General features: G+C 39.8%; 1 protein-coding gene and 1 long non-coding RNA gene across 5 annotated transcripts; one reads left to right on the plus strand and one right to left on the minus strand.

Annotated features, from left to right (window-relative positions):
- Positions 1-13,718: 13,718 nt before the first annotated feature.
- Positions 13,719-14,844, minus strand: LOC128520864 (uncharacterized). Its single transcript, XR_008357962.1, has 2 exons — positions 14,599-14,844; positions 13,719-14,071 (listed from the first exon to the last, which is right to left on the minus strand). It is a non-coding gene; the product is annotated as an uncharacterized LOC128520864 (long non-coding RNA).
- Positions 14,845-31,240: 16,396 nt separating this feature from the next.
- rspo1 (R-spondin 1) lies at positions 31,241-53,684 on the plus strand. Of its 4 annotated transcripts, none has more exons than XM_053494921.1 (6): positions 31,241-31,280; positions 35,222-35,797; positions 39,604-39,798; positions 42,352-42,495; positions 45,468-45,680; positions 51,912-53,684. In XM_053494921.1, exons 2-6 carry the CDS (start codon positions 35,701-35,703, stop codon positions 52,064-52,066), a joined length of 804 nt encoding a protein of 267 aa, XP_053350896.1. In that variant the 5' UTR covers positions 31,241-31,280; positions 35,222-35,700; the 3' UTR covers positions 52,067-53,684. The 4 variants fall into 4 exon arrangements, with proteins under 4 accessions (XP_053350896.1, XP_053350894.1, XP_053350897.1 ...); XM_053494919.1 differs by lacking the exon at positions 31,241-31,280 and adding an exon at positions 34,651-34,724; XM_053494922.1 differs by lacking the exon at positions 31,241-31,280 and adding an exon at positions 34,651-34,724 and having other exon boundaries at positions 39,607-39,798.
- The last annotated feature ends 9,234 nt before the right edge of the window (positions 53,685-62,918 follow it).

Here is a 62,918-nt window from a genome sequence, read left to right on the forward strand (position 1 = left end):
CAAAATATTTAGGAGTGGATATAAAACTAAATGTGTCTCCTTAAAATGACTATTTATCTGTATTTGAAGACAGTGCTGAAATACTATTTGTTTATATCATCAAGAGCACTCCATTTTTTGGCACTCACCTGGAGGAGAAACTCAACTGTTGCCTAAACACCAACTTCACATCCAAAAACCCCCAGCAGTATATCTACTTTCTCTAAAGGCTGAAAAAATCTCATATCCCATATCCTTACTGTTTTAAAGCGGGACTATGCAGCTATCATAGGCAGCTGTAACACTGTCTATTTGGAAACTGCACCATCTTGGATTGCCAAACTCTGCAATGTTGCACACACAAGCTTTACACCGAATACCCTTCCTGACACTATTATGGCCATATATTCCTGCCACAATTCTGAGCGTGTGGTATGACATTTTGAGAGCAGACAAAGCACTCTATGCGCCTGCAATGTCTCCACTGCGCGATAAACAGATCGCTTCTGCGCGTGCAGTTTCTCCCCTGCTCGCTCAACATGTTCTCTGCGCACGCGCGACTTCTCGATTCTGTGCGCGCTCGCCTCTGTCTGCACGCGCGTGCAACATTTATTTTCTGTGCGCGCTCGACTCTGCCTGTACGCTTGCTCAACATTGTCCAGTGTTACAAACCTGCCACAAAACCAGCCAATCACAGACTTCCACACACTACTTCTGATTGGCTGTTCCTCCTCTAATCAAGTGGCACTACTATCGACCGCTTAACGGGAGCGTTGTAAATAAAGGTTTATAAGTAAACCGACTGAGTAGTCCGATTAGAATTTAAGTCGATGTAGTCTAACAATGAGCTATATGGATAATCAGATAAGTAAATAAAAACACACAATGGACAAATGAAACTGGTATATACTAATACTTCATTAAATAAAAACTAATTACTATAATATTTATAAATAAATACAAATTTATTTACATTGCTTCCCTTATATATATTATTTCTCCCCTAATTTAGTCGTGGCCAATTCCTCCCCACCATTAAGGCTACTACTACTACCATTCAGCCAGGGGCGTCTGTGAGCTCGCGCAGCCTTCCACGTGCGCGAGCTCACAGACGCCCCTGATTGGCTGTAGAGCCGTGATTAATGTGGGAGCGCAAGTACCTCTCATCCCTCCCCCCTGAGAGAGCTCGGCCAATCAGCTCTCTCTGTGCCTCCAGCTGTGAAAGGAAAACAGCATCACCCGGGGTTCGAACCAGCAATCTCGGGATGATAGGGTGAGCACTTTACCACTGCGCAGACACGTATATATATATATATATATATATATATATATATTTTTTTTTTTTTCATTTGTATATAATTATATATAATAATATAATTTAAATTTCTTATAATTTTCTTTTGATTTTGTAAAGCTGCTTTGACAGCACTATACAAATTATAGTATGTGTTATATTGCCAGCTGATAGAGAAGGGGCAGCCAATCAGAAGTAGTTTGTGGAAGTCTGTGATTGACTAGTTTTGTGGCAGTTTTGTAACACTGGACAAAGTTGAGCGAGCGTACAGGCAGAGGCAAATGCGCACAGAAAATAAATGTTGCACGCGCATGCAGGCACAGTCGAGCGCGCACAGAAACGAGAAGTCGTGCGCGGAGAACATGTTGAGCGAGCAGGCAAGACTCTGCACGCACAGAATCGAGCTGTTGAGCGCGCAGTGGGGACACTGCACGCGCATAGAGTGCTTTGTCTGCTCTCAAAATGTCAAACCCCGCGCTCAGAATTGTGGCAGGAATATACGCCATATGACACAACCCTCCTATTTTATTTGGACTTAAAACCAGCACTGCATCCAGTGGCTGGGCACTGGCTGGGAATTGAGCCTGGGCTTTCCACATGACAGATGAGAAACCCCCAACTGAGCCACCAGTGCCCTTGGATAATGGTAGCATGTATTAAACATTTTTTAAAATTATTTAAGCCAGTTACATCAGCGTACTATACCAGGACGTTGGTAACTACTCTGAAAACACAGAAGAAATGTACACAGCATAGCATACCCTCTAACTGGCTTGTTAATCCATCTTACCGTCCCTTTTTTATCTTATAAAAAAAACCCAGAATGGTCAGGAAATTGCCAAATACATAGATTTAGATTGTAACAAATATACAGTTTGTAGAAAATACACCTTTTAAGTTAGCTGAACAAGTTTGACATTTTAAGTATCTGTAAGTACTTAAGTAACAGTAACTGTCACCTTAAAGTTCCACCAATTTAAAATTTTTTAGACTAGCGATTTTGTGTCTGATGTATGTCTGACGTATTTGTGTCTGGATGAAGTGCTTGTCCCAAGCCCAGATAAATTGGGAGAGTTGTGTCAGGAAGGGCATCTGTTTTAAAACCTGTGCCAAGCTTGTGCGCGGACTGGATTGTCTGCTGTAGTGACCCATCGCTGGGAGCAGCCGAAAGACTAACAACAATTTATTTGATTTGCTGAAACTTATTCGGGTTTACGGTGGTACAGTATAACAACTCACTAATGATGAGTAGGCAGAGTCAGTTAGCATACAAACAAAACATTTAAGATCTATATTAATATTCAAGATTTCTTTCTTTCTTTTGTTTCTCTCTCTCTCTCTCTCTCTCTCTCAGTTAAAACCCCATATTTAGTCTGTGCCTGGTTATGTACTTAATTCTGTACTGGACCAAAATTGCATGATGAAGCCTGGAACCATTTAAATCACCCTTTAGCTGGATGGTTCTTCTTAAGTTATTTTGGAAACTCCAATACAAGCTTGGAATATGGAATTAGTGGTAGAAATTTGCAATGCTGTTCCTGTTACACAGATGTATTGTATGCAATATATTGATGATTTTGAAGATTTCTGGAATTCCTTATGTATTTTGGCAAATCTAAATTATGCTTTTAAGTAATTAATTTTATTCCATTGTTTCTATAGTTTGTATAACATTAGTACAGTCTTTCAGTAAGAAAACCCAAAGCAACAGGCCTACCAGTAAATTCCAAAATGTCATTCAAATATTATCTGATGAAGAAACCAGGCAACATTCTTTTACAGAGTCCAGAATAGAAGCTGTCTTCATAGTCCATTTAACAGTCCTTTTTCTAATAAAATGTAAATGTCTTAATTGAAGACCATATATGGCTGTACGAATGTATGTGTATTTCTCTTCATCTCTCTCTCTCTCTCTCTCTCACTCTGTATACATACATAAAAGTGACATAAAAAGGAAATTATTATAAAGTGTCTTAGTCCCTGCCACTAAAAAGTATTCCCATAGCATAGTGCTGTCACCACAATATTTCAATGTAAGGAAAAATGACAAGCTGAAGTGAAATTGCTGCCAATGACAGTCTGGAAAGGTCTCTAGGAGATTACAAACAAAATTGGCCTGGTTTTATTCTTGTCGACCTCTATGATAACATTCTTGGGACCAATGGTGCTATGTTTTCACTACAGTAAATCTTACATGAAATAGAAAAAAAAAGGACTTAAGTTTTGATCAGCTACTGGAAGTACTTGCAACCGGTTGTACGCAAAACTGGAAGTACGCGCAACTAGCTTGGTTGCTTGTATGCCAAAAATGCGTTGCATGCTGATGTAAATTTCTTGCATAATTTTAGTTCATATGGCGAAAATTCGCAGGGGTAGGCCTAGGTACCAAAATAATTTTTTTTTATTATATTAGGTAAGTTTTGTTACTTAAATGTTTTTTTTCTTCTATATTTGTTAATACTCTATGGTCTCTTTAGTACAGTATGTTTTACTTGCACCAAGTCACTTTTCTCGACAAACAAGGTGAAATAAAGAAAATCTGATTTTGATTGATGAGCAGTACCTGGTTATAATAATTCTGTAATTATTAGCACTTGGAATTCTGACTAGCATTAAATTTTTGTCTCCTCAGACCAGACGTATTTTCCTTATGCTTATATGGGCTTTTAAGTCCTGCCTGTCATTTAACTTCCGTCTAGACACACTACTACAAAGCCTGATTGAATATTCCTGACATGGATGTCTTTCCAGCATGTTTTTCCATCTCTGTGGAGGACTTTTGGCGCTCTTGTAGAGTGACCATTTTTCCTAAGATTCATGTTCTGCATACCCAAAGTCTAATCAAAACTTTTCCAACTTGCAATGAATTGTGATATCTTATGAACACAGGTGTGTGCCTTTCTAAATCAGGCCCAATTAATTGAATTTGCCCTAGATAGACATTATAAAGCAAAAAAACAACAGAATTTGCAATGCCTTAGAGATATAAGGCATTGCAATATAATATTTTTAATGTGTTTATTTACAGTATGTTTCAGATACCCTTAAAAGGTGCATTTGACAAAAGAGCAATACATTGAAATCATACCGATGGCCAGGTCAGAAAGCAGTCACATGGTTGCAAAAAATTTTAACAGAAAACATAAAATGAACAATGGTAACCATGTAGAGCATACTATGTAGTAAACAATGGTAAAGATGTAGAGCATATTATATGAATAAATTGTTTATTATAAAAATGTATTTTTCCTATGTTTGGAAAGTTATGTATTTTAATTAAAGTGCACAAAATAGAAAAATACTGAATCTTCAATGCAGTTTATTAGTTCACGTTATGGTCAGGAAGAATGTAAGCAATTTAAACTAGTATACAGCTTCTTTACAGACACAGCCAAAACAGGTAAGCACAATAAATTTTACTTATTTATTTATGTACATATTTTGTATTCATATAGTTTAATAATATCTGGCTATAAAGTGGATAGCAACATTTTAAATATACACCATCGTCAAAGGTTACCTAAATCCTAGTATTTATTTATTATCAGAAAATATTTTGCATAATTTTTACTGATATACTAATTTTTAATTCATTCAAATTTTATTTGTATAGTGCTATGTATTTGTATAGTGGACATTTTCCAAATTAGCTTTACAGAAAAAGTAAGATATATGTATATTTAGTCAATTTATCTTGAATGAAAAGATGATGGTGTCAAGGAAAAATTTCCAGAAATAACATTAACAGGAAATTTTGAGGAAATCTTCTATAGATGTTATATGATCATAAACTAAATTTCTGTAACAGGATCTGTTAAGTCCACTTTATTAAGTTTACCAGCTATTCATTAATTCAGTCCCAAAACTACCAGAACAAATGCAGCCCATCTTCGTGGTTTTTAATTCAAACTATCCTCAGTTATCAAGTTTATATTTCAGCAGACCAAATATGCCATCCTTAAAAGTAGTGAGTGGTCTCCATGTGATGAGAACTAAAACTAGAATTAGAGATTTACTCGCTAATTTCATCTTGGGTAAAATCCCATTTAGCAGTCAGGGTCCCATCATATAACAGGTACCAATCAGGGAGGATAAAGGCTATCACATGCTTCCTCCATTACACATAAAATCTGCTAAAAACATTTTGGAAGAGAGTGTCTATTATTGAGTTTAATTGACACTGGAGAGAGAGTACAGTATTCACCCCTTTCATCCAGAGATCAGACACTTTTCTTTTGACCGGGATAAAGCGATTACTGAAGATCAATTGACCAGGATAAAGCAATTACTAAAGATGTGTAAATGTAGAACCATTAGTTGTATTTACATTTGAAAACATATGGTAAAGTGTAAGGTAAAGTTAGGTAAAATTTGCAATGCCTTAGGTTTGTGAAGAAAAAAGGAATGAATGTTGTCTAAGTTTCATAATTCCATGCCTTGCTTTACTTGTTAAACATAAATCATCTAATAAATATAAATTTGCCTAGCATGAGCTACTTCTTACTTATTTGTTTACTTATATTACAGTGCTTGGGATGTTTTATTGTAGCTGTAACATTATAAATTAAGCACAATAATCATATATTCCATCATGAGAGAATGGTGTTTTCAGATAACAGACAGGTTTGCACATTTATTACTCCCGGTAGTCAGTCAAGAAATGTTTAAGCCATTAACTTAGCAAAAGGAATTGTGGTCCACATCATCATATTCTCAGACTTTTTACTTTTCCTCAATTTCTGGCCCACCACTGAATATTATGTTCTTTTCTGAGTGATAGATTTGAAGAACATACACGTATATTATTCTGACATTCACATCCTGCTGCTTGGAGAAGTCTGATGTTGGACTCATAAAACTATCATTAAACATCATTAATCCCCAGGATGCTTGTTAAGTTGGCAATGCAGCTGTCTACGCTGGAGGTATTACAACAACCTTAACGTTCATTGGCTGATAGGCACTGAAAAAAATTATTACCATAATAAAGTCTGTTTTTAAGAGTTGCGTGCATAAGCATCTTATAACTGAAACTGAATACACTGTCTGGTTCACTTTAGGGTTCTCCTGAGGATATATTTTGGCAGTAAGAGAAAGGTAGGTGGCATTTCTTTTCAGACTGAAAATGCACTGACGGTGATTAAATAAATGTTCAGGCAAATTAGGTGTTTGATCACCACAATGTTCATAACATCATTTGTTCTCTCTCTCATTTTGTTTTTGGTTAAAATTTTAAGTCGGTTCATGGCATCAGAACAATGTCCTATTAAGCAGACAGAACGTACCCGCACATCATCATTCAACACCCTACCAAACAGGTGTAAGCCTAGAGTGGTTTTACTATTCACTACAATTCATCAGCAATAGGACAACGGGTCAGTAACTATGGTCAGTGTACTGTACTTTTCCTGTGCATTGTGAAAAATCACCAGGTTGAACCCTGAACATCAGAAAAGTTTTAACAAAAGCAACAGTAATAACAGGGTTAACACAATTAACAATAGCATGCTCAATTGGTTTAACTTGAATCAAAATGGTCTATAATGGTGCAGGAGGAATAACTTGATTTGTTTTTCCCATGAGTTCATCTATGAAAAGCATTTCAGTATAGTCATACACTGTTTCTGTCAGGATGAACTAACCTAGGCGACCAGAAGACTTAGCTTTAGCGATTAGCCCAATGTAGCGTGGATGGTGAACCCAAACGCGGAAGAGAGCGAGTAGGTAGGATAACCACGCTTGTTAGTCTAAGGACTCTCACAGAAGGGGAGCAAGGGAAAAACACAAATTTAACCCGCGTCCTATAAACACACACTCAAGATCAGAAAGCGAAACCCAAATAAAGTGAGTACTCACGAACCGATGATGGACAACCAGAACCGACATGGGCTGAACTCAATGACTGAGCGCTGAATCGTGGTTTGTTTACTCCTCTTATACTTCCTGATTTGCGACCGCTTTACTTCCGGGTCCTAGTGCCGGTCGCCGATTGAGTGTGCATGACAGTACCCCCCTGTCCAGGACCGGCTCCTGACGGTCCTGGGGTGGAGGATACCCGACGACGGTAGTCCCGGATTAGTTCGGGGTCGAGAATGAACCGGGACGGAATCCAGGATCGTTCCTCGGGGCCGTAGCCTTCCCAATCGACCAGGTACTGGGTGCCCCTGCCCCGAGGGCGTGAGTCGAGGATCCGGCGCACGGTGTAAGCGGGACCACCGTCGATAATCCGGGGAGGAGGAGCAGGGGGGGTGGGTGGATTCATTGGAGAGGTGGTGAAGTGTTTTAGTTGGGAGGTGTGGAAAACTGGGTGGATCCGGAGCGCCGCAGGCAGCTGGAGCCGGTAGGTGACAGGGTTTATCCGGTGGGTGATGCGGTATGGGCCGATGAACCTGGGAGAGAGCTTGCGGGATTCTGTGTGTAGGTGCAGATTCCTTGTGGAGAGCCATACCTTGTCACCTACGTGGTACAATCGTCCCGGAGGGTGTCGGCGGCGATGCTGGGCGACGTAGGTGGTATTGGCACGTTGGATGGCGAGGTTGGCTTGGTTCCACAACCGCCGACACCTACGGACCAACTGTTGGGCCGATGGTACATCAACCTCCGGTTCTTGATGGTCGAACATCGGAGGTTGGAAACCATAGCATACCTCAAATGGACTTAGGTTGGTAGCTGAGGAGACGTGGAGGTTGTGGGATAGCTCGGCCCATTTGAGGTAGCGGGCCCAGGAGCGCTGGCGATCCGAAACAAAACACCTCAGGTAGCGCTCCAGTTGTTGGTTGGCCCGTTCCGTCTGACCGTTAGTCTGGGGGTGGTAGCCGGAGGACAGACTGCAGGTGGAATTGATCAGACGGCAGAAGGCCTTCCAGAACCGGGCGGTGAACTGGGGCCCTCTGTCCGAGACGATGTCCTTGGGGAACCCATGCAGGCGGACTACGTGTTCCAAAATCAACTCGGCAGTGTTTTTGGCTGATGGGAGTCCGGTGAGGGCCACCAGGTGCACGGCTTTGGAGAACCGGTCGATGATGGTTAGGATGGTGTCTTTTCCTTCTGAAACCGGCAGGCCCGTGATGAAGTCTAAGGCGATGTGCGTCCAGGGCCGTCGGGGAACGGGTAAAGGCTGGAGCTCTCCGGCAGTAGGCTGATTGGTGTCCTTGGCCCTGGCGCACACCGGGCACGCCTGAACGAACTCTTCGACGTCCCTTCTCATGGTGGGCCACCAGAATGCCCGTCTCACAAACTGTAATGTGCGCCGAGTCCCTGGGTGTCCTGCGACGGGTGAGGAATGGCCCCACTGGAGAACTTCGGGGACCAGACGCTGAGGAACAAAGAGTTGTCCAGGCGGCGCACCTGCCGGCCCAGTCTCCGCAGCCTGAGCCTGGCGAACCCTTGTCTCTATGTCCCAGTGGATGGGTGCAATGATCCGTGAGGTGGGGATGACAGGCACGGGGTCCGCCCGGGGCATCTCCTCTTCTTGTTGACGAGAGAGGGCGTCGGCCTTGGTGTTCTTGGAGCCCGGGCGGTACGACAGATGGAAATTGAAATGTTCAAAAAACAATGCCCACCGTGCCTGTCGTGGGTTGAGTTGTTTTAGATTCCGGATGGTGATGAGGTTTTGATGATCCGTCCAGACCATGAACGGCTCACTGGCGCCCTGGAGCCAGTGACGCCATTCCTCCAAGGCCCACTTTATGGCCAACAGCTCGCGGTCCCCTACTCCGTATCGCTGCTGAGTGGGGTCGAATTTCTTGGAGAAGAAGCCACAGGGGTGTAGCTTCTGGTCTGGGCCTCGCTGAGAGAGAACAGCGCCAGCGCCCACATCTGACGCGTCCACCTCTACAACGAACGGTTGGTTGGCATCTGGGTGAAGAAGAATGGGTGCCGTGGTGAAGCGATGACAGAGTTCTTGGAAGGCGGAGATGGCTTCAGGAGTGAGATGAAAGGGATGGGAGGAGGGCCTGGTCAGACTGGTTAGTGGTGCTGCAACTGTACTGTAGCCCCGGATAAAGCGACGATAGAAATTCGCAAACCCCAGAAACCGTTGGAGCTGTTTGAGCGTCCTGGGTAGGGGCCAAAGACGGACAGCTTCCAGTTTCTGCGGATCCATGGCCACACCCTGGGACGAGATGACAAAACCCAGGAACGTGGTGGAGTGCTGGTGAAAAGCACACTTTTCCAACTTACAGTACAGCTGGTGAGCGAGCAATCTCTTAAGAACTGCCCGTACATGTTGGATATGTTCTTCGGTGGTGCGAGAGTAGATGAGAATGTCGTCTAAATATACAAACACCCATCGGCCTAACATGTCTCTCAGGACATCGTTTATGAATTGTTGGAAGGCCGAGGGTGCATTGCATAGTCCAAAGGGGATGACCAGGCTCTCATAATGTCCTGTGGGAGTGATGAAGGCCGTTTTCCACTCATCACCCTCTCTGATGCGCACCAAGTTGTAGGCGCTCCGGAGGTCCAACTTTGTGAACACGGTGGCACCAGAGAGGGCGTCCAGGGCTGAGTTGGTGAGCGGCAACGGATGTCGGTTTTTGATGGTGATTTTATTTAACCCCCGATAGTCGACACATGGGCGAAGTTCTCCTCCTTTCTTCTTCACGAAGAAGAAGCCGGCGGCTGCTGGTGACGAAGAGGGCCGGATGGTTCCATGGCGAAGGGCACTAGCGACGTATTCCTCCATCGCCTGTGTCTCAGCCGCCGACAGTGAGTACAGGTGGCCACGGGGGGGAACAGAACCTGGCTGCAGCTCTATCGCCAGGTCGTAAGGGCGATGTGGTGGAAGGTGAGTGGCTTTTCGTTTACAAAAGACTGCAGCCAGGTCACGGTAGGCGGAAGGAATAGCGTTGGTGTCGACATCGGGGGCCTCGGACTCCGTGGAACACGTCCCAGCTGGGTCCCGTAGGCACAGCTCAGTGCAGGTCGGCCCCCACTGAAGGATTTTATTTTTTGTCCATGAAATGAGAGGGTCATGTTGTAGCAGCCAGGGGTATCCGAGAATGATGGGAGGTGAGGAAATGGAGGTGAGGTGGAATTGGATGGGTTCGTGGTGTTGGTTGATGATGAGGGTGATGGTCTGAGTCTGGTGGGTGATGGGGCTAGATGACAGAGGCCGACCGTCGACGGAGGTGATTTGCACTGGCTGGGATAACGCCTCAATTTTTACCCCCAGTTCTTTGGCATAAGTGGAGTCAATGAAGTTGCCGGCGGCACCGGAGTCGATGAACGCTGCACTTCTGACTCGTTTGTGGCCAAACCGGAGGATTACCTGAATAGTAAGACGAGAGGTGGTTGTGTTGATGGTGCTGGAGATTTGGAGGGAGCCCGGTGAGTTTCTCCTCCGGCTCACCGGGGCTGCGCGTTTCCCGGACGAAGAGGACAGATCGCCCGGTGGTGTGTCGCGGACCCACAATAAGCACACAACCCCTCTCGATACCGGCGTGCACGTTCTGCGGTAGTCAGGGAGGCGCGTCCTAATTGCATGGGTTCCCCGGCTCCGGTGTCAACCACGGCAGGAGGTGGAGATCCGACAGGTCCAGTGGTGGCAGCAGTGAAAATGGTCGGTGAAGGAGGTGTAGGATGGTGAGAGGTGAAAGCAGGCGGCAGGGTCCTCGGGGCTGGCTTCGGACGAGAGAGGAGGCGCTGGTCGATGCGGAGGGCTAGCTGGATTAGTCCCTCCAGCGTGGCTGGAAGCTCTCGTCCGGCAAGCTCGTCCTTTATGCGTGACGCCAGCCCCTCGTAGTAGGATGTCCGGAGCGCGGCGTCTCCCCAAGATGTCTGCACGGCGAGGGTTCTGAATTCAGCGGTGTAGCGGCTCACGGACAATCCACCCTGCCGCAGGTGATAGAGCTTGGTGTCGGTCTCCACCTCGCCCGCAGGGTGTTCGAAGGTGAGTCGAAGCTGGCGTGTGAATTCATTATAAGAATGGGCGGTGTCTGAGTCTGATTTAATCACTGCCGTGGCCCACTCTGCTGCCTGCCCAGTTAGCAACGAAACGAGAAGAGCAATGCGTAGCCGATCGGTGGAGTATTTGGTGGAATTAAACTCAAACACCAGATCGAGCGCTGTTAAGAACACACTACATTTCCCGTCCGTGCCATTCCATTTTTCTGGTAAAGCAAGAAAGACATCAGTAGAAGGGGGGGGGGCGGGGTGATGCGGAGCCGCGACCGCCGCGACGGGAGGCCGGCTCGCCGCGCTGTCAACAGCCGCCCGGAGATCCGCGTTCTCCCGCCTGAGCTCCGCGACCTCGCGGCGCAAGGCCGCGACATCTTGGACGCTCTGGCGCAGAGTAGCGATATCCCCGGTTAGCTTATTGATTAGCTCGGCATGCTGGTCAACCACGTCGCAGAGATGCGCGTAGTCCGCTGGGTTCACCGCTTTGGGCTCAGTCATTCTGTCAGGATGAACTAACCTAGGCGACCAGAAGACTTAGCTTTAGCGATTAGCCCAATGTAGCGTGGATGGTGAACCCAAACGCGGAAGAGAGCGAGTAGGTAGGATAACCACGCTTGTTAGTCTAAGGACTCTCACAGAAGGGGAGCAAGGGAAAAACACAAATTTAACCCGCGTCCTATAAACACACACTCAAGATCAGAAAGCGAAACCCAAATAAAGTGAGTACTCACGAACCGATGATGGACAACCAGAACCGACATGGGCTGAACTCAATGACTGAGCGCTGAATCGTGGTTTGTTTACTCCTCTTATACTTCCTGATTTGCGACCGCTTTACTTCCGGGTCCTAGTGCCGGTCGCCGATTGAGTGTGCATGACAGTTTCATGCTGGGAGAAACAAAAAAAGTACTCTTTAAGAACCTCTGCATGTGCAAAAATCATAGGCTAAGGTTTAAGGTTTCTTATGAAACAAAGGACAACACCGTGAAATGCTTCCAGCAACCAGTTATTGGAATTGGGAGAAGACCATTTATTCATTAAAACAATTTTTCCATAAAATATGTGATTTGGTGATTCACTAAATCAGAGTACAGTAGTCTTCACTACAAAATCTCCACTACAGAGTCAAAACAGTGTGCTTTGAAGAGCCACTAACTTTCTGCAAGTTATGTGCGGCTCATCATCTAAGGCAGAACTAAAACTGGTGACTTCTTTATGTGGCACATTGGAAACATGCTTATGGACTTTGTCCATCAATGGTTTTGACACAGGAGGATTTAGACAAATCTATCACATCACCTAACATTTTGGTGGACACATGTTTATACACAAGCAGAATCACAGTGGAATACTGAGCAGCCACATCCAGACTGTTATTCATGGGATCAGACACAACTTCAGAAAGAGGAATGAGGAGCAATATCATTTACAGTTTAAAAGCTGTATAAAAGCTGATTGGTAGAGCTAAATAAACAGCCACTTTGACAGAACCTGAAAACTCCCCAGTTTTCAAATACTCATTGTGTAGTGGCACACAAAGTACAACTCTTTCAACGCCTTGGGTTAGTTGCCTACGTAAAAGGGTAGCACACTTTCAAGAACAGAAAAATGAGTACCACCAGTGTCTCTTAAAATCTTAAATAGGCAATGAGTAAAAAAAAAATTAAGGTTGAAAGCAGCCATAGCTGAAAGTGAAGCAAACACTCAAACCTGCTGAACAACACCTATCAAATATTAATATTTATTTATCCTGGACCAGCCCTCAATTCTTTTATGAGTCTGTCTAGTATTAGACCACATTGTGAGTTATGGATCAGGTGTAAAAAACAGAAACAGGATTCAAACTCACAGTGGTATATTGCATATACACATGATATATACAGTACACATGTGAACACTTTAATTTGAGAAGGAAACAAACACAAACAAATAAACGAAACACCAGGGGATGACTTTATGCTGGGTTTTGAAGAATATAAATTCCCTAAAAAAATAAATAAATAATAAAAAAAAACAGCCTGACCACTACTACTAGTAATTATATACAATTCAATATTTTCAAAAGTATTAACAATTTTACAATTTCAAGAGATTAAGTAGCAAAAAGACAGAGCAAAGTTGAAGTCTAACACAAACACAATTCACAAAACCCAAAGTCAGCCAGAAAACATAAAAAAAATTGAAAATCATTGCAACAAACACAAGCAAGTAAGCATCAAAGCTGCTTATACTGGCTTCCTTCATAACTCATATGTGGTCGCTCAATAATGATGACGTCAACTTTGTGTGGAAGCGGCAACACAGGTTTGGCAGCCAAAACAGAGCAGGAAGGCCTGGACAGAGAAAACTACACACACACACACACACACACACACACATGTGGCGAGCGCTAGGGGGCGCTATCTCACCTTCCGCCACTCCCCTACTGTTAATTACTGTAGCCAATTACGCCACCTTGGGAATTGCACCCAAGGAAATAAACTACCCTAATTATTTAATTAACTAAGGCACCCAGGTACGTTCACTGAAAATGCAAAGAGCGTGGTTTTCGTACATAAATGTTTATTCTCTCACAATCATATACAATTCCACAGTTCAACAGTTAGGTACAACAATAATAAAACTAGTTTTAATTTAGCAACATCAGGGATATGCAAAGCTAAGAAAGGTAAGAGTTAAAATGTACTATCAAGCTAGAGCTGGAGCTTACCAGTGGATGGCAGACTATAAACGACAAAGAAGGGATGAAAGTCCAGGCCAGAATCACCCCAAACACACGTGAATCACACCCACACACAATTCACTGTGACAATCGACACAGAGGAGTGACCAACACGCACACGAAGAGGGGAAACAAACCCCAACGCGTCACACTGCCACCACCTTCAACTCACAACTCTACAAAATCGGAACATGTAGTTAAAAACAGAGAAAAGAGGAAAACCAAAAAGAGACAATTTATAATTTAAAAATAACTCAACAAAATGCATACACCGCCGTAAAATAGCCAAGCAGCCCGTCAATGAAGCAGCAATCATGCAACACAACAGTGAAGCAAGTATATAGTGTATATTTATCCAGTAACAGTAAAGCAAACAAAATGGACCAAAAATAAATAATTCAGGCAAAAGCAGCGGTCATGCGAAGCAGCATTCAGGCAAGGCAAAACAGGCAAAGCAAAACAAAAAAAAAGAAAGCAAAAAAAAAAAAAAAAGCAAAAAGGCAAGCAACAAGCAAAGCAAACAAAGCAGAAACAGAAAGCAAAGCAAAGAGCAAAACAAAAAAAAGAAAGCAAAGCAAAGCAGCAGCGTTCATGCACCCGTCCACAGCACCCACTCCAACCTATAGTTCCTAATTAAAATAAAACAGATTGAACATGCACCTACCACGGAGAACAATAAGATGTACTAATAAAACGTACATACCTGTTCCCGGATGCTGAATGACCAACCCCTAGCCATCCCAGTACAACCAGGAAGTACAGGAAACGAGCCACTTACCGACTTCAGTCAGGCAATGTTGTAAACAAAAGAACCCAACCGTCTAGGTAAAAACTAAAACGAAAAAACGGAAAGTTGGGCGTGCAGCGAAAGGCATGAGCTCTACACAACAGACAGTCAATAGGCAGAGATTTCACTACAGAAGAGTCAGGAGAAACCTAAATGTTTCATTTCAATGAAAACCCATTCCCCAAAATATAAATAATAAATGAGGAAAAGTACTCCTGAAACGGAAGCGGAAATCAGACGCGCAACGAAACGATGCGCACACTACACACAGGAGAGTCCACAGAAAAGGACATCACTGTAGAAGAAGCCAAAATGAATCTACAAACAGATCTAAATAAGTGCCTCCGTCCCGAAGCATAAAAGAGAGATCGCAAGAAGCATTCATACCTTATATGAAAGCGAAAGTCAGACGCACCATAAAACAGCGCGCACACTCTACAGAGCTGATAGGGAAATACCTCACGGTTAATGAGTCCAGAGGAAACCTAAGGAAAACATTTAAGTAAGTACCACTGCCCGAAAGCATAGCTAAGCGACTGCGAGGAGCATTCCTACCTGTGGCAAGACCGGAAGTCAGGTACACAACCAAAACGAGGCGGGCGCGCTACATGAAAGGCTCTTCCGCTACCTTTATAACAGCCCACCGACAAAACGGATTGGCTAGCGCCTGCAATAATCTCCGACATGAACCAGGTAACCCGGAAGTCCTCCAACCAGGAGTATAGCAATATAACCGGTTGTAAATAAAGTGCCCACATAAATATAATCAATATGCTGAGACAGCTCATCCTGCTACAATCTACCCCCCACTTTTAAATCGTCGACCCGACGATGCACATTCCCACTAATCCCAGGGCCTAAATACAGCAGAAGCTGCACTACACACTGAACCCAGGTCACCTTGGGCAACTACCCCCACCGGTCTGGGTAAGTGATGGACATTGGTGTGCTGCCCGGCTGTGGTTCGTGCTGTCCTACGCACCCTGACCCTACCACTATCTTGGTCATCCAAAACCGAAACCGCCGGGACTACAGATGGTAGATCTGTCACCACGGGTACGGTTACGACAGGATGCGACACACCACAGGGCCGACTTGACTCTAAAGCTGACGGCCGAAGGGTGGCTGGAACCCCTGTGTCTGGGCAGGTAACCGACGAAGGACAAGAACTTGGAGGTGGCTCCTGAGCCAAAATCAAAAGATCGTCCTCACAGTCAGACTCAGACTCATTCTCCAAAAATGGAGCATGAGGCAAGACAGGATCACATACCGTGTCATCAGGAGAAGCAGGACGAGGAGCATTCTGACTGACCGCCAATTTTAACAAAGAGCGGTGTACCTGCCTTGACCTGCCAACCTCTCCAACCGGTACAATTGTATAAACTGACCCTCCTTCTTTAGGTGCTCTCAAAACCTGATGAACCACCGAGCTCCACAGGTCTTGGATTTTGTGACGCCCCCGTGCACTAAAATCACGTATGTACACCAACTGACCCTCCCTCAATGGCTCACCTTGCACCTGCTGATCATGATGTTGCTTCCTGCGAGCTGCAGCAAGCCTCAACTGTTCCTGGGCCCCCTCAAATGCCGTTCGCAAGCGAGTCTGGTGCTCCAGAATCCATTCATGAACAGGGCCCGCAACTGGCTCCTGAACTCTCCCCAACAAGAAATCCACTGGCAACCGAGCCTCTCGACCAAACATTAAATAAAATGGAGACTCACCGGTAGACTGATTGGGTGTGGTATTATAACAAAACAAGACTTGAGGCAAACAAGAAGCCCAGTCTCTCTTCCTAGATACTGGTAAGGCACGCAACAAATTGTGAAGGGTCCGATTAAAACGCTCACATTGGCCGTTACCAGCTGGATGATGTGGCGTGGTGCGGGACTTCTGAATCCCGTAAATCCCACAAAGCTGCTGAATGAGGAGACTCTCAAAATTGCGGCCCTGATCAGAATGAATTCGTGCAGGGACACCAAACTTACTAAACCACTCCACTACTAGCACCTGAGCAACGGTAGTGGCACGTTGGTCACGAGTTGGAATAGCTAAGGTATATTTACTGAAAACGTCAGTCATAACGAGGACATTTTCTAGCCCATTCCGATTTGGCTCCAACACAGTAAAATCAATAGCCAGAATTTCATTAGGCTGTGATGCCAAAAGGTGTCCCATAAAACTATGAACGGTGGGATGACAGTCTTTGGACACTTGGCAACGCTCACATGCCTTACACCACTCAGCTACCTCTACAGACATACCGGGCCAGTAGCACCGCTGTCGTAGGAGTGCCAACGTTCGCTCAACACCCTGATGACCATGCTCCTGATGCAACCCGGTCAGAACCTCCTGCTTTAACACCTGTGGCAACAGCAGCTGGTCAACAGATTCGCCCCCACTGGGAAGAAAGACCTGCCGATAAACGATACCACCTTTCTCTACCAAGCTTTCTCTACCTTCTCCACTGTCGTAAAAGTACCAGGGCAGGCTGCGGTAACCGCTTAAGCTCCTCCATATTAGGCCGCTGATTCCGTCTCCAGAACACAAGGACGTCTTGGAGCACTGGATCAGCCTCCTGGAGGGCCCGCAAATCAGCTGTCTGACAAGGCAGCGCTTTCACAACAGCTTGAGAGGCCGTGGACACCTCCGGCGGTGGAGCATGCTGAAAAGACACCGGAAGTGGCGTACCAGGAGCCATAGCCTCCACTGCTGAACCTGAGTGAAGTTGCCGTGACAGGGCATCTGCATTGCGGTTGCTCCTACCTGAACGATACCGAATCTCAAAATTAAACGAGGCAAGCTGAGCTGCCCAACGTTGCTCAGTAGCCCCAAGCTTAGCCGAATTCAAATGACTCAAGGGATTATTATCGGTATAGACCAGGCACCGTTGACCAAGGAGGTAGTCCCTAAATTTCTCTGTCATAGCCCATTTTAATGCTAAAAACTCCAACTTCATAGAACTGTAATTTTTCATATTACGTTCATTGGGCTTAAGACCCCGACTAGCATAAGCTATTGGCCTTAACTTTCCCCCTTGCTCCTGGGAAAGAACAGCTCCCAGGCCAGAATGACTCGCATCGACTTCTAACACAAACGGTAATGAAAAGTCAGCATATGCTAATACAGGTGCAGTGGTAAGCTTGCTCTTTAATGCCTCAAAACTGGCATTGCACTCCTCTGTCCACGCCCCAATAGCACAGGACCTCCTCCTATTTTTCGATCCAGCACCACCCGAGTCTGCCACCAGCCTATGTAAAGGAGCTGCCAACTTTGCGAAACCGTCTATAAAACGTCTATAATAGCTAGCAAACCCAAGTAAGGATCGCAGCTCTGAGACGGTTGAAGGAGGTCGCCAGTCAGCTACCACCTGGATTTTACCTGGATCAGTGGATACACCCTGGTCAGAGATCACGTGGCCCAAGTACTGCACTGCCCGTTGGAAAAACGCACATTTGGAAAGTTTTACCTTCAGGCCCTCATGTTGCAGCCGACCCAGCACCACCTCAAGTCTCTGCAGGTGCTGTTCTACAGTGGAAGAAAATACAATGATGTCATCAAGATACAGCAACAAAGACTGACACTGCTGGTCACCAAATATCCGCTGCATTAATCTCTGAAAGGTACTGGGAGCATTACAGAGGCCAAAAGGCATTCGATTCCATTCAAACAATCCAAATGGCGTACAAAAAGCAGTCTTGGAGCGATCTCCTTCAGTGACTGGGACCTGGTTGTACCCACTAGCCAAATCCATGGTGGAAAACCAACACGCTCCAGTCATGGCATCCAAGGACTCCTCAATACGGGGCAAAGGAAATGCGTCTTTCCTTGTCTTGGCGTTTAACTGACGATAATCAACACACATCCGCAAAGTACCGTCCTTTTTCCGAGCAAGGACTATCGGAGAGGCATAGGGGCTACTGCTCTCACGAATGACCTGTGCCGCTAACAACTTATTTATATGTTCCTTCACTATCTCGTATTCCGATGGAGGAATACGCCTATAACGCTGCTTAACAGGAACGTCATCCAAAAGTGGGATGTCATGTGCTATGAGAGTGGTACAGCCAAGGTCCATCTCATGACCAGAGAAAACAGAGCTATACTTAAAAAGAAGAGCTCTCACTTGTTTCTGAGCTACTGTGGGCAACAGGGACAAATCTAAAGCCTCTATCTGGTTCCAGACCGTCGGAACAGCAGATTGTGAATTCACAGTCACCGTACAGGCTGGAACTTCTGTAATACCAGCAGGTAAGCTAACAACATGAACGGGATGGAGTGTACCTACCAATACACGGGGATACAACACCACCTCGGTAGAACTCACATTAACAACAGGTACATAAACTATTCCTCTTGTCACCTGCACTATAGCAGGAGATGCCAAAAGTCCAGCCGGCAAACCGGAATCCGGTGGCTCAAAGAGCACAGTATGACCAGAATACTGGTCGGAGCAGGTAGCTGCTACCAACTTCATAACCCCAGCGGGGATCCGACAAGTCCTACTACCCTGAACCCTTACCCGACCAGAAAGCTCAGAAGTAGACGAAGCACTGGACTCATGACACTGCTGCAGTGCCTGTACGACAGATACTGAAGCCTCTGAAACGGAGGGCAAGTTAAACAAAGCCATACCATGCTCCCCAAAAAGCTCTTTATAGCACCGACGGATGATGTTCATCCCCAAAACACCGGGCACTTGAGGCTGGCTACCACCAGGAGGATCCTTAACTACCAACACTCCACACTGCTGCATTACCTTACCACACAGCTCTGCATCCAACTCCAGATAACCAATATAGGGAATGGCTAACCCGTTAGCAGCCCTAAGCTGCAGCCAATGACACGACTGAAGACGCGTCTGACCCCAAGGCTGGATATTTTTAAAAAAGAAACTCTCGGTAATGGTGGACACCATCGAACCTGTGTCTAGCAAACAGGATACTTTTACCCCACCCAAGATTATATCAAGGTGTGGACAGGATGACACCAAGGCTAAAGTACCGCCTAAACTGCTAGGGGCTGCCCGTGAGCCAGTAGAAAACCCCTCCGAACTGTGGCTCTGCAGTGCGGTGGGTGCTAGTTTTCCGACGCCGAACGGGACTGCCTGTCAGACGCGGTAGGAACATGGGACGAGTAAGACCGAGGGGGGGCACGCACCCCATCGCACTCTCGTGCAAAGTGGCCAGGTTGTTGACAACGCCTGCACACCAGACCTCTACGAGGAGAACGGCTACGCTGATAAGGCTGTAGCCGGGAAAGGCTATGAGCTAGCTGCTGCAGCTGCTCTTGCTGACTCTTTAATTGCTCCTGCTGGCCTTTCAACAACTCTTTCAGCTCAACCATCTCCGCAGAAGGGGCATGGCCCCCATTACTAGGTCTATTCTGAATCCCATACTGAAAACCTAATGCTGATGGAACAGAATGGCTACGACCTCTCGCCCCACTAGGAAGACCCTCCTGTTCCCACCGAATTGCTTCACCTCTAACCTCCAATAAAGTAGCACTTGGCTGTCTACGCACCATCTGCTTCAACTCACGACGCAAAGCACCATCAAGAACATGCTCCACAAATTGATCCCTCAGCAGAACATCTGCATTGGACATAGCAGTCGGGGCACACTGTTTTACCCTCTCCATAAGGCTCATTAAGGCTAATGAAAACTCCTGTAAAGTCTCTCCCTCTAACTGGCGCCTAGAAAAGAAGGCCTCCTGCAACGCTACATAAGACTGAGAACACCCATACAGCTCTTGCAGTATTGAAATAACCTTCTCCGGGTCCTCTCTATCAACAGTGGAACGATACTTTCTCATCGCGAGCTTCTCCCTCCAAGTGATCGAACAGGAAATATGCTTGATCTCTAACAGACAAATGCCGAGATCTCATACAAGCTCGTACCTCCTCAAGCCATTCATCCAACCCAACACCGCCTTTCCCCCTAAACATGGGACACCGCCTATCCCGAGGTACAAAAACTAAGCGCTCGGTCACAGGAACACTAGGAAGTGAAGAGGCATTACCTGTTAAAGGATGGGCGTGCGAAGTAGAAGGCACAACATTGGCTTCTGGAGTGGCAGAAGCTCGTTCCTGGCGGAGCTGTTCATTGTCAGCTCTCAACTGGGCAACCAAACTTCTCAGCTCCTGCAATTCGTCCTCCATGGCTGGAATCCAATCGAAATTTTTAAGGCACTAAGACCACTCACAAGAGAGAAAATCTCACCCCACTAAGTAGAGGTCCCCTACAGAACACTGCTGCTTTGCCTTACAATAGAATACGCTTTAAAAGAAAAACAGAAAACTTACCAAGTACAAGACAGGAGAAAAAAAACAAATATGACGAACCACGCCTTTGCTTAAAACAGTGATCCTGCCGATTACGCCAGATTGTGGCGAGCGCTAGGGGGCGCTATCTCACCTTCCGCCACTCCCCTACTGTTAATTACTGTAGCCAATTACGCCACCTTGGGAATTGCACCCAAGGAAATAAACAACCCTAATTATTTAATTAACTAAGGCACCCAGGTACGTTCACTGAAAATGCAAAGAGCGTGGTTTTCGTACATAAATGTTTATTTTCTCACAATCATATACAATTCCACAGTTCAACAGTTAGGTACAACAATAATAAAACTAGTTTTAATTTAGCAACATCAGGGATATGCAAAGCTAAGAAAGGTAAGAGTTAAAATGTTCTATCAAGCTAGAGCTGGAGCTTACCAGTGGATGGCAGACTATAAACGACAAAGAAGGGATGAAAGTCCAGGCCAGAATCACCCCAAACACACGTGAATCACACCCACACACAATTCACTGTGACAATCGACACAGAGGAGTGACCAACATGCACACGAAGAGGGGAAACAAACCCCAACGCGTCACACTGCCACCACCTTCAACTCACAACTCTACAAAATCGGAACATGTAGTTAAAAACAGAAAAGAGGAAAACCAAAAAGAGACAATTTATAATTTAAAAATAACTCAACAAAATGCATACACCGCCGTAAAATAGCCAAGCAGCCCGTCAATAAAGCAACAATCATGCAACACAACAGTGAAGCAAGTATATAGTGTATATTTATCCAGTAACAGTAAAGCAAACAAAATGAACCAAAAATAAATAATTCAGGCAAAAGCAGCGGTCATGCGAAGCAGCATTCAGGCAACGCAAAACAAAAAAAAGAAAGCAAAAAAAAAGAAAGAAAGCAAAAAGGCAAGCAACAAGCAAAGCAAAAAGCAAAGCAAACAAAGCAGAAACAGAAAGCAAAGCAAAGAGCAAAACAAAAAAAAGAAAGCAAAGCAAAGCAGCAGCGTTCATGCACCCGTCCACAGCACCCACTCCAACCTATAGTTCCTAATTGAAATAAAACAGATTGAACATGCACCTACCACGGAGAACAATAAGATGTACTAATAAAACGTACATACCTGTTCCCGGATGCTGAATGACCAACCCCTAGCCATCCCAGTACAACCAGGAAGTACAGGAAACGAGCCACTTACCGACTCCAGTCAGGCAATGTTGTAAACAAAAGAACCCAACCGTCTAGGTAAAAACTAAAACGAAAAAAACGGAAAGTTGGGCGTGCAGCGAAAGGCATGAGCTCTACACAACAAACAGTCAATAGGCAGAGATTTCACTACAGAAGAGTCAGGAGAAACCTAAAAGTTTCATTTCAATGAAAACCCATTTCTCAAAATATAAATAATAAATGAGGAAAAGTACTCATACCTGAAACGGAAGCGGAAATCAGACGCGCAACGAAACGATGCGCACACTACACACAGGAGAGTCCACAGAAAAGGACATCACTGTAGAAGAAGCCAAAATGAATCTACAAACAGATCTAAATAAGTGCCTCCGTCCCGAAGCATAAAAGAGAGATCGCAAGAAGCATTCATACCTTATATGAAAGCGAAAGTCAGACGCACCATAAAACAGCGCGCACACTCTACAGAGCTGATAGGGAAATACCTCACGGTTAATGAGTCCAGAGGAAACCTAAGGAAAACATTTAAGTAAGTACCACTGCCCGAAAGCATAGCTAAGCGACTGCGAGGAGCATTCCTACCTGTGGCAAGACCGGAAGTCAGGTACACAACCAAAAGGAGGCGGGCGCGCTACATGAAAGGCTCTTCCGCTACCTTTATAACAGCCCACCGACAAAACGGGTTGGCTAGCGCCTGCAATAATCTCCGACATGAACCAGGTAACCCGGAAGTCCTCCAACCAGGAGTATAGCAATATAACCGGTTGTAAATAAAGTGCCCACATAAATATAATCAATATGCTGAGACAGCTCATCCTGCTACACACACACACACACACACACACACAGAGACACACACAATCAGACGAAACATACCTGCACATCACAGGTTATAACAGTACCACCTGCTATATGTTTTAAACTTCTCTGAGAACCAAATGCCCTGGGTATTTCTAAAATATTGTCCCTCTACAGAAGCTGCAGTCCTGTGTGCAATTTAAAGAAAATAAATTAGATAAATAATCCAGGATGAACTTCGAGCAGGGTAAGGCCTTTGGAGGAATGCTGTAATACTTTTGTTGACATTCTGCAAATTGGAGCAAATGAGCCAATTCACCCAGATGGTTGTAATGGTGAGTTTTCAGGAATTCCTCAAAAAAATCAAGAATGTCTAAAATCGAGGTTTTGTGTCCTGAAGTGAATAAGTTTGTCCAGATGTGTTCAAGGTTGCTAAGGTATGGGGGGAGATAAAAGTTATACTGTACATACAATTTTTTTTTCTGTTTATGACTGGATTGTTACAGTATGTTAGTGCTGGACAGCATAATGCTAAAAAACAAACTTTATGAACACCTGAATGACCACCTTTATGAATGAAAAATATATTGGTTTTACTGTGGACATCCAGTCATCTTTTAATTATATAATCCTCTGTGTCTGTAGGTACTGAAGGGCCATCAAATTTAACTGTGATGACATTAACATCACAATAATCTTCAAAATCACATACTCCAAATGAGAGCTTTTGAGAGTTCTCTCTTCCTCTGTTCAGTACAATGATTTTTACTTGCCATTTGGAATAGTAATAAACTGAGCCTAAATGTTACATGGGCTTTGATTAAACATTTTAAAAATGCATTGGAGGTAAGTTTCTTCTTCTTCTTAAGGCTATTTCAGGCTGCCACACTTATAATATTTCGGACTTGTAAAAAAGAAAGTGTAGCGTGCTATCTCATTGCCAGTTTATTATGTGTTTCTTCACCTCAATATTCTCGCGTTTCGTTTAATAGTTTTTCTCATTATCTATCTCACTTTGGTTTCTCGAGTTCCTGTTTCATGTTGCATGATTTGGATTCATTGCTTTGCTCCGATTTCAGGGCTTTTGAACTCGCTTTCGATTCCTCGATTACGGCTCAGTTAAACGTCTCTGCACTGTTACATTGCAGATGGGTTTCATGGCACTGATCAAACGCTTCCGCTTTCACGTCTATGGCTCAGCCTCACGCCTCGTCGCTGCTATAATGCTACGGATCTCACGGCTCTGCCCCAACGCCTCTGCTCTCACTGATGCTGCACCACAGGTGATCTGAAGAAGCTTGCGGTCTGCACCTGAACCTGGATTCATCTCTACAACACACGATCCTCGTCCCTGACAGAATAATCTGGCCATCACTATGGACTCAGCAGGCTTGGACAGGATAAAACAGGCACTGGAGAGCCAAGGTGCGCTCCTTGGTAAGCACCAGGAGGAACTCATCGCCAGAAAACAGACCCGAGCCGACAACACCACCCAAGTGCAGCGCCTCCAGACACCTACAGCTCAGGCCCATGCTCCGAAACCCTACGAGAGCCACGGCTACCAGCCCCTCCCACTTATTGAGAAGACCCGGGAACCTGTAGGTCATTCCTCTCTCAACAGTCACTGATTTTCGAGCTATAAGCTTCTCATCAGAATGTTCCTGGGTGTCTTACGTAATCACGTTACTAATCGGTAGAGCCAGGGAGTAGAACATGGCCCTCTGGAACGTTCACAACCCATGCTGCAAGAACTTTAAGGACTTCTTCAAGAAGATAAAATGGATTTTTGCCCGTTCTCATGTCAGCAGGAAGGCCGAAACTAGGTTATTGAGACTTTGTCAGGGATCCCGCTCTGCCTATGACTATGACATCAAGTTCCGTACCCTAGTTGCCTCTAGTGGGTCTAATAAGACAGATCACCACAACCCAGGATAGCCCATGTGTCTCCTCCTCTGAAGCAGATTGATCAAGAGGAGCCCATGCCACTGGGCAGGAACCCGAGGAGGAGAGACGCCAATGCCGACTACAAGGGGCTTGTTTTTACTGTGGAGCTTCAGGATACATGCTTAAAGACTGCCCAGTAAAAGTAGATGCCCTCTAGTCAGACTGGGAGCGCTCCTCCTGACAGACTCCCAGAACTATTTTCCATTTACCACCCCTACTTCCCGTAAACCGTCGACGGTCGAGCCCACCCAATTCAGGCACTCATTGACATCAACTCTGACCGGAACTTGATCAGTCCTTCTACTGTCAAGGCATTAAGGATCCCATCACAGAGGACCCCTCTGTTAACTTTAAGAATTTCAGAAACCATTCTGAGGAGATTGGTCTCTTTGTCATCAACAAATCACACACACATACCTGGCTAGCACTCCATTGTCCCCAAATCAACTGGGTTCAACAAGTTCATCATCACGCCCGATGAAACCCCGGACATCTCCAATGTTCCCACTGAATACCACGATATCAGACAGGCCTTTAACAAGACCCGAGCCATGTCCTTAAACCTACGTTCGCAGGTCCTGGAATTGGGCCACGGATCCAGGCTATTTTGCCACCCAGGTTCCACCCAGGTTCCACTCGTTTCTTCATTAAACAACAGTCCTGGTGGCCCACGTTGGGGATGGATGTAGCAAGGTTTGTGGCTGCTTGTGATGTCTGCACCCAAAGTAAGCACGACAACCGACCCCTTTGTCAGCTTTTTTAGACCCCTACCTGTGCCGCACCGCCCCTGGTCCCACATTTCCCTTGACTTTGTCACTGACCTACCCCCGTCTGACAGCAGCACCTACATCATGACCAACTTCCCAAACTACCCTCTACCAAGGAGACAGCGGAACAGCTGATACTCCACGTCTTCTGACTTCCCACTAATGTTGTCTTGGATCAGGGCCCTCAGTTTACCTCGCGCTTCTGAAATACCTTCTGCAAGCTCATCGGGGCCACTCGCAACCTGTCCTTAGGATTATACCTCCAGTCCAGTGGACAAACAGAGCGGAAGAATCAGGCACTGGAGGTCTCTCCACAGCCCATTATCCTCGCCCCTGCCATATATTAAATCTGATCTTGTTTCCAGCAGGTGTCCGAGATAATGTTACGTGGGCTGCTTGCCCTCTGGATCTGAATTTCCTGGCCGCGTTCTCCACCAATGTAAAGCTCTGGACAGTTCGAATTAATAAAAAATATATATATATTTTTTAAGAAATTACGGACACAGAATGACGAGTGCAGCAGGTGAATGAAGTGAGATTAGGTGCTTTGTAAAAAGGGCGATGGTAAGGGTCCTTCGTGGTAATCCGAGTCTGCGGGGAGAAGAGAAATGAGTAAGTCTCCTGTATACATTCTTCACTTACCGGTACTGTATGTGCCGTCACGGCCCTTTTATAGTGGGCAGTCGACAGGTGGAAGGTGTATGATTCGTCCTTGTTGATACCGGTGAGATGCACCACGTCCCTTTTTAATTTCTTTAGGCTTATAAGAAAGTGTAGCGTGCTATCTCGTTGCCAGTTTATTATGTGTTTGTTTACCTCAATATTCTCGCGTTTGGTTTAACAGTTTTTCTCGTTATCTATGTCACTTTGGTTTGATCTAGGTACTTGTATATTACCAAATAAATACTTAATTTTCATCCATATTTATCGTCTATACCTCTTAATTTTGTATACAGTGTTACGGGGGGCCTGGAGCCTATGCCAGACATGGGGCAGGATGCCAGTCCATCACAGGGCACACACATACACATACTTATACCTTTATTCACACAATGGCCAATTTTGGAGTGCCAATTAGCCCAGACTTCATGTGTTTGGACTGCATGTGGAAACCGGAGTATGTGGTGAAAACCACCAAGCATGGAGAGAACATGCAAACTCTATGCACAAAGATGCAGAAATCAAACCTAGCTGGAAATTCTGGTTTCCTTCCACGGTCCAAAGACATGCAGATTAGGCTAATTGGTATTCCCAAATGGGCCATTGTGTGTAAATAAGTGTGCAAGTTGGCCATTGTGTGTAAATAAGTGTGTGAGTGTGTGTGTATGTGTGTGTGTGTGTCCTGTGATGGATTGCCCCCCTGTCCAGGGTGTACTGTACCCCACCTCGTGCCCTATATCTCCTGGGATAGGCTCCAGCCCCCCAATCTTGCATACAGGATAAAGTGGTATAAACGATGAGATGAGATGACCAAAATTATACTGACGTGTTAAGCAATCCCAAAGACTGGGACATTCTGTATTATTAAAACCTTATAACAGGAACAGATAGTCTATAAAGATACATTTTATAATTCCCACCTTGGTATTTTATATGACACAATAAATAAATTTATAATACAAAAATGAGATAATCCTGCCATGCATGACAGGAATATTTGAGTGAAAGCTGCTAGAATTTCACATCTTGCTTTTATCCACTATCTGAATGCCAGACTTTTATCATAGAGGAGACATACAAAAGATTTATTATAGACACATTAAAAATGGCAGCTCACTCTTCCGCAGAAACCTTCCAGACATTTCCCACTGAGCAAGATATGTCCGAAAGACATCCTTTTAATGCCTTTGATCAGTGTTCAAAAAACAGAAGCCAAAATGAAAAATTTTATGATTTTTTATAATACAATAAGATTAGTTTTTCAACACTCGAATGTTTAAACCAGTCATTGTGCTCCTGTGCAGATTACCACAGATGTCAAAAAAATCTGTTTTGAGAGAACAAATAGTAAATATATGATGCGTAACTTCCTGACACTACTTTCTCAGCTGCATCGCCCACTACACTGAATGTTACTTGTTTAATAGTTCTGAATTCAATTCTGTTTAAATTAAATTGAAATTTTTGTTTAAGTGGCAAGGAAAAAAACATTATAGTCAAACTCATATAGTGACCTCTGACCATGTTCTAGACATTGTACTATCATTGTACTGAATGTACGATAAATGTACTAGCATTGTAGACTATCATACTGTATTCAATACTATGGCAAGGTTTTGACAAAACTGCCTGTTACTTTATATACAAATGCTTTGAGAATACTCTTTAGATATAATTAATATAGAGACAAACTTTAATGTATACCTGATCATCACATATGTTTGTTGAGCATTGTATTCTAGACTTTTCAACCCTCCAACCCATTTTGCTATGCAGTCTTCTGGGAATGTGTTCCACTAAAATGGTTTCCACTCCACTGTGGAGATTAGTGCCCATTTAGTCACAAGTGCATTAGTGAGGTCAGGCACCAATGTCAGATGAGGAAGCCTGGTATGCAGCTGGCATTCTAGTTTATCCCAAAAGTCTTCAGTGGGATTGAGGTCAGGGCTCCATGCAGTCCAGTCCTCCTCCTTCAGTTCCTTCATTCAAACTCAGCAAAACAGGTTAATGGAGTTTAGTTTGGGCACAGAGATATGCTCATGCTGGATCAGGGCTGAACCTCATAGTTTTTGACAAAAGTGTGAAGAAGACCCACATATGGGTTTGATGGTCAGGTGTCAATATACTGTTGAGCCATATATTATAGTACAATATATAGTGAAGTATTTAAATGTAACTTTTAACTTAGTTGCTTTTAACTTAGACTAATCACTGAGTTTTTTTGTTAGTTTTTTTTCTTTTGTATTATTAATAGTAATACTTAATATGAATATTGTTTAACATTAGTTACAAAGTAACAGTATTAATCATGTGCAGGAAGTAGCCAAAAATAATTACAAAGACTAACATATAATAACTGCGTGGCATATAACTAACTGTAGCTTTAGTAACATTACTAAACACAAAAGTGTTGTTACAGTATATGTATTGAAAACCTTTGTTATATAACTAAAGTTAACAGAAATAAATCATAATTGTAATAATTAATAATAAAAAAACATACCAGCAATTCAAAATAATTATATTTTAGGGGGTAACCGTGCACTTTCCTAGGCTGCCTATATTATTGGACCACTCAAGGCACTAATTTACATGAGTTCCCTGGAGGTGGATAGGAATGTAGACTATGCACAAAGAGTTTAGTATATGTGGAATACAGACTTCATGAAATTTTGTGATGATGGGCCAGTGGTAAGCCTGTCTGGTGACTGTTGAAAATAGATTGGCAAGTAACACCAGAAGTTCTGGATATGATTCATTTAAATCCACAGAAGCATTCATGGGTTACAGTGACTTGGGATGATTTTAATATAACAGCTTTATTGTTTAGCTCTGTAAAAAATGATAACTATTGACACCTCACCTACAAATGTCATTGTTTGTGACTTAATGTTTACTCTGTCTACAAAGTTTTTTTTGGTTTCAGTATTGTAGGCTGTGAATATACCTTGACCTCGACCAGAATTAATACATTACAGAAAAAAAAAAAATAATATAGACTACAAAAAACTATTATTATTGTCTACACTATTTTTTTTTTTTTTTACTTTTGCGATTGCTTTCATAGCACTGGGTATGAACTTGGGTAATAGACTGGAATGATGAGACTGTTGAGTTCGAATGAGTCACAGCTGATAAACAAATAAATCAAAACTCTACATGTTCATTACAAAATACCAATTCTTTTTGTCACTATTATTTAATTAATGCTGTTGATTTTCAAATTTTGAAGGAAATCACACAATAAGATTTATTGTTATGTCGTCTTATGGTTATAGCACCCCCTATTGATGCATATAAACTTGGTGTTACTTCTATAGAATTATACAAATACAAAACTTTAATCCGTCACACCCGTTTAGGCAGACAAAGAGACCCTTACTAGGCCAAGGAGCAAAACTTTTGTGTTTTGCACTATCTAGTATGTTAGGTACTACTACAACTACCACCACTACCACAAATATGTCTGCTAATTATATTATACAGAAAGATCAAAACAACAACATCAATGAAAAAGAATAATACAGAGACAACTTTCAGCATCCTTGTTCTAAAGAAACACATTTGTATAACCCCATGTCATGCGAGGCTAGTTTATATGAATGCAATTCTGTTGTAAACAGTGCAACCTCAGTAACACTGAGCCAGAGCTCGTTAGAGAACTCTCCTGCTCTTTATTAGCCAATGGCACGCACCCTCGACTAAACACACTGAACCGGTGCTAGGATTTCTCAACAACTCATAGGGAAAGAGGAAATTCATTTGATTATGGGTATGGCCTCTTTGAAGTAGCTCACAAACTTTGAATTATTTTTGACATAGTACAAAATCCAGGTAACAATTTGAAGCCCCTTAATAGGGACTGTTATTTCTGACTTTCCAAGTTTTTTATAATCAATGGCTTTGTCCAAAAATGTACCATACGTTAGCATCATTACCAGACTCAGTTAAAAAATATATATATACTGTGATGAAAACTTACCTAGCTAACACCCAAAAGTCTTGAACCATATGGGAACTTATATGTACAGTCTACAACTATTTTGACAGATACAGTAAACTAATATATATCCTTATCAGCACTGTTTCATCTTTATTGTATTGTAATTTAATTTTGTTGCTTAGGTCTGTAGCTGTAAATTATATTTAAATAAAAGACAAAATGCATGTGTATTAAAATAAAATAAAAATTGAAGCTTTGCTTTCCATATTATTGGCTTGGGTCCAATACAGAGCATGATGGAAAAAGTGTAGTTTTACAACTACAAAAAAAAAAAAAAAATCTAAATTCAGTTATGAGCTCAGTAAAAATAGAGTTTATTTTGCTCAGTCCACCATAGGAACTGTATTCCACTTATGAGATGTTTTATCCCCCCTGTCCTGTGTGCTGTGCATGTGTGTGTGTGTATGTGTGTGCCATAGGGGTGGGGCCAGTTCAGTCTCCCGCATGATAGAATTGCACTAGATAGAGTTGGATGCAAACGCCCAAAGACACACAGACAGAGAGCGAGAGAGAGAGAGAGAGAGAGAGAGAGCAAGAGAGGCACTCCGCACACAGCTGGATGCTGTCCGGCCTTTTAAAAGGGGATTTATGTGGAGATTACTTTAGAATGACTACAGAGAACTGCACAATAAACAAGACCTTTTTAGGGCTGTAAATGCAGCTCAATTGAATTAGGAAATAATTACAAAATATTTATTTTAAAGGTGATCATTTTTTCACATTTGGCTTTTAGATTCTCTTTGGCACATCTTTCTTACTTGATCATGGGGAATATCTGGCAAGCATCTTTTTTTGTGGGGAGGTACAAATAGGTAAAACAGCACTAATGTGAAGTGTTTTGTCCCATTTCAGCGTAAAGAGGTGAAGTATGTCATTTGAAACCTAGTGCGGATATCCACACAGACATCCTGCTTGAGAGTCTTGTAGCACACAGCAGGTATGATGAACCGCAAATTTGTTTTGTCTATCCTGTATGAAATTTTAATTAATATGTAATGTATCAGATTTCTAAAAACAGTGTTTGCTAATTTGTCAAAGTGCCTTCTTATTTACACCCAAGTTAGATGACTGTAACATAGTGTGAATTATTATGATTATGATGATTATGATGATTATTATTATTATTAATAATAATAATTTTAATAATACTAATAATAATTTTAATCATCATAATAATAATAATCATAATAATAAGCTTTGTAATAAAAAATAATCATGTTTTTAAAAGAATAGTGCAATGTTATTAGACTCAATGGTATGTGTGTTTGCCTGTTTTGGAGGTTGTGTGTCAAGTTGAAATATGAGACAGCTTAAATGACTCCATCTGAGACTATTAAATATCCTGTTTGGTTTAGGACATACTCTATAATTTATTCTCCTTTATGAGTTTTGAAAGAGCATGCACATTTAAGGAACAAGAGACTGGGAGCTGAGGATTTATTTTGGCACTATGTACTTGACATTGTTGATCTGCCTGTTGATAAGAAGAGTTGTGAGCTTTATGACAGACTTATAGCATTCACCTTGGTCTCTCACTCTCTGCCCTGACCTCTGTGGTCAGTGTTTAATCTACTACTGTTTAAAGTAAATAAGTGAATTCCGAACAGGGATGTTCTCTTGTGTTAATTTGATCTTGTTTTTACAATGCAGACCGATATTGATTTTTTTCTCACTTTATTTGAGGATGACCTGAAATAATTTTATGTACTGCTATCTTAAATGGGTGGAGGTGAATGCTATGCACTTGACTTTGTAGATGCTGGATTAATTTGTATACTAGCAAAAGCAAATGCAAAGAACCCATAAGCCAAAAAACATTTGCTGAGAATATTTCGGAAAATGTTATTAAACTAAACATTGTTACATTGCTACATGGTTCTTGAAATATCTTACTTTCTATATATTATATGTATTTCTTATATATATATATATATATATATATATATATATATATATATATATATATATATATATATATATATATATATCTTATAATAGTACAACACAAAGGGGTGTGTGCATGCATGCGCTTGTGTGTTCACGTGTGTGTGTGTGTGTGTGTGTGTGTGTGGTATGTGTGTGTGTGTATGTGTGTGGACCTACTGTAAACTGTGATCCACTGGAACGGATCTAATATCTTTAATATTTTAAAAGTTGATTAAAATATTATTAATGGTTATAAAGATAATAAGGATATTTTGATATTATTGTTTATTATACATTTCTTCTTGTAATACTGGCACAGACAGTGTAACAAAGGAAATGTATGAAACAGTTAAATGTATAAAATGAGCACAAAAGTAAAGAATAGTTTATAAACTTATTGATGTTGTTGATTGGAAAGTACAGCACATTTTAAGATAGGTCCTATATTTGCCCATTTTGTGTCATGTAAATCCGGTATGACTTTTAAGTGCCAGTGTGGCCTTTAACTTGTCTTGCTAGTGAGTGGGCATACAACAGACCAGACATCTACTTTGCTTTGTTCTGTGCTTTATTACTGACTGTGTTTATAGCCTGTTTATTGCCCTAGTCTTTTCATGCATTCGCCTCAACTTGCAGCCGAACCTTATGTTCAGTCAATTATGCAGGTCTGTAAGGCTTTGGGTTCTGGAATGGAAAATAATGCACAATGTACACAATGAAAGCAGGGCATACTTCGATCTCTTGGACTTGGATTTTCTTCACCTTCTTCAACTTTCAGAGCCGATATTATTACACAGTAAAAAAAAACCCAGACGATTTGTATGCACTGTAAAAGTCTCTCCCTTGTTTAAGGCTCTGTTTCAATGCTACTTACTGTAAATAATTGATACATTAAAAGGACTTACAAAGCGGGCAATTTAATCTCCTGATTGTTGAATGAAGGGTTTCAGTTGCTAGTCTCGGTTTGTTATTTGGTTGAAAGGAAGCAGTGGGGAAGAACGGGACTCCCATCTATAAAATGTGAAAGCAAAGATAAAAAGAAGTTTTAAGAGCACCTCAATTAGATGACCACTTGTTTTAAGATGCCTTGGTAGTCCTTTCTAAGCTGCCTTATTAGGAGATTATTAATAAAGTAAAGAGTAATTAAAAAATCTACTAATAAAGTAGATTAATATGCATCTCTCTTTCTCATGAACATTTTAAATGATTCTTTTTAAACTTGTTTAAATAAATTAGCCTGACCAGTTGGCTTTTTAGAATTCTGGAAACTATCTTGCATGATGGCTCATCTCTGAAAGTTTCCTTTCTTTTCTGGTTCCAGGGCGATGGCATATCCCAGTGTCAGACATGACACATCTCTCCCAATTAATATCTTCAGCTTAGCTCTCAAACAGCAGGCTCTGGGAGTTTTTGGCTCATGCTAATAAATATGAGGAAGGTGTTGAAGACATGTGTCTAATATTCATCATGAAAGACAAATAAACATTGAAAATACATTCTCTAGGGTAGAGCAGAAGGTAGTGTTGTGAAATTGATAGAAACATAATAGCTTATTCTTAGAGTTCTATTTGTAATGGTTGATGTGGTATTGTATTTTTATACCGGCATGCTTGTCTGTATTGAGCTGAGCGTATCTATGGGTGTACAGTATGTTGGTCGATGTCTCAGCATATGTTAACAATCATATTTTTGGCCACACTATCTGCTTTAGGTGAGAGAAAGGAGATGTGGTTGTCTGGATTGTGTTAAGCACTATTCCACTGGATACACTGTAGGAAGTGACTTGACATTCCACATTCCTATCACTGTAACTTCTATAAAGTGATTAATCAAAACACCTGCAGGTATAGCAATATACTTCAACAGTGTGGCTTGAATCTAGTGTGCCATTCACATGCTAAATGTTCAGTATTCAGTATTGAGCACACCCAGAGTTGAGGATACATTTTTTAGATTAGGTAACCATTGTTACTTGTGGTTCCAATAAACCAGACATCAATGAGGAAAAATGTTTCCTTATATAATTTTATCCTTTGTCAGACACTATATCGCATATTGTAGTTAAACATATTGTAGTCATGCATTCTCATGAATCATTTTCCACAATTAATTTACTTTAAGCACTTTTTAGAAAAAAACAATATCTTTCTTTATTAGAGTCATTATTAAACAAATTAAAACTTTCTCAGTTCACTGATTAATATTGATCAATATTGCTGTATTAAAACATTTTAATGCAGTCTACCTTTATGTATTTTAGTATGCTGAGAACCAGCACATGCTGCTTTTGCTTTCAAAATGATGGTATATCCAGAAGAACCGCAGCCTAATATGGCCCTGCTTTTCAAGATAACTTCAAGGCACAAAGTGTCTCTTCCCCAGTTTCAGACCAGCTATCTGTTTCAACTTGAATTTGAGAGACAGCTTTTCTGAATTTCTGTTCATCTTTCCTAAAGTGAGTTTGGGTCGATTCAATTACTGATTGGTGATGTTTCTGTGTTCAGAGTGAAGAGTATGTTCATACTTCTGTGTACTCATTTGCCCCCCCCCCAAACTATTGAGTAAACATGTTTTTTTTTACACTTGACTTCTTAAAGGGCATTGACCAAAAACTATTTATGACATTTGTTTCTTAGTGCTATGACTGCTAAACTTGAGACATAAATGTTTAATAGGGTTAAGGATGAAAAAAAAGCAGTATCATAAAAATATTATATAAAACTATAGGTTGTAATTTAGATTTAGTTAACAAGATGCAAGCGTCCAAGAATGTAGCCATGTCTGTCATTATTCGTAATTTAGCAGAGACCTTAACAAGTCTCTTTTTCGTGTGTATTATTTTTTTTTTATATTCCAACATAAATAAATTAAGTATTTTAATGTCCATGTCTAATCATTTTTTCTACCCCTCTTCAGCTGCACTCTCATCCACTTCTACCTCTCTCATGGCAGGGCTTGGCACTGACAGACACGTTGTCACACATAGGAGTGCAGAACCTTTCTCCATTTTTTGGCACTCCCCCTCCTCCTCCCAGCATCTCTAATAAGACACATGCTCCTGGGCTGGGCTGTTCACTCACACCAGCCTTTTCTGGCTTCTGCTGCTACGTGCTACTCACTTGTTACAGTTCTGCATGGCTTCATGGATGGAAGAGCTGTGCATTTTCTGCTCACAGATTTATCATCTCTCCATCTATCTCCACACCTGAGCCAAGCACTGCGCTCCCACTTCCCTCTTATCCTTATCCTCTGCATTATGGCTTGTGCTCTAGGTGCGTTTGGTTTTGCAGCTGTATTACTCTCTGTCCAAGGAAGGGAAGTTCGCAGTGGGCAGTAAACAGGTCCACCTGCCTCATCGTGGTAAAGGGGGACACCTCGCCACATTTGTCTGCCTGCAGGGGGAGTGCCAGCACTGCTGGGCAGCAGGGACTATGCATCTGGGACTGCTAATGCTGGTGGTGGTCTTCCTCAGCTCTATGGGTTACAGTGACAGCCTAAAGATCTCCAGAGGAAGGAAACAGAGACACAGTGAGTGTGTTACTGTGTTACTCTCATGTGCTCTTTTTCTCACAGGCGGTCTTTACTGTATGTCTTTTTTTCATTGGTTTTTAGTTCACGTTTAATATGCTTTGCTGGAATGACTGATATATATATATTGTTTTATATATATATATAAATATATAAATATATATTGTTTTGTTTATCAAAAAGTAATGTAAATGGTACCGTAATATAAGATCATAATATATAATGTATAACTGCTATAATCAGCTTTATGTGGTGTCTCTGTCTCTCATCACAAAATAGTGGTTGGCTAGTGGTCCAGCACAGAGGTGCATTTGTTAATATAACTGCAGCTAAATGTAAATATATATTACATTTGTTTATTTTAAACACATATTGTTTGCTCTCAAGGTTAGTTTGAGTTACAGTTTTCCTCTTCAAGGCTCTTGGATTATGTTAAGCTTCATGTAGTTAGTTAGAGTGTGTATCATTCAGTTAAGTGATTTCTGATGTATTATTATGAACTGGACAAACAGAGCTTTTCAACATGCTGTAACATCATAGCTTACAGTATCTGCAAGCACACATAAATAGATCTGACCCCAGTATATTTATGGGTAGCATTTCTGTTTTCAATGATAAATGTTTTATGTCATTAAGCTTTCAGCAAGATCATGTGCAACTGTAGCATTACATTTGTTTGTATAATTGTTAGTGAAATATTATCTCTATCTACCTTGTCTGAGTTTTTGTGTCATATAAAAGGATACTTTTTTAGGACAATTTACATATTGCTAAAAAAAAACACAAATCAATATGTGATATGGTTTGTGTCATTTTTCTGGGGAAAAGGTCAGATATTTTATATAGAGAATAACATCTACGTAAAAGTATAATCCTTGTACAAAATATCAGTGTAGAAACTCTCTCACTAGAGAGTGATAAAGATAATTAAACAATTGTGGTTGGGCAGAAAATAGTCTCGCAGTACAAGTTCTAAAAATAGGCACCGATTTTTGTGACTGGGCAGAAAATAGTCTTGCAATATAAATTCTAAAAATAGGCACAAATTTTTGACTGATTTTTGTGTCTTGTTAATTAGCAACATACTTTCCTGTCAGGATTTTTATGTTACACAGTGTAATGCGAAATTTTTGGATAATAATTTTCTGCATCACTGAAGTGCACAGAGTTATATAAATCATATGCCATATTTTCTCAAGGAGCTTTTAAAACTGACAAGCAAGCGTGCCTGAAATCCATGATGACATTCCAGTGATATTGTTTCATCAATTATATGTAAAAATAGTTTTGAGAACTGCTATTTTATAACATTCTATGCTACCATTTTAGTACTTTTGCTAATCTGCAAAAGTGTAAAACAAAACTGCTACAATTTGCTTGCGGCAAGTTTGCTAATAGTAAAGATTGCAATTGTAATCTTGCATCTGGAAAATTATTTCATACAAAACATCGATGCATTCATCCATCTAGGAACCTCTGAAGTCCAACTTGGGATTGCACTGTAGAGGTTAATGGTGACCATTATATTCCTTCCCATTTTTACAACCGTAAGGATCAAATTAGATTTAAGTTATACATTTGCTTCAAATTATACATAAATCATAAAAACAATATTTTTTTACAAGCCTTATCATGTACCCCAAATGATTTTTGTTCTGGTAAACTTTCACAATTTTAGCCAGCTTTCTACACTAGCTGCATTCCTAAAAAATCGGAAATTTGTGTGTTTTCTGTCCAGAAATGACTTTCAGATCCGTAGCTTACTCAAGATTTCTGTTTTATTTTATCAAGATATTGTGTTATTTAAGAGATACAGTTCATTCAACATCTGCTCATCCATTAACTAGGAAATTTCAGAAAAAGTACAGAGTTGGATTTAATTAAAGATTCATGTTTAATTAAATAAGAGACGTTTAAGGATGAGGCAGAAAAGGTAGCCAAATAGAAACTTTATAATAACAGAGTAAGCTTGCATTTCCAGTCTGCCATGACATGACATACAGTACAAAGGTGTTTGTCTTCCTCTTTCTTTAAATCATGTTAAGCTATGGTATTCCATAAACGCAGTCCAAACAGTGACTTTGCTAAACCGTCTATGGTAGTTCCATATTTGTTGTTTCTCCTGTGAGAGTTTTTTCCCTCCTAGCTCTGAGGGAGGGAAAGGAATGCAGAAAGAAGTATGCTGTTGTGCTTGATGAGGCTCTAGACCAGGAGGGTAAAGGGTCTAGTAGATGTAAATATGTTTAGGGTCATTCTTACAATTTATATCGATTTTTACAATTCTAAAGGTGGAATTTTTAGATATTTTAATAGATGAGCAGTATTGCTTTTTTATTGCTATTTTAGCATACAGTATATTCTGTTGATAACTGGACAATAAATTTGATCTCTGGTGGCTGTTTAGGTGCATGATTTATATTTATGTAATCAATCTTTAGAACACAAAGAGGAACAAGGAGTACTGTATGTCTTACACAGATGTTTCCCTAGAAAATCTCAAAGGTTTTAGCACAATTTATTCATATTTATGTGATTTTATGACTTTATATGCCTTTGCTGTTTTTTATATTATTAGTGAATTGTTAGTACTGGCAGAGGTATGGCTTGCTGCTTCCATGCAACTCCACACCATATTACAGAGTTTATAATGTGTACAGATCCTTTAAAAGGGTTTATTTCTGACACTTTTACCATCTACTTTACCTTTACTAGACAGGCGTTGCAGATGAATTGGCCTGAGAGTGTATCTATTTATAACTGATTTCACATAAAACTACATCAGTGCAGATCATCATGGGTATGACAGTGATTGGCCCAAGAAACAGGATGTGCATTTTATGTAATCATTTATTTATGCTATAAGCTAAAGAGATAAACATTTTGGACCATAATAAAATAGACATAAGAATGCCCGTGACCATGTGCGTGAGGTTTTTGTTTTTGTTCCTGGAATGACAGAAAGAAATATCTAGTGTAATGTCTGAAAAAAAAAAAATAGTGTTTCATGATTTCCTCTCTTCCATAAGCATGCCAGTCTTATTACTGGAATTCGAGTCACTGTGTGTTCTCTCGTAATGGGTGTGATATCAATATCTGATTTGCAATTTACTAGTATGAGATGTCCTTCCAAAAAAGGCCACGCTTCTTTAAAACAATCTGTTCAGTATTTTTGACAGAGTGGTTCAAGTAAATAGTGTAAAGAAACTTTAAACCATGTTGTTTAATTTTATATGATTCTTATGTGTGCTCCAAGTTGAACAAACTGCAGACATTAACATGTGTAATAAGATTAATCTCTGCCAGGTTTATTGCTTTGTTCCCTATAACACCTTTAAGGGAATAGCCAATGTGTTATACTCCCTTAAAAGTGCTTCAGGCCTTGAGGCAGTAAACTTGGCAATGATTAATTTGAATTTATGGAAAGGATAGTCTCTTGAGATGTAACATCTCATTTTCAAGGGGGAACTAAAACACAAAATACAAAACACATACCGACATACAACACTTCATAAAAAAACACACAAGTACAAACAGCTTGCTCACCCAGTCCCACCCACACCCACACCACAAACCAAAAAAACCCAAAAACAAAAACAAGGAAAAATTGTAGACACAAAGATCAGATTATACATCAATTACATCAGCATAATGAGCATTTAAAGCAATTTGTCTTTCAGTTATTTGTACGTTAAAACTTACAAAAGGTACGTTCACATTGAAAACATAAACTATGCTCAAGCAAATGTAAATATAGAAGACTCATCATATCATTTGTGTCACCATTTTCCTCAATGTTTGTGCCCCAGCAGCAAGTACTGAAGTGCCATCAGCATGTTCCAGTGGTTGTGAAACCTGCTCCGAATACAACGGATGCACAAAATGTCGACCACGACTTTTCATCCTCTTGGAAAGAAATGACATCCGTCAGACAGGGGTGTGCCTTGCCACTTGTCCTGTTGGATATTACGGCATTCGAAATCGCGACGTGAACAGGTGTACACGTGAGTATTGGGGTGTTTTTAACATACTGGAGAATCTGTCTCATCTTTACAGGATTAAAATAACATTTAACTTACACTTAAAAAATAGTTAAAGCTTGGCGGAATTAGCAGGAACTAAAAGTCTGATCCAAAGCTTGTGTTTCCTGCCAACTAGAGCTCCACCAGTGGCATTAAATCAGTATGTCTTACTGAGCCAGCGATCTGTTTTCTCTTACTTTGTGGGTGAAAACAGGAATTGGGGAAAGAATCAAAAGCAAAACATTAGTATACTGTTTGACTGTCTCTGTAAGGAAGTCTTCAAGAAAACTTGGCCTGTAAATACAGAGTTCATGCAAGTTCATCAAACTGATAATAAGCTCTTAGATCTCTCTATATGTTTAGAATTTAACCTGGCTAATAGTGTTACAATGAACAGTTACTACTACATAACTTTAATAATATAAAAAGTTACTACTATATAACTTTAATAATAATAACAAAAATAGTAAGAGACCAGATGTCATACATATTCTGTAGATTGTTTTAATAGGATGGAAGGAAAAAAAAGTTACATGGTGTTCCTCATTAACAGATTCATGATAACTCATAAAGAAGAACAAAGAGATCCTAGCCCATATCTAATTCTAAATTGTAGACTATTTTGATGGTCAATTATCGTGAACTGCAGTTTTGGCTCGTTCTATTTTGTGTCTGGAAGAAAATGATGTCTTTTTTCCTTTCTACACTCTTGCATCACATTACTTAATCTATCTCAGATGTGAATTAGCTATTTTCTAAATGGTCATTAAAGGTAATCTACATTCAGACAGTGAAGGGTACTGCCTGGCAGTGTTTGGCTTTAAAGACCACAGCCATGGCCTTTCTCACATTCTACAGTAGATAATCACTTTTCTATAATCCCCCATACCAGGAGGGTCACACAACGGCATTATAAGAATTTCCGTTATCTAACCCATAAAATATACAAGTGGTTAGGATGTGGGATGATATTAGTTTGTATATTAATAGAACCAGTTATATGAAATCCCAAGGACATTTATTTGATCTTTATTTTAGCAGTTGTACTTTAATTTTATCTCACTACTGTAAAAATTATTAAAGTGAAAAATAATAATGGCAATAAAGGTTGTGTATACCAATGGTGTCAAATTTAAAACATCCTGAAAAAGACTCTCTGTTGTACTGAAATCAGTCACATGCTTTCCCTTCATTTCAAACTTTCCTCTTTACATTCACATGTTTAAACTAAATAAAGTCAGCTGCTTGTACTGATTCTTTTTGCTATGGAACTTTAACAAGACGGGTTTTAATGACACAATACATGCTACATTTTTTACCTATGCCCAGCCTCTTCAATCCTCACTGGAAGCTATTTTACTTTGATCAAAAACAATCAAGTGCTTCCAAAATTTTTAGATTGTTTGAGGACCTGAATAAACCATTACGTGACATGGCTAAATAAAACATTGACTCTCCTGAAATTTTAGAATTACATAATAGTAAAGTGTTGGGAAGCACATTCTAGTATTGGTGGTAGATGTCTGTTTTTCATTCCCATTGTGTTCATAATTGGCCTATTTAAAATTGCTTGGATGTTTGACTATAAAGCCTGGGCTTGTAATTAGATGAAAGTACAACGAGCTGAACACACTTCTAATATACAGGATTTTTGAACTGGATTTGTTCAATTCAGCCTTACTAGTTTTTAGAAGGGGATGTTCTTATAAATACTGTAAATGTCTACAAACACCATAAATAACTGCCACCTCCTGTCAACCAGACACACTGTAATTAATGTTGCAACAACAATTCCAAAAACATTTATGGGCTTTTTTCTTTGCCTTAAAGACATTAGGTTCAGAGATCAAAATATAACACTGAGACTTTGGGTCAGAACTTCAGTGTTAATTTCCTAAAATTTACATCTACAGTAGATGTGTTTGAAAAGGTAGAGATCATCTAGATCACCAAATTTTCAACAGATAAAAAATTTGCCTAGGTGTGCCCTTCAGGTTGATTGTTTAATCACTTTATAGCTCTGAATATCTACTCTTGGTTTGAACTGGTTGGCCATGGAAAACAACAAATAATAAAATAAATATTGTGAGAATTGTGAAGAAGAATGATTAGTGATATCACCAACTACAGGGCAAGGGTGAAGGTATCACTTTCCACTGTACAAGGAAGACATTGGGTTCAGAAACATAAAGGACATACAACAAGATGCAAATCACAAATCAATAGGAATAATCGGAAGGTTGCCAAGAAAAAGAAGCGAAAAGTTAAATGGTTTCCCACCAAACATGCCATCTTCAAATCTGGATGTCAGTTTTTTTTATCAAGAATTGAAAGCTGAACCCAAGGTCTTCAGTGTACTGTATACAGTAGTTGAATACTGTTTATTTTGCATCAAGAGGATGGTATATTATACTGTATAATCTATTTCACTCATCATATTGGATAGATTGATAAAGCATTACAGTGTATAATATAAAAACATTCAAATTGCTACACAGTTTTATTTTATGCCATGACTTGATTTCTCAATTTCAGAATGCAAAATAGAAAACTGCGCTGACTGTTTCAGTCGAACTTTTTGTGCAAAATGTAAGGAGGGATTATATTCATACAGTGGCCGGTGTTACCACAGCTGCCCTGAAGGCTTAATCACTGTCAACAATACCATGGAGTGTGTGGGTGAGTCACCCTGTAAATCTTTATAGGCATACTGTATGTACAGTATATACCTATATATGAATTTATCTATTTCCTTTTAAAGTCTGTTATTTAATTAACAGACAGACACAAACATAAAGAGATGAGTTGAAATGAAGTACGGTGGGGGAAATAAGTATTTGATCCCCTACAGATTTTCTAAGTTTGCCTACTGTACTTACAAAGAAATGAAGGGTCTATAATTTTTAACATAGGTTTATGGTAAAGGATTGAGACAGAATATCACCAAAAAATCCAGAAAAAGCACATGATGTTATACATGAAGTTGCATTTCAATGAGGGAAATAAGTATTTGATTCCCTACCAACCAACAATAATTCTGCCTCTCACAGACTGGTTATGTGCTCTTGTGGTACATATTGTAGCGTTTTTACGCCGGAAAGAATGCTGGAAAGACGAGTGAGCTTATTTGCTGCCCAATGCAATGGCTGGGAGTACTTTATTAGGCACACAGCAGGTATGGCATGAGCAGCACCTTCACTCAGGAGCCTACATCCAATTCAGCGTCAGCCTGAACTGGAGCACATTTCACACGTCACACCCCCACACACACAAACAGGAAGCCACTAAGCCACTAACCCAAACACCCTTCCCCATCATGGTGAACACACCGACATCCCCGCAAGGCATGCTGGTCGTCAGCCGCCACCCCGCCCACGCCACACTATATTAATTTAAGAAGGTGATCCTAACAACAATGTGGTATGTGTATAAAAGTCACCTGTCCACAAAATCTCTATCTTCCATTCAAACCTCACCACCATCGGCAAGACCAAAGAGCTGTCAAAGCAAGTCAGGAATAAGATTCTAGACCTGCACAAGGCTGGAATGGGCTACAAGACCATCAGCTAGAAGCTTGGTGAGAAGGAGACAACTGCTGAAGCGATTATTTACAAATGGAAGAAATACAAAATGACCATTAATGGCCCTATATGCAAGATTTCACCTCATGGAGTAAGAATAATCATGAGAAAAAATTAGGGACCAGCCCAGGACTACATGGGAGGAGCTTGTGAATGATCTCAAGGCAGTGAGGAGCACAGTCACCAAACAAACCATTGGTAACACAATACGCCTGCATGGAGTGAAATCCTTCAGCGCAGCAAGGCTTCCCCTCCTCAAGAAGACACATGTACAGACCCGTCTGAGGTTTGCCAATAAACAGAGAAAGATTGGGATAAACTGCTGTGGTCAGATGAGACTAAAATTGAGCTCTTTGTCATCAACTCAACTTGCTGTTTTCGGAGGAAGAAAAATGCTAACCATGACACTAAGAACACCACAGTCCCTACAGTCATGCACGGAGGTGGAAACATTATGCTTTGGGGCATTATGCTAAAGGTTCAGATTGTCTTTGCTGCACTGAGGGTCCAATGAATGAGGCCATGTGTTGTGAAATTTTGGATGAGAACCTCCTGAAGATGGGTTGTGGATGGGTCTTCCAGCATGAAAATCACCCCAAACATGCTGCCAAGGCAACTAAGGAGTGGCTCAAGAATAAGCACATTAAGATCATGGAGTGGTCTAGCCAGTCTTTAGACTTTAATCCAATAGAAAATTTACGGACAGAGCTGTAACTTTGAGTTGCCAAGCAACAGGCAAGAAACCTTAAACATTTATTGTAGAGAAAATCTGTAAAAATAGGGGATCAAAATGCATCCCAAGATGTGTGCAAATCTGGTAAACAACTACAAGAAACATCTTCCCACTGTGCTTTCCAGCAAGGGTTTCTCTACCAAGTACTAGGTCATGTTTTGCTTGGGGATCAAATACTTATTTCCCTCATTAAATTGCAACTTAATTCATAACATTTGTATCATGTGCTTTTTTTTTTTTTTGGGATTTTTGGTTGATATTCTGTCTCTATCCTTTACCATAAACCTATGATACAAATCATAGACCCTTCATTTCTTTGTAGGTGGGCAAACTTCTGGAAAATCTGTAGGGGATCAAATACTTATTTTCCCCACTGTACATATTTAACCATACAGTTATTTCAATCTCACAAAATTAAAACAGATATTCTGTCCCCAAAATGTTATAAATTATAGCTTTCAATTTATAGGGGTGACAAATTTAACAGCAGTAGATATAGGATTAGTTTCATATGAGAGGAATTTGATACTGAGTGACATTTAAGAAATGAAATTTAAAACATGAGGAAGGTAGACATGGATGTTAGGAAAGTACACAGAATGAAATTCACTTGGGATTCTCCAGCTTGCCTTATTTTATAATATCACTTTTCCTTCACTGCAAAGCAATCATGGTATTGGCAAAAGAGGATGCCTGGTGGAATACTCTGTTCTTCTTTGTTTTTTCCTGTGCTTTCTCAATCACCAGCAAATGGAACTTTGGAGGGAGTCCTGCTGGATGATAAGGGCTTTATTGATTTGTTCTGAAAATTGTTCTGTCACAAGCAAGCAAGCCCAGTGCTAATAGTATTACTTTTAGAGACTGAGCTCTGGCTCTCCCAAGATGCTTGGCTTTTGCTTGGAGATCTTTAATACCTAAGGTAACATTTTGGCATCAGCTGTGGTGTCTTATCTTAATCAATACTCATGAAAACCTCAATAAGAACAAATGTTCAAATTTAGTCTGCAATTGAAAACAGCTGAGAATACATGGAAGTCCTAACTACAGCCTGGCATTGTATCATAAGTTTGAAGGAAAATGAAACCTGCCGCAAATAATCATAACAATTTCTCGTGTTTAGTGAAGAGAAATCAGACTATGAGTGTTCCTGGATATCACCAATCTGAATTTCTGCCATGAAGTCTTTAGAGTTTACTGATATGTTATCCTCTATATTTGTTAGAAAACCCCTGACCTGGAGCTTAGGCATTGAGTCAACCTAATGTTGGAGCAAAAAAATGTTTGCCTTTCAGGAACAAGGAATATATGATTCACTTTTTCTTTGTTATTCAATTTAGTGCGATGTGAGTTGGGTGAGTGGAGTGCATGGGGCCCCTGCATGAAGAAAAACAAAACATGTGGTTTCAAAAAAGGCAGCCAAAGCCGTAGGAGGGAGCCTACACAGCCCCCTAGTCCGGCTACAGTCGGTGGCTCTGCATCGCTTTCTCCCTGCATTGCTGAGACAGAGACGCAGAAATGCAGCGTGCTGAAGAGGATCCCCTGTGGAAAAGGTAAGCTAGCAGTAGACACCAGAGCACTTCAAACAACATGATAACTTTCACAAATATGAAGACATGAATATGACTTGGGTATACTTAAGACTGAGCCTTGGCTTGCCTAATTAAAGCAAATATTTGCTTTCTGAAACTGTAAGAAAGTTTAGATGTATATCAGCTAGCTCTCAGCACGTGCAATCATGGCCACCTCCCTAAGGGCCCACAAGTATCCCAAGCAAAACTCCTTTTCTATAAAATGGGATACGGTAATATAATATTTTTACACACTGGAACCTGGGCACAGCATTCATAAACTAATTCAAATCTGTAAATATAATGAATATAAGCAGTGAGCTAACTGCAACCCAAATGAAGATCCTTTTAAGATAAGATTGTTTTTATAATTTTCTTTTTACTGTTTTCATAAAGCACTAAAGTTAGCTGCAATATCTATATAAATAAAAGAAAGATTTTGTTTGTGCATTGGTGAAAACTTGCTCTTTTAATGACATCTTTACATTTCATATATTGGAAAACCAAGTCTCAGAAAACGTTCTGTCTGTATGTCTGTCTGTCTGCTTGTCTGTCTGTCCGGTTGCCTGTTTGTATGTCTGTAAGTCTGTCTTGCCAGATATTTACAGTATCACAGCATCACGCAAACTGGCTGCACAGAAACTTTGCCAGTTCTTACATATTTGCCTGAAGTTAAACCTGCACCATAAATGAAATTAAAATCTAAAGCTAAGGTGTTTACAAGTTATGAGCACTTTTGTGCCAGATTATAAACCACAAGTTTCGACAGCGTACTGAGCATGTGTGAAACTGTGGGCACGTCTTAAAACGAGTGCTAGACAGAGTTTAATGAAACTTTTTTAGTACTTAGATATCTGCCTGAAGTTTAACCTGCACCATAAGTAAAATCAAAATGTTGAGTAAAACGCTGAATGAATCTTTATCTCATTTACCTTTTCAATTTCTCGTCTGTGATTCACTCTGATTACTGAACAGTGAGTGTATTTGTAAAATAAGAAAACAAGGCATAAGATACTTAACCTTTCAAAATTTGTTTGTATTATAAAGTTAGGCAAATTCTAACTATTTTTACTAACTATTTAACCATCTACTTCCAGTAGTATAAAAGCATTGTTTAATGTAACTTATTCCTCAATTTACATTTCCTGCATTTCAGAATCATTACCAGTCAAATGTTTGGACCCACCATCTTACTCCATGGTCTTTCTTGATTTTAATTTTTTTCTACACTGTAAAACTATTCTAAAAGTCTAAAATAGTCTCCCTTGAATGAGGTAATGTTGAGATGTGTCTGCTACTTATGGCCTTTATAATGGCTCTAATCTGAGATGCAGTAAATTGGTGTTTCTTTAAGGCTGGTCACTTTAAATGAACGTCTCTGCAGCAAAGGTAAGTTTTGGTTTTACTTTCTTGGGAAGGTCAGCATGAGAGTCTTCATCATGGATTTTGATGGGTTTTGCAAATGCACCTGACAATACTGTTTTTGAAAGAACTATTCCAGAAAGGCTGACCTTTATGTTTTGAAATAACAACTTTATTATTTTTGTTAATGTTGTTGCTTAATCACAAATTCCATATATGTTATATTATAGTTTTGAAATCTTCAGTATTGCTCTAGAATGTAAATAATAAAACTTGTGTCCAAATTTTTGACTGGTATTGTATTTTATATTCATTATAAATGATAATTTATATATTTAATAAATAAATTAAAATTATAAAATTTAATTAAAATTATATTATTTTATAATTAAAAACAAATTTATATATTTTATAATTGAATTAATTATATTAGAAGTAGATCAGGAATCAAGATTTTTTTTTTTTTACTGTGAATTTATATGAAAGATACCCTATTTATTTGGTCTGTTTGCTATAGTAACATCAACAACATGCCAATGCTATACGTCAGCGCGTTTAAAGAAGTTGCTCTGATGTTTTTAAATTGGACCCTTTATCACTCATAAATTTTGCCTGACTATTTATTAACACATAACACACTAGACTGCAGCGATACATACATTTCTTATCCTTTTTTTTTTTTTTTTTTTGTCGGCTAAGAAGCATGTTCTTCTTCAGGGGAGAAGTGAGCTCGATGCTGTACCGGATATGACAGCTCCATGTGAGAAATGAAAGGCAAATTTACACTGCATGACACCCTCCTTGTGGAAAGAATTTCAATCTTGGGTCCATAAGCATAATTAACAGTGAAATAATATAAATTACCCTATAAAAGTGTTACAATGCCTGCCAGATTTCTAAACTTGGTAACTACTTGTCGGAAAGTGAGTGGTAAGAGACAGGTCCATGCTGCTCAGATAGGGCTTGACATGTGCAAAGCATTTGTCTGCAGTTATTCTTAAAGTGATGTTAACTTGTGATAAGTTGGAGCTGTTTCTGTAATTTTCCTTTCCCATTTGTAGCTTTTTTAACCCAGATTTCTGGTGTGGATATGGGAAAAATCATGCTGTTCCATCAATTAATGCGTAGATTTTTTTTTTTTTTTTTTGGGGTGTGTGTGTGTGTAAATGTGCACCATGTGTTAAATTAGCAAGGCTGTGAATACAGCTGCTGCAATTGGCTGACATGGTTGCTGTAAAAAGGGGCAGCTCTTGTATAACATCAGTGATTTACTGGTCTGCAGATCTCACGCTTTGTGTCGATTTGGCTAAGCACTCACTCTTTTCCCTCCCTTTCCTGTAGCTTAATAAATAGGTTTGCACGAAAACAGAATTTGCTGACCGAGTCATTGCCTTTGTCAGGCACTAGTGTTTAGGTTGGATTGAGGGGAGCTGTAATCATTGCTGTCATAAATAAATAGAGCCGCATTAGTGCTTCAACAGAGGTGAGCTAATGACTGTCCTACATGCTGAGTCTGAGGCTAGGATTCCACTCCCGCTTAGTGATGGGGGCCTTCTCTTTTTAAACTCATGTTAGCCCACAAATAATCATTATCCATCTCTAAAAAAAAAAACATGTTGGGAACTTATTGCCACTAAATTCCTTTCGTGAGTGGAAGTGTTTTCCTTAGCGTCAGCATCATGAAACCATATAAAAGTTATGCAAAAACCAAAAAAACATACATGCATAGAACTCGGGTTAACAAATTTGCGGGTTAACAAATTTGCTAACAAATTTGTTAACAAATAATAATCACACACAATGCCTTACTGTTTAGTTATGTGCCTGTTCTTTTTTCTACAATGATGAGTAACTCAAATTAATATAGATTATGCTGCAAGTGTTAACTCCATTAAAATGTTAAATGTTTTGTATTGTATTGCCACAACAAGACTTTAAAAAAAACCTGACTAGACTACAAGAGTATGAAACCACTCTAACATTCCATGAAATTCTTATGAGACACCAAAGGTTATCATTAAAAAAATAAAAGATATTTAAGTAGATGTGCAGTGAATACAGTACAATGTTTTTGCATGATTTGTGAAAACACAGTGTTGGCAACTTGAGTCCACAAGTTATGTCAATATTTATATGGGAATAGTCACATGCGTTCAGAATGGGTTAAGCACCTGCTTAAGTCGACTTTCTGAGTGCACCTTTGAGATTATGAAAATAATCTGCCAAAGTTTCCTTAAGTAAAAGCATCTGTGACAGGACTGTTCAATAGGTTGTAGAACATTGCCTCTAAACTTTTAAACCTAAAAGAAGAATAAATACAGATGAAAACAGAAAATAGTTTGTCTTTGATATAAATATATAAATAAATATATATAAATATTTATGTATATATATATATATATATATATATATATATATATACAGTATAGTTTGGTCACAAGTTTGGACACAAAGGTCAGCTGTTCTCGAACAGTTCTTACAAAAACACCATTGTCAAGTGCATTTGCAAAACCCATAACCCTCATGAAGCTGTAGCATCCATGAAACATCCATGAATTTGGCCCTTACCACTGCTGCAGGGGAGAAAAGTTACATTTCGAGTTACCAGCCTCAAAAATCACCAATTAACAGCACCTCAGATTATATATTTGATTTTTTAAATAAAAATGATAACCGCAATCACTCAAACCACCCTATCCTTCAAATATTTGATTTGATAATACACACAAGCTGACAGACACAGGTTTAAATGGATGTTTAGGGTACGTTTGCACACCCGTGACTTGTTTTAGTGTAATTAGTGTCTGTGTATATATAGCCAATGAGTTTTTGAGCTCTTGAAAGACCCATGCACATTCAGCGCAGGATAGACTTGGCTAAATGCTGAGTCATAGGGAAGGCTAAAGTAAGTACTGCCAAAAGATCTTAAAGAGAAGGTATTTGAATGTTATAAATCAGGAAAAAGAAAAGTAAGATATTAAAAGATTAAAAAGTAAATCTTAAAAAACAAGTGGAAAATGATGGTTTCTGTTGACACAAAGCCACAGTCAGGTGGACCAGAAAATATTTTAGCCACAACTGCCAGGAAAATTGTTTGTGATGCAAAGAAAACCCACAAGCAACTTTAGCTGAAATACAGTATAGGCTTCTCCACAAAAAAAAAGGAGGTACCGATGGTAAAGATATCCAAACTTTTTCTAACTAACTGTGCTTTCCTCGCACAGTAAACCTCATGTTTTGATACATTTTGGATAACTACAGGAGATGCTGTAGTAAAATGGAAATAAACCCACAGTACCAAATTTAGTTTGTAATTAGATACCTGCTGTCAAAACATCTGTAATGTGCCTGCAGTGCAGTAGAAATGAAAACTTTAAATGTGTTTATTTCTCCCATTTCACTTTTGGGCTATTAGATGAATTTAAGGTTCTATAATATTACTTGAAGATTAAATACATGCAGAAGAGGAAAAAAAGTCAGTTCGGGGAAGAATCTAGTGTTAAAATCTAATGCATACTAAAGAGTGCACAAATGCAAACTTTGAACATGTAAAGGGCTTTCTCACGTATGTCTATCCATATAGGGTCTCATGTGTTATAGGTATTTAATAAAGCACAGCTCTGGAATAATGAAATGATTTAAATATACAGTACACATGCCCCAACATCCTAAATACTTAGAGAACAGTTGACGATTAAATACAACTTATTTTTGAGTATGTAAAATAATATCTTAAAATTATGCCAGAATGAAACATGAATGTCGGGCCATTCCCTGACCTAGAAATAGAATCGTTTTATATGTATATCTTGCATATATAGTATACAGTATGTTTGAAATTAAAGAAGGACTTCTTGCTCACCCTGTGTAATGGTTTTGTGAAAACTATTCCCCACCACCAAAGTTAGCAGACTGCTATCAAGACACAGAACAGACAAAGGTTTTTTTTTTGGCTGCGTGCAATATATGGCCTTAAGATGAAAAGTACACCGGGTTGAGGAATACAGAGTGGCTGTAAGGCTCGTCATCAAACATGGAGCAAATGCTCTCCAGCAACATATGAGTGTTGATTTGGTTTCCAGGGAACATCTAGAATCACAACACCAATTTTATAACAAACATCAGTCAGCACAGAGGCAGTGACTTCCCTTTACAGTAGTGCTGGCGAGGCTTTACTTCTTTCCCAGTGTATTTTAACATATTGTGATTGAAATGATTCCCGCATCCTAACCAGCCTGGTTTACATGTTATATTGTCATATGAGACCACGTCTATATGTTTATCTTCTAAGCTTCATAATAACATTTTAATATATATTCTAAGCTAAGTAATAACATTTAAAAAAAGAATTAAACCACTGCTGAATATCCTGCGTTATCATAATCGGGCCTTCAATCTGCATCTTTTCACATTCATACTTGGTGTTATTTCCCTTTTTGACCCCATGACTCTGAAAGCCTTTCTAATGGATGTTTGGACTGATGAAGTGGTTATGCACTTAAAATAAGTGACAGATGCATACACACACAAAAGCTTTGTTGAAAGAGAGTGTTATACAAAGGGCTGTTCGGAAAGCAGCTCACCTCTAGTGCAGGGTGTTAGGGTGTCAGGTTCTTGATTATTATTTTCTGGGCCACAGTTATGACTTATAGGCTGCTGCTGTATGTCTGCTGTCAACTTCAAACTGTGCTGTCTTGCATCATACTGGTATTTAGAAACTCTTGTGCATGCTTTATTTAGAAACAAAGTTGATTTAAGAAAAAGAAATGTCCAATAATTAGACTAATGCTTGGCTAATAATAGTTGCTTTAAATTAATGTTAAAAAACTTTTTTTGGCTTGTTTCATTCAGGAGACAAAGGGACAATGTCTAAGAACCAAGGAACATTAAATGGCAAAAACCGGGGTCGGGACTCAAGGGAAAATAATAAAGGAGGAGGAAAGAGGAGAAAGGGCCAAAGTCAAACTACTACTGCGCCATCAATGACAACTAGCACCATCACTTGACCTGACAGTGGCATCTGATGGGCTGGAAGATGTAAAGAAGATGGTCCACCCTGAAAGGCTGCTGAGTGTTACTTAATTGTGACACTGTCAGACTAATTTTGAAAAGGAATTATAATGCTGCTGCACATTCATAAAAATGCTCAATGGGAACTGGAGGATTGCTGCAATAAGTTACAAAGTGTGTACTGTTTATGTTAGACATAATGAAAAGATGTTTCTTTGTGCAATTGGAAGCACTTTGAAAGACTGCCCTTATGAATGATCATTCTTTGTAAAATTTGTTTTTTTGAGTGAAATGCTTTGTATGTCCCACTTTTATATTCGACTAAAAACTTCTACACCTACATTATGAAAGACACATCAAACGAGCTGTTACCTCCATAAGCTGACTCATACACATTTAAACCACGTTAACCTGTTGACCTTTCCAAATCTTAAATTGGTTCATTTTCTCATGTTGGCTCTGCTTTATTTTGGTGAAAGGTACTAATCAAAAGCAGGAACTGATACATTCTTAATATTTCTATTGTATAATGAAACCGAAGCAAATCACTGGAACTAATTTTGTTTTTATAACTTTGTTTAAGACTTTAAAAAAAAGTTTTTGCTTTTTTTTTGGACAAAATGATTCAAATCATAAAAATATGATGTCTAACAGCAGAACAAACCTAATTCTTGGTTTCTTAGGCAACAATCCATTTATCATTTTTTTACTTTTAGCTGTCTATGTATAACAAAAGGCTGATCAAAGAGAACAATAATCCACACAAGTAAAATAATGAATGTATATTTTATTTGGCAGCGAGCAGTGCACTATGATAGACTAACCAGACAGGAAGATGAATGAATCCTGTGTGAATGATCAGAAGGTTTTGTGAGGAATTGCATTGACCATACACCTACATTGGGTAAGACTATGGTACTTGTGTAAGTGTTTGCGTGCATTTATGTGTGCATCATGAGAGAGAGAGAGAAAGAGAGAGAGAGAGAGGGGAGAGGAGAGAGACGCAAGAGTGCAGGCAATATGAACATTGTACTAGCACATTATTTCACACATATTTTCGCACTAGCCTTTACACACAGTACAGCAATCTACATATCACATCTCTCATCAGTTATTATACAGTACATATCTTAGCAACAGGTTCAGCTATATTTAGCAAATAATCCATACTGTTCAGAATTATACAGCACTATCAGAGAAGGCAATGCTCTAGCACATAAGTGATGCATTTCTACTTACACTGACAGTTTTTGTAATAAACTTTTGACACAAGAATACTCGCTTCTTTAGTAGATATTGAGCATGGACATTCCTGATGTCGTGTCTTACTGAAATTGTCTGCTTCAGTATATGTCGATAATGATTACTTAATACAACATTATTACAATATACTTTATGTTATTGTATATCTTATTATTTGAAATTTCTGCATAAAATAAAATCGAAATATTACACTTTGCAAGATCACAGCCTTCAAGCCTACTCATTTGGCCACATTCAGATCCAGGTTCCTTCTTATTATACAGTATTCTGGATGGTTTTTGTTATATTTTTTAATATTATAATTTCAACAACTGTAACTTTGTACTACATTTCATGTACATATAAATCAAAATGCAGGTTGATCCATGATCAACATAATTATAACGAGCCATGTTTTATTAAAGCATTCCATCAGAGATTGTACTTCTGCATTTCCTCATGTTTTTATTTTATGAATGGCAACCAGGGTGGTGGAGCAGTGCGTCCAACTGATACATTATCACATTAAGCTCTGAGGATTTGTGTTTCCAGGGCTTGAACCTGAGCAGTAGGCCACCATCTTGGGAGGTGTGTATGTGCGTGCTGTATTAATACAACGCAGTGGTTGTGGATTGGAATGTACTGCACTAGTTGGCGTTGCTGCAAAAGCTGTAAAAGTAAAGACAAATAAAAACTAATGATGTGTCATCGCCAGGGGGCTGCGCCTGCGCCCTGCAATCTCGACAGCCGTTTCTCATTATGCAGGGGAGGGCAGGGCAACGGTAGAGAGTTCAACGTAAATTACACTTTCATTCCCCTTCCTGACCATAAATTCTTGACTCAACTCCGTGGGATGCAACTTTCCCTCCAAATCACCCTATCTTGCTGTCGTTTTCACTTCTCTCACGTTCCTTCACGTCTCCTTCTCTTATCCTTCTAGTTCTTTTTTTTTATTTTTCCGCTATAGTTGAGTGATGGTACAACTGGTGAGGTGCCTGTCCAGGATGGACTGTACTGACAAAACTTTGTGTTATTTATTTTAATAATGCCGACATTTTAATGTTATTGTTCCCTTTAGGGTAAATAAAGGTACACACACTGTACAGCAACCTTTTCCAAGAAGTTACTCTTTAATAATCTACAGTTACTTTAAATTTAAATGAATTGTTTGTCATAATTACAATTTTACATTGAAGTGCAATGTTAAGTGATCATGGTACGTGAACAGATCGTTGTACATGGTCTACTGTCCTCAACAATTTATTCTTTTCTATCCAAAGTAACTTATAATTCAAACAGGATGCAACCAAGAAAGATTATGGGTCTTGCTTATGGACTCAACAATGGCATCTGGGCAGTGAAAGACTCAAAACGTTCCAATCAGCTACCCAAATATTTGACCACTGAGCCATCACCACAGCATTCATACAGCTTTATATACAGTATATAACCATTAGAGCTTTCATATGAGTCCAGCTACCAACAGAAGGGTATGTTTGAATTCAATCATCACCATACTGTAGGTCCATCTCCTTTCTTCTCATTTTTCCAAGGTCAGTTGAGGCAACCAGTTTCAGGCAAATTATAGTTCTCTCTGCATGTTAACCCCTTTTAATACTTTTTGTTTTGGCCCCCTGTTTTCCCCTTCTTCAGATCGTGAGCCATGCTGCCCCAATGTTTTTCTCCTCCATTCAAATCATAACCAAATCCAGCTTTCCTCAGATGAACTCAGGGATTCCCCCTGAGAGAAGCGTGCTCCTTGCTTTCCATCGCTCCCACTCTAAAACACAGCAGCTATTTGCATGGCTTAAGATCTGAAAAAGGGGGAAAGGGGGCCAAAAATGAATAGGTTCAAAAGGGGTGCCTCTGGAACAGTGTGTTGGAGCAAACTGATGATAATGATAATGAAAAGTGATGAATTCTTTTAGCTTCAACAAATTAACAGGGTCCGGAGTAACATGCAATGTCCATGTACAGGCTACCTTTGGCATGAATTGGATACAAATTGACCATTATTAAATCGAGCAGTCTGATAATTGACATTTGCCTCTTGATTTTCATTTTAGGACAAGAGAAGACTAATCAATCTTTTCTGCCAGTCAACTTATCTGATGACAGAAAAAAACAATCTGGTTTTAAAAAAAAAGTAACTATCAATTTAATGTTGGAGCTGCTTGCAGTAGTTTCATATGAAAGACATGATCGTCTGGATCAGATCACAAATAAGCTTGATACAGCAGTCATCGGACAGCAGGTGCAAGCAGGCTGCAGGACAGATATTTCTATGAGGCCACTGCTGGCTCTCTAAACTGGGACTCTCTAGTGGAGATGTTGCCATGCACTTTGGCTCTTCCAGACACTTTATTATATCATTAGCATGGCCAAGAAGCAGGCCAGATACGACTGGGAGTCCCACAAGCATCTGCAGATTGCCTACATGACTATTTGCTAATGGATGTGAAAAACGTTCTTGTTTGACTATGATGACAGTTTTCCATACTGGACATAAGAGTCAAACAATTATGTTTCTGGAAGTCAGAAAGCTTAAAGTACTTAATAGACTCTTTAACCCATATGATATTTAGGATTTTTATATTTATTGGAATTCACCTGGATAAATACATAAAAACTTAGATATATGACCACTGACTCATTGGGTATGTAAGTGTTAACATGATTCCACTGGCATGGCCAGAACAAAAAAGACTTGGCATTAATTGTTGATAATCTGTCACCTAAGAACAAATGTAACAAACAGGGAGTAAATAAAATAGACATTTGGGTATATAGACTGGTGTTGTAAAAAAAAAAAATCACATGCTGAATATATATGGCAGTGACAGTGATTTATTATTTATTTTTGTGACTCAACAATCCTGAAAACAGGGAATTCATCTAACCAATTCATCTTTTCTGTTGATCATTAAAGATGGCAATAAGAGTACCATGTGTTCAGCTTTCTTACTCTGATATACTGTATGCTGAACAGGTGAAAGGCTAATTGGTGGTACGTGATTGCCACCTGCTGTGCTGGAGTGGAAATCTGCGTTAAAACTGTGCCACACTACAGCATACTGTATAATGCAACATGCTAGGAATGAAAAAATAAAAGGTATAATAAGGTTATCAGGCATTTAATTTCAAGTAATTTTATTTATATAACCACCTGGAGATGGATTTATGGAAGAAACTTCTTCTACTCCATTTACATTGTTGCTTGTCTTTTTTTTTCTCCAATTCTAAACATTTCTAGAACAATAAATGTATATCATGATGCAATAGCATGATGCAAACTGACCACAACAAAAATGTGGATAATTATAATGTTTACAGTATTTTTTAAATCAGAGTTAAGTAATGCTTTGGTGCACGGTCGAAAGCAGTGTGCAGTACTCTCTGTGATTTTGTTGAACATCATGCGATGGGATGACTGCAACCATCTGCTGGATATTAATGACTCTTTGAAATATGTTTAAATAAACTAATGCTTTCTGGATTTTTTACTCACACGGACACTCAGTCTTCAACACACTCACTTAGGCACAATGACACTCACACCAACATACTCTCTCACACAGATGCTCATCCCCTCAACCTTTTCACTCACTCACACAGACACTTACCTTCCCACTTACACACACAGACACTTACATCCCCCACTTGATCACTCACTTATACATTTAGTTCAACTATGAACTGTTACCATGATCAGCAATCACTTAAAGAAAATGAGGAATCATTTTCACTTTTACTGAATAGTTCACCACAGAATTCTTAATCTCACTGAAAATATTTGCAATGTGCTGAAAAAGAAGAATGTTCCAACTCTCCTGTTATCAGTATAAGATCTCTGGGAAACACCTCTGGCCAGGCAGCACACATCCAGGCTACTACTGTATTTACAGGTACTGAAAGAAAAGGTATGCTACACATTCTGGAGTGTTTCACTGCCGTTGACTCATCTCATCTCTTTTACACATGTATAAAATATTAATGAAATAATAACCCAGTGACAATAAACAGCTACTAGCATTACAACCGTAAACATTAAACCCCCCTTAGGCATTAGGTCCCCTTGTGCCACAGGGGCAGATCTGGAGCGTGGTTCTGCAGAGCATTTGAAGGTGTGCTCTGGTGTCTTGCACCAGGACATTGTCAGCTGATCCTTTAAGTCCTGGATCAGAGTGCTCAACTGGACTGGGATGTAGGGAGTTTGGACATCAGGTCAGCAGCTGTGGGCTCTTTGTCTCTCTCTTTTTATCAGTCACCACTTCCTCTTTTTTGTTTTTGGACTCGACTGACTTTTCTGTGAGACTGGACCTGGTATCCTGCCTCTCTTGCTCATGATCTTCTGACCAGTTTGCTTTTACTGTATATAGTTTTGATGTTATGGCTGATTAGTGTATTAAAGTCCCATGGCACTATATTTATATAATAGAGATATAAACAAGAATAAAAGAAAATTTTAAATAAGCCACAACATCAAAAACTCTCCTGCATAATATTGTGTAGGTTCCCCTTGCCCTGGCGAAACAGCTCTGAACACATTAAGGCATGGGCTCCACTAGACCTCCTAAGGTGCACTGTGGTATTTGAATCTAAGACAGTAGCAGCAATTTCTTTTATATATTGTAAGTTGCGACATAAAGCCTCCATTGATTGGACTTATTTTTCTAGCACATCCTACTGATAGATTGAGATCTGTAGAATAGTGTGGCAGGATGCTATATCCTGATAAATGAGCTCATTGCCATTAGTGCATTTCTTTGCCATTAAGTCATGTTTATGATCTGGTAGGTGGTACATATCAAAGTAACATAAACATAAATGACAAAAAAAAAAAAATAATTCCCAGGAGAACATTGCCTAGATCAGGGGTGGCCAAGATCCTGATCCTCAAGAGCTGCAGCCCTGCATATTTTCCAATTATCCATGCACCACTCACTGTTAATCACCTATCAGGTGTGTTCAGCCAGCCTTAGATGAGGATGGAGTGGAGAAAGACAAATTGAAATTTTATTTCCCAGCTTCTGATTGATAGCATTAACTTTACAACCTAGCTTACAGTAAATGCTTTTGCCCATCTTTTTATCCATTAGTTAATAAAATGATAATTTTTGTTGTGTAGCTTTGTAGTTTGACTATTTGCTTTTCAGTTATTTGTATGCAGTTAGGACTGTGTCCACTTGAGAGCACTGCAGCATGTAAGATGTTTTACTCCTCCATTTACTTCACTTACACTAATGGAAGTCTTCAGCTGGAGAAAACTTGTCAACTAAATATTTTTCCAATATGTATTACATTAATAAATAGATTTTCCCAAAATAATATTTGTTGCAAGGTTATTTGCAAATTACATTTAAAATGTAAATCACATTTAAATGAAGTACAACATATTTTATTTATTATTACTTCTATATAATACCAATACAATTTTAACAATACACAAAATATGATTGTGTATACAATCCAGAATTAATAGAATGCTAATGAAGAATGTGCAAAATGATAGTATAACATAAATAAATAACACTCCGAATTTTAATTAACAATATTTATAACAGTCTAAACTATAATCATAATTATTATTTTCTCCAACTGAAAAAAACGACTTACCAATTCCTCTAACAAAAGCGTTCTTAAAAGTCTAAACATTTAAATAATAATAACAACAATAATAATAATAACCATAATATATGTTAAAACAGTTTGTCATTGACCAAGAACATACTCTACAACTTGCTGATGCTGTGGGCGAGATCAGCTTTACATTTCCTAGCCCAGGAGCAAATGAATGACATTGTACAATGTTAGAACACCTGAAACTCACCCATCACATGATTCATGTAAAAGCACTTATCTAAACGCTTTTAATTCTAGCAGCATTATCCACTGGCCTGTAAGTAATTTGGAAACATTCATTCTACAATACAGTTGTTTGGAATAGTGTTTTATCTCACATGCATGCAATCATATTAACAATCTTGTTTCTCTCTCTCTTTTTCTCTCTTTTTTATAATATATGTTAATAATGTACACATCCACAGCCAGTTTTGTCTTTAAACCCCTACTGAAATGCAAACAACTTTATAGTGAATTTAATGAATGAATTTTATATATATATATATATATATATATATATATATATATATATATATATATATATAGAGAGAGAGAGAGATAGATAGATAGATAGATAGATAGATAGATAGATAGATAGATAGATAGATAGATAGATATAGATATAAAATTTCATATTAGTGATTATGCTTTGCTCATCTTCTTTCACCTCTCTCTCTCTCTCTCTCTCTCCCTCTCTCTCTCTTTCTCTCACTGACACACACATGACAGCCTGGAGAACAAAAGTGAAGACCATATGAAACTGTTAACAGGGATCTTGTTGCCTCACACTGAGTTGACCTCAGGGACAGAATGAGAGCGAAAAAGAGAGAGCAATGGTTATGGTGAGAGCAAAGCCAAGCCACAAGTACTTCTTCCAAACCTTCAGCAGCAAACATCAGGCCTAATAGTGATGCTGGTAGATTTACATGGCAATGTTGTGTTTAGTTATGACAGATTTCTTATTTCACATTTTAAGCCCAAACTCTACAAATGTGTTGACAGGATTCTACTACATTTTTTAATCCAGAGGACCAACAATTTCCCTTTAGTTAGTAATGTACAAAACCTTACTCACTTTATTATATGTACCAAACACATTGTCTACTGTATATACTTAAATTTGCTACATTTTGTTTTTTAACATGCTACTGTAATAAAACCTTTAAATGAAATGGGTGCTTAGAAATCCATTTACCATTTACCCATTACCATTATATATTTTCTGGTCAATAATGAATGCAGATAAAATGCAAAAAAAAAATCACTTCATCTTTATGCCTACGAACACACAACAAAAATATCTGTGGTTGAAGCAGTATGTCGAACTGAAGAGGCTGCAAGCTATTAACCATTTTTAACGTGTTTGTTGGTACACTCTTCAACAACTGCAATATTTGTAGCTGTGGTTCACAGAAGTAATGTTAAAAATTCAGTTAAATATCAAATAAGTAAATAAAAATAACAGGCAGCACAGTGACTTGTCTTTTTTTTTCTCCAATTCTAAACATTTCTAGAACAATAAATGTATATCATGATGCAATAGCATGATGCAAACTGACCACAACAAAAATGTGGATAATTATAATGTTTACAGTATTTTTTAAATCAGAGTTAAGTAATGCTTTGGTGCACGGTCGAAAGCAGTGTGCAGTACTCTCTGTGATTTTGTTGAACATCATGCGATGGGATGACTGCAACCATCTGCTGGATATTAATGACTCTTTGAAATATGTTTAAATAAACTAATGCTTTCTGGATTTTTTACTCACTCACATGTCCCCGGGATCTGTGTGCATGGAGTTTGCATGTTCTCCCCGTGCTTGGTGGGTTTAGTATGTGTGTGTTGTCCAGAATTCCTACCACACTTGCACAAAATGGGAATAAATACAATGGTCATCATTGGCCTTCAGTTGTTGCCACTGTCCCTTGTTGGACTACAGAGTTTCGTACTGTAGATGGATGGATGTAAGTTAAGTAACAGACCCCTTACCTTTCCTCCCCACCAACATTTCTGCTTAAAATATGCAAGTTCAGTAAAACTTTTTTGATAATTTGGTCCCAAACCCTTTGTATCACCATGGTGGAAAAAGGGACCTGAATAGCCAGGGTAGAAGAATGGTGTCAAAGAACTGCCTGCTAAACAACTAAGTGAAAGTACTTAATGAAAGGTTATTCCATCAAAAAAAAAAAAAATCTTTCTTTGACACTAGTATATTCTAGGATTCAGATCGTAAACAAGTGTTTCTAAGAAATTATTTTTACACATGAATTGGCCACAAAATTGCACACAGCAATCAAAACTAAAGTTGGTTGAACAAAATAAAGACAGATTTTAGGCCAGGCAGTTGCATAAGTACTGAAACGTATAGCTTTACTGTCACATATATTGCATCAGCAATGCCCAGTGGTAGAAAGATAAAATGAACAAGTGAACCATTCTGTTGAACTTATTTACCTTAGTGAGGCTGATAAAGTGGCTTTTCCCTAAGGAGGCTTTTGAGAGACTGACTGTGTGGTGCATGTGGTCTAGCATAAAAGAGTCTAGCATCTAGAAGAGTCTAGCATCTAAAAGAGTCTAGCATCTGTCTGGCCCTCAAAAAATATTTAGAAGGATCACTTTATTAGCCAAATAATCACTCTGTGGCACGTGCTAAAACTGAAATACACTAATGACAAGGATGTGGTGTCATTAGTCGAAAACAAGAAATACACAGAGCTAAAATAAAAAATAGATCTATCTTTACAAATAAATATTTTCACTAAAAATGACTGAACCAAATCTATGATAACCCTGTTAGGTCTCAGTCCTTTCCAAAAAGACAGATTCCTGTTCCACACCAGATGTGACGGAAAGCTCAGCAAACTTACAGCACCTGTAGCAACGGATCAAACATGAGGTACATACAGTAGACTTTTAGTTCCTCATTCAATTCAATTCAATTCAATTTTATTTGTATAGCGCTTTTAGCAATTTTCATTGCCGCAAAGCAGCTTTACATAGTCAAAAGAATTATTTAAGTTTGTATGAAATGTGAATTTGTATGAATCAAAATGGTCAGTTTGTCCCTGGTGAGCAAGCCGAGGGCGACAGTGGCAAGGAAAAACTCCCTGAGATGGTAATAGGAAGAAACCTTGAGAGGAACCAGACCCAACAGGGAACCCATCCTCATTTGGGTGAAACAGAAAGCAGTAAATGATCTGCATTAATACAGTGTGTAGGGTGGGAGGCAGTTCAGCTATAATAGCTGATGTTAATTGATGTTAATATGGAGTCCAGGTAGTTATTGAAGACCCAGGTAGACTTGTAAGAAGTTCCAGTCATGAACTATCGAACTGTCAAGTCCCCAGAGAAACAGTTGCCAACACCAGTCAAGGCCAGAACCATTTTCTAGGTAGAGAGAATCATTCCCAGACACCAGACGCATCCCAGAGAGACACACGGGGCATCCATGTGACGAGATCTTCAGCCAGAAGCGGGGCACCAGGATGGGTCAGACAGGTCCGGAGGGCAGAGGGAGTCTGGATCACTGGCAGCCCCGGAACGACATGTGTAGCTCGACAGAGAGAGAGAGAAAGAGTAAAAGGGGGGGACAGGAGGAGAGAGGTTATTTTCTATAAGAGTGGAGAGATATGTTGATCTAGCTACACTAAGAGCTTTTCTATAGTTCAGGATGCTCTCCTTCCATGCTATTTGAAATACTAGTAATTTAGTTTGACGCCATTTACGTTCTAATTTCCGAGCGGTCTGTTTTAAAGTGCGCGTGTGATCGTTATACCAGGGAGCAAGTTTCTTATCTCTAATAATTTTTCTTTTGACTGGAGCTACATTATCTAGGGTATAGCGAAATGTCGACTCTAAATATTCAGTCGCCTGATCGAGTTCTGTGGGGTCAGACGGTGATCTATTCGAAGTTGGGAACTCTGGGAGATTACTGATAAAACTCTGTTTGGTAGTTGATGTGAATGTACGTTTCATACGGTAGC

This window comes from Clarias gariepinus, chromosome 4, assembly GCF_024256425.1.
Source record: "Clarias gariepinus isolate MV-2021 ecotype Netherlands chromosome 4, CGAR_prim_01v2, whole genome shotgun sequence".
Classification (NCBI taxonomy): domain Eukaryota; kingdom Metazoa; phylum Chordata; class Actinopteri; order Siluriformes; family Clariidae; genus Clarias; species Clarias gariepinus.

Bases quoted from the DNA above. Each gene is read 5' to 3' on its own strand.
- rspo1 (XM_053494921.1), top strand. From the start codon at position 35,701: ATGCATCTGGGACTGCTAATGCTGGTGGTGGTCTTCCTCAGCTCTATG. The intron at 35,798-39,603 runs GTGAGTGTGTTA...TTTGTGCCCCAG, and splicing joins AGGAAGGAAACAGAGACACA to CAGCAAGTACTGAAGTGCCA. The intron at 42,496-45,467 runs GTGAGTCACCCT...TATTCAATTTAG, and splicing joins CAATACCATGGAGTGTGTGG to TGCGATGTGAGTTGGGTGAG.